General features: G+C 41.5%; 1 protein-coding gene across 1 annotated transcript; it reads right to left on the minus strand.

Annotated features, from left to right (window-relative positions):
- Positions 1-890: 890 nt before the first annotated feature.
- On the minus strand, positions 891-28,130 carry LOC131720878 (CD63 antigen-like). Its single transcript, XM_059013212.1, has 8 exons — positions 27,987-28,130; positions 24,130-24,216; positions 10,784-10,972; positions 10,014-10,088; positions 9,398-9,493; positions 6,710-6,844; positions 3,377-3,460; positions 891-2,660 (listed from the first exon to the last, which is right to left on the minus strand). Exons 2-8 carry the CDS (start codon positions 24,193-24,195, stop codon positions 2,595-2,597), a joined length of 711 nt encoding a protein of 236 aa, XP_058869195.1. The 5' UTR covers positions 24,196-24,216; positions 27,987-28,130; the 3' UTR covers positions 891-2,594.
- Positions 28,131-58,516: the final 30,386 nt, after the last annotated feature.

A 58,516-nucleotide genomic window follows, 5' to 3' on the forward strand; every position in this document is an offset into this window, starting at 1 on the left:
TGGGGCCTCCTCTCGTTTGTAAACTTTCTTATGTTCTTAACCTATTCCATTCCCTCACGACTGTAAAGCATTTCCTACCCTCTGTCCGTGACCTCCTTTTAAGGCTTCAATAGGCTCAAATTCCACAATGCCTGGAACTAATGGCATTATTCTAAGTGCAGTTTCACTAATGCATGATACAACCTCATCTTACAATAATATAATCAAGCATTAACACATCACCCTTTGATCTTTTGCTGGATTCATTCTATGACTCTAACAAAGTGGCTGTGAAGATCAGGGGAGTGCAGGGTAGATCTATTGTTGATTAACAAATCCACACAGAACTGTCGATTTGTCAATGAAACCCCAGTCAGAACAATTTAACAGAAAAGCGAATACTGTTTTATTACGCAACTATCATTTCAACAAATTAGTTAATGATAGTATTACACACTTAGAAAAGGGCTTGTGAATTCAGTGTAGCATTTCAGATTTCATATTGCTTTTGCATTTCACCCTTGTCCAAACAAACTTACAGTCCACTCAGAGGAACTCAAGACAACATTCCCACAATGAGACAAACATTAACTGTTTGAACCAAGCGTAACAAAAAGAGCAAAAACCAAGTCAACAATCAAATCGAATCTCATTATCAAAGAAGTACCAAGTTAGGAAGAAACGTTTTAAGCAGCATAAACAATTGTTGAAAAGGTAAGTACACAGTTTATTATGCCGAACGGCACTCGAATCAATTAACTATTTACCAATTTGAAATATCGCTGTTTATCCCTTACTTACATGCCCACGCCTCCACTATATAAAATCATTGTGGCCTGACAACGTATACATACCACACACAAACACACGCACCTTCAAATGCATTCCACACAAAACATGTCCACTCAATGTAAGTTAAAAAATTTATATTTTATTCATGAAAACAATAAAAGGATGTTTTTGTTTTGTTGCTTTATAGAAAGTTACTTGGCAAAATAACAATAATAAAATCATCAGGAACATTGCCTTGCTGCGTTGGCAGGCATTAAAGTACCACCCTAATGGCACTACCCCACCATGTGGGATCAAGCCCAGGACAAGCAATCGGACTGGCTTGATCTGGGTTCAGCTGGCACGAGGGAGGAAGGTTGACCTTCTTCGGCAGTTTCTACACTTCTGACGAAGTCAACCAACCTTACTTGTCACAATTTTTTTTTTTTTTTTTATGAAAATATAGAAAGACACCACTGTACAGACTCATAGGAGTTCTGTCCTCCAAAAGGTAGATACAGACACTATAGATTTCACTAAAATAATAAGAGAATTAAAAACGAAAACAAATTGCTTTCACAAAATCCAGTTGATATCAGGATGAATATTTGATCTCTGCACCAACTCCATTTCATGCGTTATTCTATTGAAAGGTAATGTTGTACCAGCTTCTCATATGAATCGGCTGCTGCTGTTGGGAGTAGCGCTCTCCAGTCATGCACAGGCCTGATCCCAATAAGGTCCTGGTGCACTGTATAGGAGTGTTCGGGGGCTTCCTTGAATCACGTGGAGAGTATTTCTCATGCACTCTGCTTTCAGAGAAAGAGAACGTATACTCTCAACTTGATTAGAGGTAGCCATCGGACGCCACATTAGAAGTCCTTAATCTAAATAAACACAGATGAAACCCTGATAATTTCCTTAACCTGTTCTATAGAACTTGATGTGGTTTAAACGTTTCCAATGCTTTGCCACTGACATTGAGAGTGAGATCTGCTCTCCGTGATATTAGAAGTGGAGCTGCTGCTAATAGGTTTCAATGGGGATGGGACTTCTAATGCATGTTAGAATTGTATAGCGACAGGCAGGCTGCTTCATTGAAAACAGGATGCCTGCCATTTGCCACTTTGCACTCTCATCTGACTGAGGAAATACCCAAGGATGTTGGCATGGGGAGATTAACTCCGCTTGGCAAAAAGTTTGCTGTTCATTTAAACTGTTTTGGCACAATACAATGATCTGAAAAGTGATTTTATTAAAGTTTCACATTTGTACAAATCTAAATTTTGTGGCCTGGGTTAGGTCTCCTAAGAATATACATTTGTACCCATCAAATGTATAACATTGCTTATAAGTTATTGTATTTACACTTTAACTTTCCACTCTTCAACCCTATTATCACTTTTAAATTACATTTAAGGATTTATTGTATAAACATTTGAAAATTCAAGCCATTTCACTAGACACTGCAGAACTACAGTGTGTGTGCACCTCAGTGTTTAAAACTAGGCACTAACTACTCAACTACAGTGTGTGTGTGCGTCAGCGTGCAAGTGTAGTTGTGTGTTTTTAAACTATTTTAATAGGCAGTGTAGAAATCGGGATTTCGATTTTGAAACAATCAAACAAGAGTGAAAATGACTCTCACCTGGATTTTGTGAAAGCTTTCTTTTTTTTCCTACATTCTTACAACAAATATATATGTGTGTGTAAAGCACAGAAATTAGCGCAATCCCCAAAAATAGAAATGGGGTGCCACTTGCAGTCATTCAGAGTTTTGAAGCTAAAAAATAAAGTGGAGGAATCATTTTGTTGGAGGTTTGTGGCAGTGGGTTTGCGTGCGGTTACATCACTTCATAACCGCTGCGGATAGCTTTCATCAGCACACAGGCAAACACGATGCCCAGGAGCTGAGAAGAGAGAGAGAACAATCATTAGCTCTTTCAAACACACTTTGTTATTTACTGATTTTAATCAATGTTACCTATTTTATAGCCAATCTGAAATGCTATTCAAATTCTTACCAATTAGGAGGACCTTGTGATCTTTCCCTAGCCTATTCCCAAGCACTTTAAATCAACGCAAACCAGCTTGCATGACTCACCCTGCTCAAGAGCTTTTACAGGAGGAACTGCTGCACCCTATACACATTTTTCTGAAGGACTCACTAACAGACATTACAGCAGGAGAAGGTGAAGTAGCATCTCAACATTATAGCAGGGGGAGGTGAAGTAACAGCTTGTTCCAGTAGCATCTCAACATTATAGCAGGGGGAGGTAAAGTAACAGCTTGTTTCAGCAGCATCTCAACATTATAGCAGAGGGAGGTGAAGTAACAGTTTGCTTCAGTAACATCAACAGTATAGCAGAGGGAGGTGAAGTAACAGCTTGTTCCAGTAGCATCTCCACAGTATAGCAGAGGGAGGTAAAGTAACAGCTTGTTTCAGCAACATCTCCACAGTATAGCAGAGGGAGGTAAAGTAACAGGTTATTTCAGCAACATCTCCACAGTATAGCAGAGGGAGGTAAAGTAACAGCTTGTTTCAGCAACATCTCCACAGTATAGCAGAGGGAGGTAAAGTAACAGGTTATTTCAGCAACAACTCCACACACAAAAAATCAGGTACCTGGAAGAAGGCAATTCCCAGCGCCACTCCCACCACAATGAGAAGATTCTTCTGGATCCAGGTATCAATGGTCACCGCACAGCCCTGGGAGGGAAGAACGTGTTAGACACACAATTTCACTGCATTTATTTCTCATTCGGATTTGTTCAAAGTGAATTCTGCTTCCCAGTCAGGAATGTACTTTATTATTGTTATGTTTTATTTATTTATGCATGTTCATTATTTTTTCTATAATCCACTCAATCATTCATATTTCTGACAAGCCTCTCTACCCATCTGTTCAGGCACACCGCTCATACTGAATACAGGGGAGGGGGGGGCAAACTACATATTTTGCCTTATAGCCTGGAATTAATGCATTAAAACAGTTTCCCCCCAACCGCCCCATCTACACATCCTAACCCACAACTTCCAAGTGAAAAAAATATTCTAGAAATTTGAAGAAAATTAAATAAAAATAAAAACTAAAATAGCTTGGTTGGATAAGTGTCCACCCCCCTTGTAATAGCAATCCTAAATTAGCTCAGGTGTAACCAATCACCTTTAAAATCACACACCAAGTTAAGTGGCCTCCACCTGTGTTAAACTGTAGTGATTCACATGATTTCAGGATAAATTCAGCAGTTCCTGTAGGTTCCCTCTGCTGGGTAGTGCATTTCAAAGCAAAGACTCAACCATGAGCACCAAGGAGCTTTCAAAAGAACTCTGGGACAAAGCTGATGAAAGGCACAGATCAGGGGATGGGTATAAAAAAATATCAAAGGCCTCGAATATCCCTTGGAGCACGGTCAAGACAATTAAAAAGTGGAAGGTGTATGGCACCACCAAGACCCTGCCTAGATCAGGCCATCCTTCCAAACTGGATGACCGAGCAAGGAGAAGACTGATCAGAGAGGCTACCAAGAGGCCAATGGCAACTGTGCAAGAGCTATAGGCTTTTATGGCCAAGACTGGTCAAAGTGTGCATGTGACAACAATATCCCAAGCACTCCACAAATCTGGCCTGTATGGTAGGGTGGCAAGAAAGAAGCCATTACTCAAGATAGCCCACCTTGAATCCCGTTTGAAGTATGCAAAATAACACTCAGGAGATTCTGTAGCCATGTGGCAAATAGTTTTGTGGTCTGACGAAACTAAAATGGAACTTTTTGGCCTAAATGCAAAGCGTTATGTTTGGTGCAAACCCAACACAGCGCATCACCCAAAGAACACCATCCCTACTGTGAAGCATGGTGGTGGCAACATCATGTTATGGGGATGTTTCTCATCGGCAGGGACTGAGGCACTTGTCAGGATAGAAGGGAAAATGAATGGAGCAAAGTACAGAGTCCTTGAGGAAACCTGCTGCCCTCTGCAAGAAAGCTGAAAAACTGGGACGGAAGTTCACCTTTCAGCTTGACGACCCTAAGCACACAGCCAAAGCTACACTGGAGTGGCTAAGGAACAAAAAGGTAAATGTCCTTGAGTGGCCCAGTCAGAGCCCTGACTTAAATCCAATCGAAAATTTGTGGCATGACTTGAAGATTGCTGTCCATCAACGCTCCCCAAGGAACTGGACAGAGCTTGAACAGTTTTGTAAAGAATGGTCAAATATTGCCAAATCTAGGTGTGCAAAGTTGGTAGGAGACCTATCCCAACAGACTCACAGCTGTAATTGCTGAAAGGTGCTTCCACCAAGTATTAGCTCAGGGGGGTGGAGACTTACCCAATTATGATCTTTCAGTTTTGTATTTTTAAAATATAATTCTCAATAAAAACTTTCTTCCCCCTTAACAGTGTGGAGTATGGTGTGTAGATAAGGGGAAAAAAATCCTCAAATTAAATCCATGAAACTCTGAGGCACTGACACAACAAAATGTGAAAAAAAGTTCAAGGGGGTGTAGACTTTCTATAGGCACTGTAAATAGTCTAAGTAGTTAATTTATTCGTTTTTATTTCTCTATTAATTGAATAAAAGCAAGAGACAAATCAGAAGGATATTTCTATAAAATAAAAGGTTAGTGAGCAGGTTAGTGTTCCTGCGGGCCGTGAATGGGTTTCAATTCCACACCAGCCCTCAATACAATGCTGTAACTGCTAGTAAGCTGTACCAACAATCTAGAGCAGTGGTATTTCAAAATAACAGAGGAAAGGAACATTCTAAATGTTTGCCATTTATTTTCTTTCAAAGAAACTTCGATACACTAGATGCAGAGGCTCTTGAGCACCAATCACTGCTTTTCTTATGACTGACCGGTTTGCAATGGTGACTTCAGGGAGCTGACCGGAAGTGTAGCATTGGATAAATATTTTTCTCAATAGCTTTAAATAAAATTACCATCAGGAGTGAAATTCAACAAAAAAATTTCACTCTGCAGCCAGGTGTAAACATTACAAAAAAGAGCCCATTTGAGTGCTAATGAATAAATCCTTATAAAATGCATAGATATCAGTAGCTGATAATTTAATACAAAATAAGCCTTAAATAACTGATACAATATAACCAATTCACCCTAAACAAAGAAGCTGAAAATACTGAAATCTTTGTATCCTCTGCATGTATCACTCAGTCAAGGTGATAAAATAAAAACAACAACAAAAACTGCTATAAAAAAATGATACAAAAGGGTCTTGGTCAAGCCATGCACAATTAGGGGCTGACCATTTTCATGACTTGGCCATTTTAATCTCCATCGTCACCGCACACTTGCAGAAGAATTCTTTTTAAAACGGATTTGCTAGCCAGCAGGGCAAATACTTCAATGAACACTCTTATGTTATGAATCAGCATAAACCTGTTTAAAAATGCAACATTAGTTTATTAATTAAGAAGAGAAAGGGAGACCAGGGGGTGTGTTTTGCTGCTACAGCCTTCATCAACATTCAGTTGGAGAAGTGAAATAAGTGACAGTCGTAGAAAGTTCCAGCTAGACTATCATATAATTAATTACTGAAAGTGGCACGTTTTTCTCTTGAAGAACGGTCAATCAACTTCTGAATCAATAACCAACTGGACTTATGAAGAGTTTAATTTAACACGACAAAGCGTAGCTACCGTGGACACAAGCATGACTAATTGTTTTCTTTATGGGAGTAACATTCAAAATTGAGTAACTTACTAGTTTCATCGTGTACTTTAAGAAAATAATGATATATTATTTCTCTGTAGTGCAGTTCCCAGAATTCATATTTTACTTTTAAATGGATTTTCTGAGCCCAATGAAATTATAGCAATACACGTTAGGTAAGACTTACTGGAATTATTGTGTTAGCACCGTGTACTTTAAGTATAGTGCACTGTATTGAATAAGTGGATGTGTGTGTGTGTGTGCGTGTGCGTGTGCGTGTCCATACCGGTTGGTTGATATTACTGCTGGTGACGTTGTTCCCACAGTTGAGGATGGGAGTCTTGCAGCAGGAGTCCGGGACAGTCAAATTGGGTCGGTAGATAAACCAGTCAGTGTAGTTATGGGAACCGCAGCAATGGAACTAAGGAGAGAGCAGGCATGACAGTCAGATAGTGTTCCTAAACTCGCCAACAGCTTTACAGCTAGCTAGCTAGCTTGCTGAGATATTTAAACAGGTCATTTATTAAACCATCACATTCACCTACAGTAGTGAAATGGACCAAATGCAGCAGCATCATCATCACTTTTCAAGTGTGGTTTTCAGGCGTTTGACTAAGGTTGCCACGTTTACATTGTTGTAGACACGTAACCACCTGCAGTAAACTAAACAGCACTGTTCAAAACAATGGCCAGGCCTTTCAGAAAAAAAAATACTGGTATATTAATGAATATTAAAAATCCAATACCTTTCAATTGGGTATTAAACATTATTTCACATTTACTATAGTACATAATACACTTCTATTAAAGGTAGAAATAGAATATTAGATACACAAGGACATGTTATGTGCTTGTGTTGGAGTACAGAGTATTCATAAAACCCAGAATGAAGGTCATTAGGCTTTTTAAACACATTGGATACTCACAAAGCAATTAACACCCGGTTGAGTTTGGACCATTTTTTTGTAAAACAAGATTGTTTGTTATATGTATGTTTTTGCGAGTAAAGTACAGCAAACTACTGCTGAACTCTAAATAACATTGTCTAAACTAGATACAAAATCGGCAACAAATAATGGCAGCGAATTCCAATGAATGTCAATACTTTCATAGGATTGCATGGAAGTCACATCTAATAACTGTTTTGTTGTTATTTTGTAATTATTTTTCTCTTCATATTGAATTCCTCTTGTCTATGGCTCACAACTAGACCTGAAGCACAGCTTCTAAACTCAAAGCTTATTAAAAAAAATACAGAACTTGGGCAACTGCAAAAATCTTTAACTGATACGTTTAACCCTTTGCGGTCCTATGTCGGACCTGGTCCGACACTGCAATTATTCCTATCCGGTCCAATGTTGGACCCTGTCCGACATCATCAAAAAAACGCAAAAAACGGGTTTCTAGTCGTTTTTTCTCCTGAAAAAGCCGAGAAAACCATTCAATGGCCGAGTGGGAGCGACAGGAGCCGAGACAAGCCGAAAAAAAAAAGGGGCGTATCTCATGAATAGGTCATACTTGGCCCTGGCATCAGATAACGGCGGCCATAAGGAAACAAGCTGGCTGCTACTGCATCAGCGCTCAGAGAATATCACGGACATTTGCAGAGCTTTTTTCAGATGTTATAGTAATACAATAATGACTTGGATCGCATTATTGAGGAGTTTGGTGATAAAACGAGTGATCAGGAGATGATTGATCAGTATGTACGACTATTATTATTATTATTATTTCTTTCTTAGCATAGGTGAAAGCTATAACGAACGAAAGGGTGGGGCGGGGCTGGAGATGCCTAGTGAGTGCTTTGTTGATATGCAGGGCCTTTTAAACCCGTTTGACTGTGGAAAAAAAATAATTTTAAACAGCGCGTCTAAAATTAACTGCGCGTGTGAAAATAAAGTGGACCCGACGCGCCTGACACACACTTAATAAATGGACTGCAAAGGGTTAACTGCAACTGCCAGATCTACAGCTAGGTGGTGTTGTGGGCTGTTTCAGACCAAGGCAGTAGGTAATGTTTCAAGTAGTGGTTCTTAATCCTGGTCCTGGGGGACCACTGCCCTGCTGGTTTTTGTTCCAACCAAGCGCTCAGTTACATAATTGAACCCTTAATTGAACTAATAAATTTGCCTAATCTGAGCTTTTTAATTATTTTAAAACAGATGGAGATTTCAATTTAGGTATAAAATTGTATAAAGAACTTAAATTCTACAACTTTTTATAAACTACACTATTTAAAAAGTCAAATGAATCTAATTGTTAGTTAATGAGGTAGCGCGTCACGTGACCCGATGACGTACAAGATGCCCTTTGTCAAAAGCTGTGGCTATTATCCTGAACCGAGTCACACTGGTTTTTAAAGTGGAGATGGAGTTCAAGGATGTACATGACAATAAACTTGACATTCAGCCATATCAACAGAAGTAGGTAATGCTTCAATAAATGAAGAGTTTCAGGTTTTTGGATCAGGTTGATAACAGACATAGCATTCAAAAACCATCACCAAGGTTAGAGCTATCAGTAACATGAAAAAAGACAGATAGATGCCTTTCCATATATTATTCTTAAATTAAAACACACACATTATTTTGTTTGCAATAACTACTTTAAAAGTACATAGAGCGAACAAAATAATTCCAGGAAATGTAATATGGACTTCCCATTAACAGCACACAATTGATGTATTTAAATGAGTTTTCATATCAATGTCATATAGGTCCTTTGAGCGACCTTATGAGGTTGGCCGAAAGTGTTGCTTTGAAGTATCTGCAAGGAGTGTTCGATAAATACTCTTCTCTAACAGCTTCAAATAAAACAAAACTTGAATTCACTTTTACCATAATGTGTGGGCTTTTCCATATAGTAAAATAAGACCTATGAAATGATACATATTAGGTGAAATTTACTGGAGTTATTTGGTTGTTATCTAAACAGTAAATGGATTTGCAGACTTCATGAACACTGGCACACTCACGTCAGTCTGGATTGTATCCACAGCTTTCTTAAAATCTGCACTCTGGTTATACTTCTTCATGGAGTCTTCCAACGCTGTGCTAAAGCCGTCTTTCACCTGGGGAGAGGAGTAGGGAGTCAATACAAACCCAGAGAGAGGGGTGGTATCGGGCAGAGATTCTAGTGTCCAGTTCCTGGTCCTGCATTACCACTAGGCCTAAAGATTCTGTTTCAAGCAGCATTGCAAATATTTTTATGAATAGGAATTTAAGAACTATAATCTTGATTGTTTTTATATTTTTATTCACACATCATAGGTAAATCAAATTTGGAATACTCTTCAACTTTTACTGGGGCACATTTCCCCAGGAGACAGAATTTCTGATGAAGATGGCAGTGTAGAATGCTGATGATTGAAATGAGTGCTGAGGGAATCAGCATTGTTACAGGAGGGAGTGTGATCTGGATACCTGCCATCCTTAAAAGAGCAATGATCTGTATCCTGGTGCAGACTCCTGAGTAATCGTTGAGAAATGTATCCCCCAATTGAATCATGAGTCGTTAACATGTTTAAAAACAGAAGGCTGCGATACACACAACACGGGACATGCAAAGGTACCAAACAGACACACGCTCACCTTATCTTTGAAGATATACCCAGCGATGGCTGCGGCAATCTCCACCAGGAAGATGAGGGTTAACAGCACAGCAAACTGAGGAGAGTATTGTAAGAAGATCTGTGTCATTTTACTGGTACAAAATACAGACACACAGTTATATGCTTCAGAATTATTATATATATATATATATATATATATATATATATATAGATATAGATATAGATATGATTTGTTATTTACTTGCTATAAGATCTAGTGTTGGATAACTAATTCAAAACTGCAGAGTGATTTATTTATTACATCTGATATCATCTTGGAATAGATCTGCCATGTATTCGTATCTTTAACGGTTGGGTGAACCAAACTGTCCCCAGGTCCAATGCCAAACTGATGCAGAGCTTGATCTAAGAAAGTAATTCTCTGACTTTCACATTATAGAATAATAGAACGCAATCATGGCATGCATGTTAATTTCACTCAAGATGTAAACAACCCACTTAGGGGGGCTCGGCCGTCCTCATTGGTGGAATAGCCATAGTACAAGGAATGTACTTATGAGATGTTTTGATAACAAACCCACAACAACGAAGCTTGAGCTAATGTTCCCTCTGGAATCCCCAGCATGTTCACCAGACGTCTTGTTGGTTTGTGCAGAGAGTCAGTTCTATCCATACCATGTGATCATGCAGTGCTCAGTCAGTTCTATCCATACCATGTGATCATGCAGTGCTCAGTCAGTTCTATCCATACCATGTGATCATGCAGTGCTCAGTCAGTTCTATCCATACCGTTGTGATCATGCAGTAGCTCTCCTTCCAGGCACCGCAGCAGCCAAAGAAGGCGATGAAGAAGATGACCACGCCCACTGCGATGATGACGATGGGTGTGCCCGAGGCAGACGCATTGGTGATCAGCAGGGTCTTGTGGAGGGTCATCTGGACCAGGATTCCAATCACGATGAGCGCAATCCCACAGATCTGGGGAGAGAGAGAGATTGGTCAGCTAGAAAGCATGTCAGTCAACAGGGGAAGCAGCTGGTTGGTTAATGATAGGAAGAAACCATTAAAAGGGGTGGGGAAAATGTAACTCAGCAGGTGACCAAGAAAGTGCAACAAGATGTGAAAGTATGGGTTGCAGAGGGATTTTGTTAACCCAGTGTAGTTCTCAATATCAGGTTTTAAAATAATGATTTATGTTTACTACAAGGGGTTTATTAGAAATTATTGCCCTGGATAAGGGCGTCTGCTAAGAAATAAATAATAATAATTAGGAAAATGACAAATGTTTAACTGGAAGTCCTTCAATGTAATTGAACACTATTAGTCAGAATGTTTGTCATTGAATTTAAGTCTTTCAAAACTGCACATGAAACCTGTATAACAAATGGAACAAGATTTATGAAATTGTTAACTTAAATAAGTTTTGCTTTGTACTTCGACAAATTTTCAGCACATATGATTTCATGTTTTCTTGTTCTTTCTATGAAAGTTTATAACTTGGCTGAATTAGAATCTCCATGTTCTGGGTCCACAGACCTACAATCAAATGGTTTCTCCAATCCTGTACGTGAGAAGCACTCTGAAAAGGGGATTTGTTTTTTCCACAGGCTACGCCAGTGTCAATATTGAACAATTAGATAAACAATAGAGGCCGGCTCTGTGACTGCTCACCTCGACAGGTGCGTCAGGTTAGGATCCCAGTGACTCAGCTTTCACATGACTAGGTAACCCATTCCATACCCTAACCACTTTGTGTGAAGTGTCATCAGTATCCTCATAACCTCTCTGTATTTGTACTCTTCCCTCCACAAGCAAGCTTTCGGTTTGCCTTTTAATCTCTTATTTGCTGTGCAGAAGATGACGATGGGTTCCAGAGTTTCCTGGGAACCCCAGTTTTTGATCCACTGCAACACCAAGTTCTCTCTGTCCTATAGCCTGGGTAGTGTCTCACTAAAAGCAATGAAATGTTTGATCACAACTGTAGGTCATTCCATGACAAATTACCCCAAAAAACACCTTACCCCCTCTGAGTTACACCAAACTGTGTATATAAAAAAAAAAAAAGATTTACAGGTAAAGGGGTCAAAAGTTGGTATTTTTTGGACCCCCCTCCCCCCAACCTTTAAATTGACCTTTAAATCAAAAACTGTAAGTGCTAGGAGACCTGTGTGAGGAGTTTCTATTGGAAATTGCTGGAAACACACATTTCTAAATCAAACAAGTTACCCCGCAATTTTGACCCATTAAATCTGAAAGAAATTCCAAGGTCTGTGAATTTTACTGTATTTAAAATTAACCTTCAAGTTTTGTAAAAGTTCTATTACTTTAAGAACGGCACAGACAAAAGGAAAGCATTTTGGTCTATAGAGCACACTGTTCCGTCTCGCTTCACTCTGGTCTATAGAGCACACTGTTCCGTCTCACTTCACTCTGGTCTATAGAGCACACTGTTCCGTCTCGCTTCACTCTGGTCTATAGAGCACACTGTTCCGTCTCACTTCACTCTGGTCTATAGAGCACACTGTTCCGTCTCGCTTCACTCTGGTCTATAGAGCACACTGTTCCGTCTCACTTCACTCTGGTCTATAGAGCACACTGTTCCGTCTCACTTGACTCTGGTCTATAGAGCACACTGTTCCGTCTCACTTCACTCTGGTCTATGGAGCGCACTGTTCCGTCTCGATTCAGGCATAGATGACGGGAGCTCAGGTGACTGCAGAGAGAGTGCTTTGACTTTATGAATAAATAGGCCTCTCCTTCCTGAAGTTCATCTGAGCCACACTATGCTATCATGAGCAAGCTTCGCTCACAGGATTGAAATATATTCTTGCATGCTCCTCAGCTACACAAATGCAGACGTTTGAACTGTAACCTGGTATAAAGGTAATCGTAGTGAGTGAGTTTGCTAGTGCTGTCAGGGATATGGGGAAATTACATGAGCCTCTTCTTGTGGACAGGATTAAGAGACTCTTCTGCATTGAAAAGGCAAGGTCAACCCAACACAAGACCTGCTACAACTATAGAAACATGTGGTGTTCACTTTTTACACATCACATAGAATTTTATAAATGTACATATCTACAAGTTTCTTACAAATTAAAATTCAAAGGTTTTAAAATTCATATCTTGGGTTTTAAACAGTATCATGACTAGGCTTGCTCCTTTTCAACATTTATTTTTCAGGGGCTCACAAAATACGGTAATAAATCACTTGCCTTTTAGAGCACGTTTTGCCACTTTTGGTCTAGAGTCGTTTGAGTAGCTGACTACCTCAGACCTCACTCAATCACTTGGTTACACAATACGTTTTGTTCTTAACATCGTTAGAACTGTCTTGTAAACCAGGAGCACTGAACACGGATCAAAGCGCACATTGCACGCACTTACCGGTAACAGTGGTGATGGGATATGAAGTTTTCCGAGCCTTGCAAGAAACAATGGACTACATTTTCAAGGAAAATCTATTATAATACTTAGATGCATGTTATTGGAAATTGGTCTACAGTTCACGTGGCATTTCACAAGTAAGCTTCCGATGTTGCTACAAATGATACATCTAGAGTTTGTTTGGTGTGTCATGTGACACAGCATTAGTGTCTTAGTAGATCAGCAAAGGCTATGACCTTACATTGTACAGTATAGAACTGACTGATGTAGCTGAGGGCTACATAAAAAAAAAAAAGAAAAAAAAGAGAACAGGATGACCCTCCCACCACCCTCCACAGGCTATTGAGTCATGTGATGAGTCACGGCTAAAAACCATCATGTGATGCAGCAGCACCACCACCTTACCCACAAACACAATCTCCAACAGTTCAAACTGTATCATGTTTGCTATAACACTGAGGATTGTATTCACACTCAATATTTGTAAAGATGTTACCCCAATAATCTGTACTGGTTTACTTGTTCCACATTCACAAGCACTGTCTTACACAAGGAAACACAAATATTCAGAAAAGGTGCAATTAAACATGACCTTGCTGAAAGTGTGAAGAATTAATGTCACTGCCTACCAATTGACCACAGGGACAGTTTGGTGGCAAAAGGTAGAAATTAACCAAACCAACAGACATTTAAAAAATAAATACAAATATTGTTTTTTGCCTAGGAAACCCATCCCATCCCCTCACCGCTCTCTGTGTGAAGGGACCCCTACCCTCTGTCTTAAGTCGCTTAATCTTAAACTGGGTCCTCTGGTCCTGGATTCTGTGCTATGCATGAAGTATTGGTTCACTTTGTCAGCTCCTATTAGATTTTAAAGACTTCAATCCCCCCCCCCCCCCATTCTTCTTTGTTACAGGCTAAACGGATTCAGTTCTTTCAGCCGATCTGCAGCTCAGTCCTTCAAGTCCTGGGACTAGTGAGGTTGCTCGTCGATGGACCAGGGTACTAATGGAGCGATGGTTTTCTTGTAGTGTGAGATATTACTTGCAGCTTCTGCAGACAGGTTATAAAACAGCTTGCAAGTTTTCCCAGGATTTTGACATATAATGACAATAATTCATCCCACATTGTATCCTAAACAAATGACCTCTATTTAAAGCATCATTGCTTCCATCCGTAAACTGGTACCCAATACAACAGACTTCAAGCGTGATTTAACATATACAAGGTTTCTTCTTAAGATGTCTATGCTGTATGTGTAACAACTCTGGAATTGAGGAATGTTTTTAAAACATGAAACCTTGGTATTGCTGGTATTTGAAATATTTCAGGTTTAGCCTTTGTGTTGTTACAAGGCCACGCTTTATTTGATGTCTGTGTGTGAATTCTTGAAATGCAGGACCATGCTCTACACATTATAAATCCATTTGCCGTGTCATTAAAGTGCTCCAGAACCCCTTGCAGTGTTTACATGACTTTTCCTTTGCAGTCTCCCGTGTTGTACATTCACAGCATTTTTTTTATTCACACATTACAGATGAATCAACAAGGGAGTTACTTCTAACTTTCTCGGGAACGTACGCCAAGAGAAAGACTTTTTCTTTTAAACATTTCAGTGTACCCAGTTCAATAATACTGGGGAATGAAATGATTGGTGCATTGTGGGAACAGAACCAGCATTGTTGCAGGAAGGAGTGTGGTCGGAGAGATCCTCAGAAAACATTTCTCTCTTCTTGAAGAACGTTCCCCGAGTAAAGGTTTATTTATGATGGAGGCTCAACAAAATTTCAGAAGAGTCAGCAATATGTTTAAAAATACAAGGTGTGGACAGCACGGGAAACTGTGGGCAATGTGTTTCTTGTACACTTTGTGTTAAGAAGAACATAAGAAAGTTTCCAAACGAGAGGAGGCCATTCGGCCCATCTTGCTCATTTGGTTGTTAGTAGCTTATTGATCCCAGAATCTCATCAAGCAGCTTCTTGAAGGGTCCCAGGGTGTCAGCTTCAACAACATTGGGGAGTTGGTTCCAGACCCTCACAATTCTCTGTGTAAAAAAAGTGTTCTGTAACACTAATCTTTTACAAGGACATTGTGAAAAGCACATGGAAAGTTACTGATGGGGAGTCATTATTCTACACATCTCTCTTTTGAGAACAATGTTTGATCACTGCAACACTAACTTTAAAATGCAGGCTTGTTTTTGGCAGAGCGTGTATACAGTCAAAGGCCAATTAAACTCATCCCATCAATTTGTATTATCAACAACAAATTAGTATCATTTATACACCCATTAGCCAGTTTAATATAGCCAAGTGTAAAGTCGCCTCACTGCAGCAGCCCACTCTCATCAGAACTGAAGACAAAATGGGCAGCAGCCTCCGTTCCTGCTGTCACCTCTTCTCACCTGCCTTTATACAGCAGATGTTACCAAGCTAGTGAACTCTGAGACTTATACTTTAAGAGCCAAGCCTCATTTACAATGTGGTTTTAGAAAGCAAGACGATACAAATCGCAAACACAATAAAAACGTTTTGTGTGTTTCAAACTTAAGGCCTTGTTGTACACCCCCGGGGCAGCTGAAGTGCAATCTCCCTATCTGATCGACACGTGTGTGTAAAGGACAATGAAACGCATAGCAAAAGTGTAGGCCTAATAAGTATGGCTATTTTTTCCCCCACAGTAAAAATGGCTTATTTCACAGCTAAAAATAAGGATTTCAAGATATTTCACAGCTAAGCAATATTTACTAAAAGCAGAAAAAAGTGTTGTTTTATTCAAAATTGACCACTCTAGTTATTATACAACAATTGCTCCAAAATATTTAAATGCTGACCTGAAAACCAGTCAATACTACATTGTAGAATATTTCATTTTTATGTCAACATTTTAAAGAACATCTATTTTTCACTGGATTATCAAACAAAATAAAAACATAAATAAAAAGTAAAAACACGTGAACTGTCCCCTTGTACAGGACAGAGCGATCATTAGCAGAAACATTTCTGATGTGATGCAGCTGGTGTCTCTCATTGAAGACTTTTGCTGTATTTATTTGCTGTATTTATTTTAAAAGGAATAAAAACTATGTATATTTATGCTATTCTGTCAGAAATGGGAATTTCCACAGGTAACATATTACACAGCAATGGGTACATTTTACAGAAATAGTGAAATCCATGGAAAAAAACAGCCTTTATAATAATGGATAGTGAAAGCATTGTAAGCCCAGAGAGGCATGGTAAAGCGTGGCAAAACTGCAACATTACTGTGGTAAACCCATCACCTGCTTCCCCTATTGACTGACATGCTTTCAGTCAGTTACATGACAAGGACGACACTGCTGGGATGACCAAGAAACTAAGTAAAGCAGCAACAGACTTCCTGGAAGGCAAACAAACTGAGAACTTTGCATAGTACCAGATTTGAAAATGGAAACACATGTTTCTTTAAAGATGCACATTCCATACCGATAACTAATGGAAATTCAATATGGGTGGGATTTATGGAACGATTCTGTGAGCTGCCACTACCTTCATGAATAGTAATCTTACAGGCCAATCCCAGTGCTTCATATATAAAATAATCAACAGGTTATACTCAGTGTTGAAACACTAGGCGTTTGTGTATTTAGCTCTCCCTGGATAAACTAAGGCTCAGCTGGTTGTTTACTATGTATGGACAAATATAGTTACTTTGAATAAAAAAGTTCACTGTGAGAGAACACATGCTGTCCAAAGAACAAACAGTCACCCCCATTACTGCATTAAACAAATCACTCTGCACGATTAGTGACAGTGTAGAAAGAATGGTACACCACATATGGAAATGGGATATCGCCTCGCACAGCACTTTGTTTGCCATATTCACAAAGCTGTAAACTTGTTTGAACCTTTCCAGTGTGTGATTTGAGGCACATTTGGTTGTTTACAGTAGAGTTGTTTGGTTTATTCAATATATTCGCTTCTGTGAAAGAGGACTGTTGGTTAGTTTTCTTGCTTTTCCCAATTTCAGTGTTGCATCATAGAACAAAAGTGGCTCCAAATGATGAGGGTCAATAAGAGGGGACACCTTTCCCAGTGCAGTTGGGCAATATCCCTCCTTCCTGACTTGTATCTCACTTTAAACCCACCCCAACTACTGAGTGGAAGCACATTCCTACATTGATTGACACGCTTGCGAGATTTTAAACCGTGATTACAATTAGAAACGCAGGATTTACAGAATACGCTCGTGGGATTTAAAACAAAGTTGCAAATTGTGGCGATATGTAAAAAAATGCCTAAACACACAACAACCCCAGAATATGCCCATGACCATAAGGATTTAATTGTGGAAGACAGCAAAGGAAAGAACATAAGAAAGTTTACAAACGAGAGGAGGCCATTCAGCCCATCTTGCTCGTTTGGTTGTTAGTAGCTGAATCTCATCAAGCAGTTTCTTGAAGGATCCCAGGTTGTCAGCTTCAAGGACATTATTGGGGAGTTGGTTCCAGACCCTCACAATTCTCTGTGTAAAAAAGCGCCTCCTATTTTCTGTTCTGAATGCCCCTTTATCCAATCTCCATTTGTGACCCCTGGTCCTTGTTTCTTGTTTCAGGTCAAAAAAGTCCCCCGGGTCGACATTGTCTATACCTTTTAGGATTTTGAATGTTTGAATCAGATCGCCGCGTAGTCTTCTTTGTTCAAGACTGAATAGATTCAATTCTTTTAGCCTGTCTGCATACGACATGCCTTTTAATTCTGGTTGCTCTTCTTTGCACTCTTTCTAGAGCAGCAATATCCTTTTTGTAACGAGGTGACCAGAACTGAACACAATATAAAGTGGCACAAGTACTGTCGAGTTACCATACATATTGTGACAGAAGAAAAAACCCAAAGAATTCCGGAAAGTAACTGAACAACAATCTCATACAGTATACAAGCAATATCCCCCCCCCCCCCCCAAAAAAAAAACACAATTTCAGGGTATCTACATAAAACTAAAATAGCTAAAAAATAAAACACTGAAAAACAGAAGCCTTAAGTATATTCATAAAATGAACTTGTTGCCAAAATTCCTATTTTTTTCCCATATGTAATCGAATCTGTAGGCCTGCATTTGTATGTGATCATTAAACAATATCTCTTTCAATATGAATCACATCTCAGAATTCTAATCAACATGCTGAAGTTGTTAAAGATGGGTGCAAAGCAGGAGAATTGCTTGGGACGTGCAAGAGACAAGAGAAAATTATAAAAATAGACTAAAATAGACTCCTTGTCGTTTGTCAGTGTACAATACCCAGGCTGGATAATGTTCAACTGAGATATTCTTCCAGGGCCTTTGTTGTGATTCTTTGATTTGCTGCCAATTATTCAATTCAAAAATACATTAAAACTAGTAGATAAACATCTGACCACTTAACAAAATAACCATTTCAAGGGCATACAAATAAAACTGTTAAAACATAATGGTGCCACTGATTTAATCTTCTGTGGCTGTGAAAGGTATCGCCCTTTCCAGGACGCTCAGCATTGCTAACATAACCACACACAATGGGATACACAGCAGCCAGACTCCAAGCAACGTTTTACTGTGTTCCAGAACCCCTACAGTGTTCACATGAAACTCATTACTTTACCTCTGCTGTATCCTGGGTTGTCCATATCACAGCATTTGTTTCAACATACTCCTGATAGTTTGGATTTTTTCTTTTCCTAGTAACGCGATGCATTTCTTGTAAACTGCAGGGGTTTGTAGCACTGGGTAACACTATTAACATCCCCACAGATGTACCACTGCTCGACTCACTGTTCTTTTTAAGTCCACCATCTTGGCAACAATTTGGATCTTCAGCAGCTTGTGGCATTCACAACTGATCTGCTTATGTCGTTAAACTTAAAGGAATCACAGATTTGGGTTGAAAAGTTTTGCATCTAAATGCAATGCTAGAAACCCTGGCTAGGCAACATAGCAGACTAGCAAAACAACTGATGTGAAGATACTGGCAAAGAACTTCCACTTACATACAGCATTCTACAACGCTCTCTTAATGTTTGGCTCAACCTTTATGTGCGAACAGTTGTTTTCCCACTTGAACCGTATGAAAAAAAAAAAAAAACCTGCGCTCAAGATCAACAGAAGAAAGTGTGAATGCTTGTATGAAGCTAAACTTAACCAGCTATGAACCAGACTTCAAAGAAATGAGCAGCAGTCTCATTAAAGCAGCATACTGCAGTACAATAATCAATCTACACTTTCTTTGACACCGGTTTTAAATTGCTCTTTAAAGCACACACATTCTTGCAAAGCATTAACATAAGCATGTTTGCAAAACTGCACATAATTCATGCAGAGCTCACTCTGGCGCAAGCGAATCTAACAAGTGCTGCTCGTGAAATTGAATACTAATCAGTGAAGCACAATCTTTCTGCATTATTTAATCAGAAAATACATTAATTGGGAAGTTTCTGCAGCTTAAATTCTAACAGCTGCATGTCTTTCTGATAAGCTGAACTCAGAGCAGCCGATTCAAATTTGGATTCAGTTTATATTTAATTTCCCTTTTAAAAAAACGACCATTTCAGAAATATTCAAGTGTTTTGAAATTGGTAAAAGCATAATCAAAATAATAATTGAGTCGAATACACATTTAAGTGTATAATAAAGTAATTGAAGATCTTTTTGCAAGTTGAGTTTATTCATCATGTGACTTCAGTCACGCGTCTGCTGAAACTCAACATGGCAGCTGCACCAACAAAGAAAAAAAATGCAATGCAAAATCTGATTATCTGTATGTTTTGCTGTCATTCCATTGCTCATGTATGAGTCAATACCATTAAAAATATCATATTGCAAGTTGTGAACACGTAGAGAACAAGAAAGCTAATAAGACGTCAGCAATGGCACAGCACTGCATTCTTCTGTGCTGGAAACGAAGGTACTGTACTGCGCCCAGGCGGGGCTTTCCCCAAGTAATTAAGCAAGCCAAATTAATTGCATGTTTAATTATTATTTCATTTATTTCCTTCCATGCTTAATGATTTAATAAAGATATAATTAGCCATATTAAACCATGGTCGTTTCTTAAATTACATTATATTATCTGACGATGAAGAAACAAGCTTAAAGCTATTTTTCTAGCTATACATTCCTTGAAGGAAATTGATCACTTTACTGTGTAAAGGACGTGGTCACTACACTACACTACACACTGCTGGTTTCATGAAAGACATTCTGTCCGGAGAAACCCCTCTTGTTAAATGTAGCAAATAACAAGCCAGAATTAGCAAAGAAACAATTGGGAGGATTAATTAGGAGGCTGTGTGGTCCAGTGGTTAAAGAAAAGGGCTTGTAACCAGGAGGTCCCCAGTTCAAAAAGAAAAAACAGAATTGGCCATTTTTGAAAAACTGAATTTGCTAGTCCCAAAAATGGAAAATCAGCAGCCCTATAGGAGTTTCCAATTGAAGGCAGTGGAGATGCCCGTGTTTTATACAGTAGAATAAAGCAATTCCATGCAGCCACCAGTTAAGCATGCTGTCTATATCTATGATAACAACTGACAGGGCTGCAGTTATGATAAGATCTCAGACTGGCTTCATAAAGGTAAATACACGCTTCATAATTCTAGATTTATTTTATATAAATAAATCAGAGGATGATTAAGAATCAGAGCCACATTAAACGTCTTGGTTAATGCAAAGCAAACTGTAAAATTGTTCCGATACCTGTTTTGAAATTTTGTTTCTAAATTGTATAATGCAACAAAAATAATATATTAAAAGGGTTAATGCGTGGCTAAAGGTTTCTCACCGATAATTTACCCTCTCACGGTTTCTCCGAATCTGAAAAGCTTAGAGGGAACGCTGGTCACATGTATAAAAACCTGCCACTTTGACTGAACGAGGTTAGTGTGTTCAGAGGTGGAACGAGAGACGCGAGTCATGAAAACGACTGCTACCTGTGCTGGTTTTATACCAGCACAATACTGGTTTGTTCTGCATTGTTTGTTTATCTGCTTTGGCCAAAGTGCCGTTTACTTTGGTGAGTGTTTTGTTTGTATTCTTTATTCAAACTCACAGCAGCCCTGTCAACCCCAGTACTGTGTCTTGCATTTCCTGGTCTGACGTCACTGCAAAGCCAATCCTGTTACACATTTCAAAACACCAGGAACTGTACATTAAAATAAACAAATCTGTACATGTGACTAATCATTTATTTTCATGTGCAATTATATTCATGTAAAATGTTAACTTTATAAAAATTAACCAGGAATGACCCCTTCTCAATACAGCTGAGTGGAAATTCTCTCTTTTTTTAAAGTTGTAATAGACTTCTATATATCAATATTGAAACCGTATTAATTATTTATAATATATGTAATTACACTTCTGTGACAATCAAATTACCTTGTTATCGTGGATTTAAAATAAACATGCATGCAAATGAAATAAAATCACATTTCATCTACACTGCTGCTCACCCTTGCTGAACCCTAATCACAATAGCAGTTAGTACAGCTCTTACACATTTACTGTAGAAAAAAGCACTGCAAACTTAATGCTGCATATTGAGGCAGTGAGGTATGGTACAGCACATTAAACATGGTAAATGTACACGATTACTACTGGAAAACTGCAAGATCCCCGTGCAAATTTACCATGGTAACTTGGTAAGACAGCCACATAAACACTTGTGGGTACTTGCTTACAGTATGGTAGGAACGACATTTACTAAGCAAAAAACATCCGTCAGGGAGTGATTTCAACCACACACAAATATACATGATAACTTAATATGTTGTTTAAAATATTATCTATATATATATTTTTTGCTAAAGACACGTCTAAATATTCAAATACAGCCATTTGTTAAAGAAGGAAAAAATAAACCACTGTAACAGTGTGATCGATCTCCTGAAGATAAAGATTAATTAAATATGAATTCAGATATGACAAATGTCACATTTAAAAAAAAAAAAAAAAACACCTTTGTTTTTGTATCTGAAAAATAACTGACGTCCTGTAATCTTCACTGAATTTCCAACAAACCCTCCCTTTAAATTCAGAAATCCACAGTATAGGCTATATCTACCAATTTCCAGTGACACTTAGAACTACTACAAATATCAAAGCAAGTCATTAGAATGTAATTCAAAGCAACTAAATCTTAAGCAGAAACTGCAGCAACATGCCTGTCGTGAAGAGAAGCAAGACTGGCATGAGTTGGGCTACAGTTAACAGAGTGGGAGGACATTTACACAACAGCAACTCCAGACTGCACTGGGATCAATCAGCTGCTAGGAACTAGAAGCATTGGAGGGCTGAATGGCTTTAGTAACTTCTCACGTTCTTATGTACACCACTATTTCACTGTACGAAGTGTGAGACCACACTTTGAATACTGTGCTCAGTTCTGGTCGCCTTCGCTCTGTGGTAAGTCCAGAAGTAGAGAGATGGGGAAATGGGTTAGTAAACAGTTTCAACAATCTTTGACTTCCACCAACAGATAGTGAACAAGGAAGTTATTAAGCAATGCAACCGCCAGATATACAGCACTCGAGAAAAGCAGCTTGCAAGTCAAAGCTTAAACACAGCTCTCCTGCAAAATAAAGCGATGAAATGCCCCATTAAATATTTATGCAAATATTTGTTAGAATATTAAATTGATGTATGCAAGATTGGCCATTTAATCCAATTTTTCTAAGTTTTGAAGACTTTCAAAGTACTGCAAACATTTGTTTTTATTAATATTCAACTTAAACATCTTTAATTTGTTCAAATTCAGGTTTTTGGTGGCCCAAGTTAATAAAATGCATGGTATTATATAAAATAAAATGCACCCTAGATAAATATCCTCGGTGATATAAACTCTGCACTAAATAGAAGTTTGACAAACAGACAGATTGGCTCCATAGACCTCAATATACCCCAGTTATACTCTTAATAACTTGAGCTAAGTTTTATCATAATTGGATAAGCAGTTCATTTCAATAAACCACAGATGCAATCAGAAGCTTCTGCTACATGCACAGCAAAATCGTCACATTTGGACAAATAGGAAAAACTGTCATGGTGTGCAGCTGCCTCCGCTTTATAGCCGTTGCCATGGGATTTCATCCCGTGCGTGATAACTGGATTTGACAGGCTGCTCAAGATCTAGGGCGAAAGATTTCCAAGAGTTTCACCAATAACCGCTATTCTAAAACACTCATGAACTTTTCTTTACAAATCACATACACTTTAAGCATTGCTTAGCACTCCTTTAAAAAGCTGCTTTGTCATTAATTTGTGCACCGTTTATTCTAGCGGTGTGCAGCTGGATGGATCCAATATTCTTAATAGAAGGTGTAACGTAGTTGCATTTTCTTATCACTTGTGCAAATGAACTTCCAGGGGAAAGTTAGGCAAGCCGTTCTGAGAAGATAGTGTCTGTGTGCACTTGGTGGTGGTTGAGCCTTGTTTAAATAATACAACTACTGCTTACAGAAACAAACGTTACAGACAGAGATAGATAGATAGAGAGATTAAAACAGTTTGCATGTGAGAGAACTAAAAATACAACATCTCGAAGGGTCAAACTGTTCAATGCACTGTTGAAAAGCTACCATTTTCCTGTGGTATTCATTTATTAAAAGAAATTCAGTAATAAGGCCACCCCCCTGACTGGCCTGAAGAGATGTTTGAAATGTTTCAGGTTTTGTAATAAAAACAGTACATTTAAGCACAAAATAAAGACATTTAACCAGCATTAAACAAATGTCACTCACCCAAAATAGGAAGTTAAAGATAAAGAGCAGAAATTTGACACACTTCATTCCTCCTTCGACTGCCATTTTCGGTAGATTATCAGATATCTGGAATACAAGAAACTTTGTGAAGATCATGTAGACAGTGCCTGCCCCTGCTTTTCATTAAACATACAAAATTAAATATTTTAAAGTCCTGAAGTGTATTCTATAGAGCTTTATGTTTTAGGACTTTTGATTTCCTTGTTTACAGACCATCTCAAGCTCTCCCCACCCCTTGAAACCTGCCTGCCATTAAGTTTATATGATACCGGCGTGATCCAGTGTTTACTTGCAGCAGTAGGAGGTTATAAACATGGGCAGCAGTGTGGAGTAGTGGTTAGGGCTCTGGACTCTTGACCGGAGGGTTGTGGGTTCAATCCCCAGTGGGAGACACTGCTGTTGTACTCTTGAGCAAGGTACTTTACCTAGATTGCTCCAGTAAAAACCCAACTGTATAAATGGGTAATTGTATGTAAAATAATGTGATATCTGTATAATGTAAAATAATGTATAATGTGATATCTTGTAACAATTGTAAGTCGCCCTGGATAAGGGCGTCTGCTAAGAAATAAATAATAATAATAATAATAATAATAATAATAATAATAATAATAAATGGCTGTATTAGCAAAAAAAAAACAATGTTTTTTTTTTTCTCCCCAGATTGTATCTGTCTGTGTGTGTGTGTATATTAACTGAAACATTCCTGTTGCTGGTCTACCTTTTTATTTGAGTACAATAGACATTCCACACAGACTGGATCCTGTTTTTTTACCATCATCTTTATAAATATTATTTAAAAACTAAATCTAACAATAAAAATACACTTTATGGCAGTTGAGGGTTTTCCTGTGACATCACATTTTCTCCCGTCGCCATATTTGTGGTCAGAAAAGGGGTGCATATCGACACGATTATTATTATTATTATTATTATTATTAATTATAATAGTAACACGCCTTCATCAACAAGTCCTTCATCGTGAACAGAATCCTAAAGGCACTGCATTGTGAATGAATTTACTAAGCGCGGCGGTACAATGCAGATGTATGTTGTGCTGTTGGGTGCACAAACAGAAGAGGACAAGACGGCTCATTACCCTTCTACAAGATTCCTGCTGATCCAGACAGAAGGGCAAAGTGGCTTTCAGCAATTAACAGGCAAACAGATCAAAGCACCCTGAAGAAAGACTGGACTCCAAGTCTGTGGTGAGCACTTCATAAAAGGTTAGCATCAGAAATACATTGGTAGTTCTGGTCTTTCGTTTTAAATATTATTAAGTTTAACATGCTGTTTCATAGCCACTTTATCAGAATAGTCCTACTTGGCCTACACTAAAGGTTGATTATATTCCTTAAATAAAACATTATTTCACCATTAACAGCAGTTTATGACATTTAAAAGGAGAATGAAAACTGCATGCATCTTCAAGTAATTTAAGGCAACTTAAACTAAACAGGAGTCTCTATGAACACATCTTAACTGTAGTACTACAGTACTGTATATAATTTATATTAGTTTTGTTTTTAAACTATTGAAAATGTTTAATTTCTCAATTAGTAACATTTAGTAAAGTGTTCTTAAAAAGGGGGAAAAATAAGCATAGTGTGCTGGCTAGATTGAGACATCTTCACAACTTCAGACTTGGCAAAAGGGCTAAATGGTCAAATTAAGCAAATTGGTAATTAAGAGCTCAGTGGGAGTGAAAACCAGAAAAGCTTTGACCCTCCAGGAATGGAAATGAGAAACACTGATCTAATAACAACAATAACAATAACGTAGACAGAGGTAATCCTTTTAATTGTATTGAAATGCTTCATACACATACATTTCTACAGCAAAAGAAGTAATGTATTTTAAGTGTGGGGTGCTAATAAATAATAAATAATAAATCTGTGGATTTAAATTTGAATCAGAACAGTCATTAATTATTAGCTATACTGTTCTATGTTTTTAATAGTGTAGTTTCAGATTTCGCGATTGTAATTGCTAAAGACATTACTTGTTTTGTTACAGTAAGTGTTCTGAACTGGGTGGAAGAGACCTAAGATCAGTCTGTTTATCATTGTAAATTGCTGACTTTTCACAGCCGAATAGCTGCATTGTGCAAATATGAATCTGTATTTAAATACTGAAAGAAAAACGACTAAACGGAACAGTACTTACTGTCTGTGTTCATCTTTTTATTGGTAAAATGGTGCTTTGAGCTAGCGACAGTCAGGTTCCTAATCAAGAACATTCCCTACCTTGGCCTTGAGAACACAGAACTTCCTGTCTAAATGCAACACAATCGGGTTGTTTACCCATCCTGAGATGAAGTGCTTATAACTATCGGTACTTTTATATGCCCTCTTATCTGGGAAGCGGTGTGGTGAGAGGGGTTCTCAACTAAATACATCCAGAACGAAAAGAACGTTGTTTAACTTCGTGGCCGAAGAAAGAAGGGGAAACAGGTAGTTATAGAAATAATGTAGATTGTGCAGGAAAATAGGCTAACAGGTACTGGTAGCATCTTCCGAATTTTATTACACCTGATCCAGAGTACGGTCCGGGTTCTACAGTGGAAAAAGACTGCCGTGGAAATCATGTTAGATGCAGGGAACCTCACTACGTTCAGCTATACTTGCACACTGTTAACACACACGCTTTACTATTTTATCACGCATGTCAAGCACGTTTAAACTAAGCTTACCATTATCAACATACTTCCTGTCAGGTGAGGTGTGTTTCATGCAACCTTTACGTAGGTTACATATATCCTAGTTCTGCCTTAAACAATACTCACATCTAGGTGTAAACGACAGCTCTGAAAGTGCGGGTTTTATGATATACGTAAATATATACCAAGTATGAGTATGCCTTACATATTTATAAAACACGTCTGATATTTATATATGTTAACAGAATAGGCCACTTTAAAAAAAATTAACATGGCTAAAAAACGAATATCTGATTTATAATCAAATAACTGGTGTTACTACAGTATTTATTGTATATATTGTTTTTTTAAAAGATGGCTGCAACAGGCTAAGGCAGACGAACTAGCAGATGATTGTTACGATGTACAAAATGTACAAAACAAACTCCAACACCCAGACACCCTTCTACATTTAGGGACAATACAATATAAACATTTCTGTTTATTCAGCTCTGGCGTTTCTCTGGGGTTTTGGAACAAACGCCAAAAAGGCTGGTTCTAGTCACCAAGTACTATTTATTATTTAAACTTGAAAAACATCTGTACCGAATCAATAATTTTTATTTTCTAGAGGCGGCTTTTAAGTGCGTATGTGTATGTACGGTATTCACAGGATTTACTCTCAAATGATTACACACACACACACACACACACACACACACACACATATATATATATATATATATATATATATATATATATATATATATATATATATATAATGTGTGTGTGCTATATCGGGTGTTTCTTTAAGAATTGTTTTCCTAACTACCACACTTCAAGCCAAAACTAAACATGGCATTATGTTTTCTTACCAAACAATCCTCACAGCTCACGGAAGTAATTTGCTGTTTGTACTGTCTGTATTAAGCTGGATACGACGCTTTAATCACAAACACAAACAGTCCATTTTACTCCGTAATTCAATTTACTGTATTTCACAGACACGGCCCCTCTCTCGAGACAGACTGAGGTCATTCTACAAAATGATGATATTCGTCTCCATCGCTCACTCCATTTTCTCTCTTAAAACCTCAAACTAGTTTAGAGCGCATAAAACACTTGCTTCGTGTTTATGGGCCGTATTAATCGACGCAGTTATTAGTCGTAGTAGGAGTGATACAAAAGTAAAACCAACCTTATTCGTTACCGATGACTTTCTTTGGAAACCCAAGCACAAAAGCTCTTGTTCTTCACTGCTTTCTCTCTCCGCTGTTACTTGTGTAAACGAGGGGAAGTTCTTTACCTGACGTCATATCCTCCTGAGACCCAGCAATTCATGTTTGTCCTCTCCAGCCTTTATTGGTTTTTGGTCAGTATCTCTGAAGCCATACATACCACTGAGTTAAGTCCTGTTGTCCCATTGAGTGGACATCCTGGGCTTTTCAATGATATCACATGTGTGCGGATGGGACCTTGTCAAAATTCACTCCCTGCTTCTTCAAAATGCCTGCCATCACAACAAGCACATTTTATGGAAAGAAGAAAGGTAAGTGTTTAAATGTGTAATTATCATATTTGAGAGTTTAAAAGGCAGAATGTTTCTAGTAAGTAAATACCTCAAGAATAGTTTGGTGAGTTTTCAGAACAGTGTACTCATTTTTTCACATTAATAAGAGCTCAGTTATAGGTGTCCTCTGTAGTGGACTTCAGGATGCACTATTTTTGTTTTTCACCTGTTTTACACAATACTGTAGGAAACAGGCAGAGAGATTGAACAGAATCATTGAGGAAGACTCAGACATGGACTTGTCAGATGATGAGGAACCAGAGGCAGTCACTGAGGCAGAGGAGGAGGTTGACAGCTCAGAGGATGAGGCATCGGCTGAGGAAGAGCAAGACACAGTGCAAGATGAAATGCCCCGTCGTCCACTATGGGCCAAAAGTGACATGTAGGGTTTGGAGGGCTTTTGATTCAGCATTACTTAACCTACATGGATAAGGTTTAGGCAGCCTATAAGAAATTATATCTATAAAAAGTTCAAATCCATTGTTTGTCCAAAACACATAAAGGTTTCACAGATGAGCTTGTGATCAGGCTGATAAGTGTATGAAAGCTAGAGTTCAAACTCCTCTTGGGTGAGGAACTGATTGCCCAGGCACAGTCAGGCGAAACAGATGCCATCGAGTCCAGTGACATGGAGTCCAGTGATGATGAAAATGCTCCTCCAAGCAAAAGGAGGAGGACCCAGACCCAGCCAGATGAGGGAGTGAGGAAGTACGGTGCAGTCCATTTGCCAAGGATGATCGACGCAACCCATGCATCCAGATGCAGACGAGCAGGATGTAAAAGCAAGACCTATATGAAATGCATCAAGTGCAATATGTCAAAGGAAAGCTCTCAAGAAAAGAAAAAAAACAGTCAAATGAAAAACTCATTGGTTCAGTTGGGAAAAAAAGTCAAGAAGTTCATATTCTTGAACAATGCAGAACCCTGCAAGTTTGAGTTCATTTAATTGTGGGTTTTAAATGGGTTTAAAATGAATATTTTCCTTTTCTGGCTTAGTAGTAAAAAAAAAATCATATTGCTACGAAACGAGTCCTAATGTCCACTACAGTGCACATACAAAGAAATGAAAATATGGTTTGCAATTTTTTTCTTTGCAACATGTTTTTTTCACCCCAAACACTTATGTGATGTAAAAAAAATGAAAGTTTTAAAACCATTTTTTTGCTGGGTCTCAGGAGGATATTACCAGTCCCGAAACACAGTCACTGCCCCACGCACAGCGCGTGCTGAACCGCCCCGCCCCACGTATGATCCCTCCATGTGTATGATGCATTTCAATCAGGGATTATAGAGTGTATTTTCTTATCTAAATCCAGACACATTTTCTTCGTAAACAATTGCAGCAGTTTAATTCCAGTAAAACCTGGAAGCTAAAAAGAGCATTATTCTTTATAGTACTTTTAATGTTCATTTTATCTGTAAAATTTGCCTTAGCACTTAACAAACAAGACCTTCTGTGTTTTAATAGTGTTGTGGTTATTATGATAAGGAAATACCATCATTTAATATTTGAATATTTAAATTAGTCACGGGAAATACTATGGAAGAAACCATTTTACTTCCTCATAGCTCTCAGATGAACCCTTCCTCCCCCAGGTATTGAGCAGCACCACTGTGACTCTGATCCAAGCTGCGATCCTAAATCAGTGCATATGAACACCATGTGTCAAGGGGTGCAATAATCGATCTCCAGACAATGGTTTCTCTCCAAAAACAGTCCATGTTTAATAATTTAATACACAAAACAAAAGTAAATAAATGCTGAACGCAGTAGGGATTCAAGGAAATGCATGCACATGGATTAGGGAGTGGTTAACATGTAGAAAACAGAAAGTACTAATTAGAGGAGAAACCTCAAAATGGAGCGAGGTAACCAGTGGTGTACCACAGGGATCAGTATTAGGTCCTCTGCTATTTCTAATCTACATTAATGATTTAGATTCTGGTATAGTAAGCAAACTTGTTAAATTTGCAGACGACACAAAAATAGGAGGAGTGGCAAACACTGTTGCAGCAGCAAAGGTCATTCAAAATGATCTAGACAGCATTCAGAACTGGGCAGACACATGGCAAATGACATTTAATAGAGAAAAGTGTAAAGTATTGCATGTGGGCAATAAAAATGTGCATTATAAATATCATATGGGAGATAGTGAAATTGAAGAAGGGAACTATGAAAAAGACCTAGGAGTTTATGTTGACTCAGAAATGTCTTCATCTAGACAATGTAGGGAAGCTATAAAAAAGGCCAACAAGATGCTCGGATATATTGTGAGAAGTGTTGAATTTAAATCAAGGGAAGTAATGTTAAAACTCTACAATGCATTAGTAAGACCTCACCTTGAATATTGTGTTCAGTTCTGGTCACCTCGTTACAAAAAGGATATTGCTGCTCTAGAAAGAGTGCAAAGAAGAGCAACCAGAATTATCCCGGATTTAAAAGGCATGTCGTATGCAGACAGGCTAAAAGAATTGAATCTATTCGGTCTTGAACATAGAAGACTACGCGGTGATCTGATTCAAACATTCAAAATCCTAAAAGATATAGACAATGTCGACCCAGGGGACTTTTTCGACCTGAAAAAAGAAACAAGGACCAGGGGTCACAAATGGAGATTAGATAAAGGAGCATTCAGAACAGAAAATAGGAGGCACTTTTTTACACAGAGAATTGTGAGGGCCTGGAACCAACTCCCCAGTAATGTTGTTGAGGCTGACACCCTGGGATCCTTCAAGAAGCTGCTTGATGAGATTCTGGGATCAATAAGCTACTAACAACCAAATGAGCAAGATGGGCTGAATGGCCTCCTCTCGTTTGTAAACTTTCTTATGTTCTTATGTTCTTAAAAATAAAGCAGGTCGCCCCTATACCAGCAATGGTATCGGGGAAGCAAAACACAGCGGGTTGCAGTCCCAAATAATAACAAACAATAACACTCCAGTACCACAATCCTCGTGCACGAAACTGTGCTCTTGTGATGAGTGTTCTTTTTCCCGGGTGGTGCTTGGCTGTGCTGTTTGGTGCTGTGCAGTGAAGAACGGTGAGCCTGGGTTAGTACTGGCTCCGTGGCTGCAGCTCCATTCTCCATCCTACTCCTCGCAACAACAGAAACAAAAACAAACAAATGCAGACTCCGGCTTTGTCATCAACATTCAGTGCAAGAGGCCGTACCTGCGTAGCTGCGTCCCCTTTGTACTACCCAACTCCTCCCTGCAATCAGCTCGGCGCCCCGGTGTAACCAATCGCTGCTTGGCCCGCAGCTGATCCCCGTCTATCCCTGTTGATCAGGAGGGATATTTACAACATTGATTCTTTCTCTCTTTATCACAGTGCAGTACAGAGCTGCTCTCTCTGGAAGGACAGGAATGCAGTACAAAGCTGCTCTCTCTGGAAGGACAGGAGTGCAGTACAGAGCTGCTCTCTCTGGAAGGACAGGAGTGCAGTACAGAGCTGCTCTCTCTGGAAGGACAGGAGTGCAGTACAGAGCTGCTCTCTCTGGAAGGACAGGAGTGCAGTACAAAGCTGCTCTCTCTGGAAGGACAGGAGTGCAGTACAGAGCTGCTCTCTCTGGAAGGACAGGAGTGCAGTACAGAGCTGCTCTCTCTGGAAGGACAGGAGTGCAGTACAGAGCTGCTTTCTCTGGAAGGACAGGAGTGCAGTACAGAGCTGCTCTCTCTGGAAGGACAGGAGTGCAGTACAGAGCTGCTCTCTCTGGAAGGACAGGAGTGCAGTACAGAGCTGCTCTCTCTGGAAGGACAGGAGTGCAGTACAGAGCTGCTCTCTCTGGAAGGACAGGAGTGCAGTACAGAGCTGCTCTCTCTGATGGGACAGGAGTGCAGTACAGAGCTGCTCTCTCTGGAAGGATATGGAATTCATACCCAGTACTGGGGAACCACACTTTAGGAAAGTTTCATGAAAACCAAGCTTCATTGTTTTTTCATATAACTAGACTTTGAAAAAGCATTCTTCACTGTATTTCTTTCAGTAAGATTCTGGTTATACAAAAAGGCCTTGGAGACCTTAGCAAAAACCCAGAAGGTTTAAAAGAAAAGAGAACAGAATCTATTTAGCAGAGAACAAGCACAGTATTGTTTATAAAATCTTAAAAGGAGTTGACAAACCATAGCCAATACTTAGAAATCGTTCCAGCGGTGAATAACACTTTGTATTTATCGAATCTCATTTTGGAGTCTTGCTTTCATTCAAATTTGCAATAACAAAAATCGAATTGGATTTTGGTACAATGACGTCAAATATCTCCCTTTACGAAAAGACACAAGCACTTTCACCACAAACCATCAAACAGGATATCCTGTACTTAACTAACAGGCTACTGCTGTTTGCATTAACCTTGTAGTGAACACCTCCTGTGCTGTTTGCATTAACTCTGTAGTGAACACCTCCTGTGCTGTTTGCATTAACACTGTAGTGAACACCTCCTGTGCTGTTTGCATTAACTCTGTAGTGAACACCTCCTGTGCTGTTTGCATTAACTCTGTAGTGAACACATCCTGTGCTGTTTGCATTAACTCTGTAGTGAACACCTCCTGTGCTGTTTGCATTAACTCTGTAGTGAACACCTCCTGTGCTGTTTGCATTAACTCTGTAGTGAACACCTCCTGTGCTGAAATGGTTCTTTCAGCTTTGGTTCTTGAGATAAAACTACAGAAACAGCAGCTTTTCATCAATATACTCTCTTATAGCACAATAAAGTGTAATAAAGCACAGTGAAAGAATGGTAAAGCACGAGGAAGCATTATAAAGCACAGAGAAGTGTGGTAAAGCATAGGAAAGCATTGTAAAGCACAGTCATGGTAAAGCATAGGGAAGCATTGGTAAAGCATAGAAAATAAAACACAGTAATCAAAACTCTTTCTAGAGCAGCAATATCCTTTTTGTAACGAGGTGACCAGAACTGAACACAATATTCTAGGTGAGGTCTTACTAATGCATTGTAAAGTTATAACATTACTTCCCTTGATTTAAATTCAACACTTCTCACAATATATCCGAGCATCTTGTTGGCCTTTTTTATAGCTTCCCCACATTGTCTAGATGAAGACATTTCTGAGTCAACATAAACTCCTCTATCTTTTTCATAGTTCCCTTCTTCAAATTCAGTATCTCCCATATGATATTTATAACGCACATTTTTATTGTCTGCGTGCAATACTTTACACTTTTCTCTATTAAATGTCATTTGCCATGTGTCTGCCCAGTTCTGAATGCTGTCTAGATCATATTGAATGAACTTTGCTGCAGCAACAGTGTTTGCCATTCCTCCTATTTTTGTGTCGTCTGCAAATTTAACAAGTTTGCTTACTATACCAGAATCTAAATCATTAATGTAGATTAGGAATAGCAGAGGACTTAATACTGATCCCTGTGGTACTCCACTGGTTACCTCGCTCCATTTTGAGGTTTCTCCTCTAATCTGTACTTTCTGTTTTCTACATGTTAACCACTCCCTAATCCATGTGACAGAAATACAATGATTCTTGGAAGTAAATCTCCCGCCTGACCTGTGAGGGCGCTAAGCAGCGAGAACAGAGTTCCTTGGACGAGCTGGCCTGACAGTTCTTTCCCAGGGTTCAAGGGAAGTCGGACAGCTAGAAAGGGGGCGGAACGCCAGTGCATTAACTCATCGACCCAGAAGGGAAACGATGTGGCAGTCGCAGATTGGAGGGGCGGCTGCACCCGTTTACCAAGGGGTCATGTGTGATGGCATAAAAGGGGACAGAGAGAAGCAATCTGTTCCTTCACTTTGGTTTGTGTTATTGAACCTGAAAGGACCCGTGAGAGACCAAGTGATAAGACGTATGTGGCAATGTGCCCTGCCCCTGTGTGCATTTCTGTGTTATGTAAGGCGTGTGGTGTGTTAATGTTGGTGTATAGATATTGCTGCACAGGATATAAATGGGTGTGTGTATGTAGCAGGGCGATTGCCCTGCACGTGTGTATTTAGTGTTGGTATCATTTGTATGGGGAAATGGGTTTATTGTGTATCGTTTTGGAGTTGATTTGTGTGATTACATTATTGTTTACAGACGGGCACTCGATTGAGACTTGCTGCCTGCTAGGCTTGGTTGAGGGGAAGGGCAGCAAGTGATTGCCTGTGCTGGACCTCAATCAGCAGGTGGGCAGGTCTTGACCAAGTGTCCGTCAGTTTAAAAACATCCGCGGGAGATGGCTCGGGGTGACTGCAACGCCATGCCAGAGGGGAGTGGCGTATACTCGGGAGGAGAGGGTCCGCGCTGCAAGAACGACAGCTACGCAACCCTGAGACTGCAAGCGGTGCTTGTGAAGGCAATGCCCAGCCAAGGCCGTATGAAGCAACAGGAGCCGTTGTATGAATACCGGCTCATCAGTAGGTTAGTTTAGGGGATAGTGATCCCATGTGATGTATAGCGAGGGTTACGTAGTGTAGCTGGTTCCTGGAGCGGGACGCCTCGTTTTAAGGCTAACGCTCGCCCTCTGGGGCACCTTTTATTTGTAGTTTTTGTACTGTGTTTTATTTTGCCTTTTGTACAGCTTGCTGTATGTGTCCTCTGTGCGTTACCATGGCTGGTAACGTCACATGACTATCTTTATTTCATTTCTGTTTTGTATTAATAAATCCTGCGCGGTGTTTCAACTCCACCTCCAATGTCTCTCTGTGTTGCTTGAACAGCGGTGACCCACGCACGTGACACAAGCAAGACCCTGTCACAGTGCACCACGAGTTATTTAAAATGTATAATTGCATTTAGGCACAGGGATTGCACTGCACGTCACATGCATTTAAAGTAGTTAATAATATGTGAGCACGGGGTTGCACAGATTTAGTTCACGTGCTGGGATTCAAGTGAATAATTTATTGGTAATTGAATCCCAGCACAATTGTATATGTAGATGCACGTTTCACTCACTCGAGGTTGTGTGTTCGGTGAATGGAGAACGGGTGTGGAGAGGAGAGAAAGTAAAGTAAAATAAAGTAAAATAATAATTGTTAGAAGTATTTGTACTCACCGTGTTTGTTTGTCTGTTAGTCCACCGTTTGTTTAAGTGTTAATCCGTTTTGTTTGTCTATTTATTTTGGCCTCAAGTGCCGTGTCCTGTTTTCTGTTTAAACCTTTTATTTTGCAATAAACGTACTGAGCGCAGCCATTGCGGCTCAGTTTCACTCATCACTACTGCCTGTCTGTGTACTCCTTTCTGGTCTGACGTCACCACTACAGCCTGCTTGCCACAGCGTATCACGAGTGATTTGTTTGTTTGTCTATAATTGTCTTGTTTGTTATTATTAGACAGATAACACGTTCCGGAGCTGTTGCCAAGAGCCAGCCCTGAACCCGGAACAGCACTGCACTACTGTTACTTATAAATCTGTATCACCCACCACAAACACTACTGCACGCACCCAGGACTGGTGACCGTGTTAGTATATTGTGAGACGGTGTGACAAAGATCGAATGAGTCTTAGTGTTAGATCTCCCTCTCGACCTGTGAGAGCACGGTATACGAGGAACAGAGTACCCTTAATGAAATGGCACGACAATTTATTCCGTAGGGTAGGTGGAAGTCGGTCAGTTCGGAAGGGGGCGGAGCCATGGCACCCGAGCTCAGTGACCCAGACGGTAAGCGGCGTGGCATCCGAGGACTGGAGGAGCGGATGCGCTCGTTAACCTCGGGGTCATGGGCGAGGGTATAAATAGGGGGCATGGCTTGAGTGATCTGTTCCTTTGCATATGGTTAAATTATATGACCAAGAAGGAGCCCGTTTGTGAAATCGACCGTGAGTGTTTTGTGTCTGTGTCCTAACACTGTGTGTCTTGTGTGTTGTTGTCTCACTAAAGATTACTGAGCACGATCCGGAGCTGCAGCCGCAGGCCAGCGACAAACCCGGACTTCACCACTCACCTTTTCACTACTGGAACTGTCTTTTGTTTTGCACCTTTTAGCACTTGAATCACGCACTGTCTTTGTGTTTGTGTTTAGTGTGGGTGTCGGAACGGGACTTTGGGGTTGCGGGTCAAACCCGTAGGATTATAACGAGAAGTGATACACGCCGCTGTATCACTTCCAGCACTATTATTATTTACAGGTTTTGCCTTGAGACTCTGGACATTTATTAATTTAAATAAACACCCTTGCACCTGTACCAACGTTTGTCTGTGTGATTATTCTGCACTGCACTCACCTGCACGTCATTACCACTTTGCCACACGTGGTTGTCAGAAGTAAGGATGGACTACGCAACACTGTCGGCGCTGCTGGAGCAGCTGGACAGCAGACGCGAGGTGGAGGAAAGACGGAGAGAGGAGAGGTACACTGCGCTGATCGAGAGGGTCGGGCTGGCAATACCTCCCACAGCATCAGCGGAACGCGGCTTCATAGCGCCCAAAGCCAGGACGCATAAAATGACGGCGGATGATGATCCAGAGGCATACCTGGTGGCATTTGAGCGGCTGGCTACCACCGCGTCATGGCCCCGACAGTTCTGGGCAAGCCAGCTGGGACCCTGCCTGATTGGGGAAGCGCAGGCAGCCTACCAGGCGATGGGGGATGACGACGCCGCTCAATATGACCTGGTAAAGCTGGCTATTCTCCGCCGTCTTAACATTACGGAGGAAACGCACCGAGTGAGGTTCAGGGAGTACAGGAGGTCCCCGAACGTACGCCCCAGGGTGGTCGCGCAGAAGCTCTGTGACCACATGATACACTGGCTCACCCCGGCGCTAAAAACAACTGCCAAGATGGGGGAGGCCATCGTCATTGAGCAGTTTTGTCATGTGGTCGGCGCCGAGACCCAAGGATGGATACGGCGCCACAACCCTGACACCCTGGAACAGGCAGTCAAGCTCGCTGAGGACTTCGAGGACTCCCTGGTATCCGCCCAGACCGGGCTACTCACCCCGCTATCTCAACGGAGCGGCCGAGCCCCACCTCCTCTCTCTGCTCCACCAACCCCACCACCAGGACCGGTTCAACGACCTCCGAGAGCACCAACCCCAATGGGCGACCTTGCCTCCTCTTCATGGAGACCAAGGTTGGCCCCCAGCGGGGGTAGAGGTGCTGCCCCTGCCCCGTTGCCATACCAGCAGCGGGACAGACCATTTAACACTGTGCCCTCCTTTCCCCCTACCTGTTTTAGGTGCCGCCAGCCGGGACATCAGGCTAGGTCATGCCCATCTGCGATGGAGTGTGACGTGGCCGTCTGTAATCTGGCATCTGAAGCGGGTGAGCGAGGGAAAAATGGTCGGGAGGGGACTTGTATTGTTAAGGTGATTTTTGGAAATGTGAAAACCCATGCATTAGTGGACACAGGGTGTGGTCAGACCTTAATTAGAGCATCTCTCTTAGGCGGTATGGTGTGGCAGCCACAAGGTCAGGTGGCGATCTCCTGTATCCATGGAGACACGGCAACATACCCCACAGTAAAAGCATATTTATCGGTCGGTCCGATGAAACGTTCCCTGGTAGTTGGGGTAGCGGAAAGGTTACCACATCCCATTATTCTGGGTCGGGACTGGCCCAACTATAAAGATTTATTGAAATTAAGGGCAGTCCCGGCCATACACGCAAATGTGGCAGAAAAAGTAGAAGGGGAAATGATTGGTAATGTTTTTCCCTTTCAAGCGGAAATGTTCTCTTCCCTGTTCCGGCCGAAAAAAACAAACAAAGAGAGAAGGCTGCGGAAATGGGAGGGAGCGTTAATGAGACAAGGCTGGGGGCTGGTGGGAGCCTGTTATAACGGTGAAAAACGTCAGTCGAAGGGGGTCGGAACGCAGTGTGACCGAGAGGGCGAGGTTACTGGGCCATCAAGGGCAGATGTTACTCCCGCCCCGCTCAATATACCGGACATGTGGCACTCGAATGTGAACCTAGTGTGGGAGCAGGACAATGACCCATCACTGGTGCACATTCGGGGACAGGTCGGGTCCATTGAAGGTAAGGATGTTGAAGGCGCTGGGGCACTAGTATTTCCACACTTCATTATCAAGGGGCAATTACTATATAGGGTAAACCTGGCCGCGGGCACAGGACATCCTGTAACACAATTATTGGTCCCCCCGTCTTGTCGGCTGGAGGTCATGAGGCTGGCGCATGATATCCCTTTTGCGGGGCACCTCGGAGTTGACAAGACAAGGGAACGGATATTGGCTCGATTCTTTTGGCCAGGTCTTTATAAGGAAGTGTCGAAACATGTAGCCACATGCCCAGACTGCCAGAGAGTAGCGCCGGGTCGAGTGCGCCCCGCCCCTTTGGTCCCACTGCCGATTATTTCCACCCCCTTTGAACGCATCGCAGTGGACATAGTCAGCCCTTTGCTACCTTCTGACTCCGGGTATACGCATATATTAGTGGTGGTAGATTACGCAACGCGATACCCAGAGGCAGTTCCATTGAGGTCCACTAGTGCTGCTGCGATAGCCAAAGAACTAGTGCAGATTATGGCAAGAGTAGGGATCCCCAACGAGATATTGACTGATCATGGAACTAATTTCTTGTCAAGTACGCTACAGCAGGTATATAAATTACTAAAAATACGTCCCATCAGAACGTCGGTTTACCATCCACAGACGGACGGTTTGGTGGAACGTTTTAATCAGACTCTAAAGGCGATGCTGAGACGATTTGTGAATCAGGAGCAAAAACATTGGGCATCGCTTCTTCCCTACCTCCTTTTTGCAGTGAGAGAGGTGCCGCAGAGTTCGACAGGGTTCTCCCCCTTCGAGCTCTTGTACGGCCGACAGCCTCGCGGCATTCTCGATCTGTTGAGAGAGGGGTGGGAGGAGCACAAAGGCTCGTCCAAAAATGTAGTGCAGCATGTGCTCCTACTGAGAGATCGCCTAGATTTGGTCGGTCGTTTGGCCCAAGACAATCTCAGATCGGCTCAGCATCGACAACAGCAGCATTACAATCAAAATGCATTAATCCGAACTTTTCGACCTGGAGACAAGGTAATGCTGCTACTTCCCTCAGCGGAATCCAAACTATGTGCTAAATGGCAAGGGCCATATGAGGTGATTCGGGCTATAGGAAAGGTGAATTACGAAATTAAACAGCCCGATCGCCGTAACAAAAAAGAAATTTATCATATAAATTTATTAAAGCCCTGGCAGGCAAGAGAGGTGTTATTTATAGCCCCAGGCAATATAGAGGATGATTTAGGGCCCGAGCTAGAACCCTCTAGCACAAAGAACATTTCGATGGGGGAACAGTTACTTCCTGATCAGCAACGAGAACTACGTAGGTTAATTGAGGAATTTAGCGATGTTTTTTCTAACACGCCCGGTAGAACTAACCTCGCTGAATATGACATTATCTCTCCCCCAGGTGTCACAGTGCGAGAGAGACCTTACCGGATCCCGGAAAGTCGACGGAGTGGCGTTCGCAAAGAGGTATGGGACATGCTCGAACTTGGGGTGATTGAGCCTTCCAGGAGCGAGTGGTGCAGTCCAATTGTGATAGTGGCCAAAAAGGACGGCACCAACCGCTTCTGCGTTGATTTCCGCAAGGTAAACGCTATTGCCAAGTTTGATGCGTATCCCATGCCTCGGGTCGACGAACTCCTAGATAGACTGGGGACGGCGAGGTTCATCTCCACTCTGGATCTGACGAAGGGATATTGGCAGATCCCGTTAACTCGTAGTTCTAGAGAGAAAACCGCATTTTCAACACCAGAGGGGCTGTTTCATTTTACAACCATGCCGTTTGGGTTACATGGTGCGCCTGCTGCCTTCCAGAGACTGATGGACCAGGTTTTACACCCACATCGTGAATATGCGGCAGCATATATTGATGATGTGGTCATTTACAGCTCCACCTGGCGAGAGCATTTGGCTAGGATCACAGCCGTCCTTCAGTCTCTAAGGGCAGCCCGGCTGACAGCTAACTTGCGAAAATGTGCGTTTGCCAAAAGAGAAACACAATATTTGGGATTTGTAATGCGGCAATCCCCAAAACCAAGGCTCAAGTGCGGTCGCTACTGGGGTTAGCCGGTTATTACCGCCGCTTTATTACCGCCGAGTATGCCACAGTGGTTAATCCCTTAGTTGACCTCACCAAAAAGAGCGCACCAAATTTAATTAAATGGTCAGAAGAATGTCAGGGGGCGTTTAATACTGTTAAGCAGAGACTTTGCCAGGCCCCTGCTCTCATCACGCCAGACTTCACTAAGAGATTCATCCTCCACACCGATGCTTCGGATGTCGGTTTGGGTGCAGTCCTGTCTCAAATGGTAGGCGGAGTAGAACATCCTGTTCTGTATATAAGTAAAAAAATGCTCCCTCGGGAGCGCAACTACTCCGTCGTCGAAAAAGAGTGTTTGGCCATTAAATGGGCTACTCACTCTTTAAGATACTACCTGCTGGGACACTCATTTGATCTTGTCACTGACCACGCCCCACTCAAGTGGTTAAGCACAATGAAGGACAGCAATGCCCGGATGACTCGGTGGTATCTGGCATTGCAGCCCTTCATGTACCATATGGTACATCGTGCAGGGAAAGACCACCAAAATGCGGATTATTTTTCCCGGGAGGGGGGAGTAATGGGAAAGGTAGGTTTAGCCGAGTGTTCCTTCGGCTCCACTCTGAGCGGTGGGATATGTGACAAAGATCGAATGAGTCTTAGTGTTAGATCTCCCTCTCGACCTGTGAGAGCACGGTATACGAGGAACAGAGTACCCTTAATGAAATGGCACGACAATTTATTCCGTAGGGTAGATGGAAGTCGGTCAGTTCGGAAGGGGGCGGAGCCATGGCACCCGAGCTCAGTGACCCAGACGGTAAGCGGCGTGGCATCCGAGGACTGGAGGAGCGGATGCGCTCGTTAACCTCGGGGTCATGGGCGAGGGTATAAATAGGGGGCATGGCTTGAGTGATCTGTTCCTTTGCATATGGTTAAATTATATGACCAAGAAGGAGCCCGTTTGTGAAATCGACCGTGAGTGTTTTGTGTCTGTGTCCTAACACTGTGTGTCTTGTGTGTTGTTTCACTAAAGATTACTGAGCACGATCCGGAGCTGCAGCCGCAGGCCAGCGACAAACCCGGACTTCACCACTCACCTTTTCACTACTGGAACTTTTGTCTTTTGTTTTGCACCTTTTAGCACTTGAATCACGCACTGTCTTTGTGTTTGTGTTTAGTGTGGGTGTCGGAACGGGACTTTGGGGTTGCGGGTCAAACCCGTAGGATTATAACGAGAAGTGATATACGCCGCTGTATCACTTCCAGCACCATTATTATTTACAGGTTTTGCCTTGAGGCTCTGGACATTTATTAATTTAAATAAACACCCTTGCACCTGTACCAACGTTTGTCTGTGTGATTATTCTGCACTGCACTCACCTGCACGTCATTACCACTTTGCCACAGACGGATATTTGTGTTTTTTATTTGGGACTGCAAACCCATTGATATTTACTCTGTGCACTACACATTGTTGTCACCAGACCTGGATATAAAATATAACCTTTTTCCAAACTGGATTACAAACCTCTCTGTCTGCTGAATTATGCACTGCATCACTCCTGCACCTGTACCCAATCAACCAAGAACCATGCATATGCCAGATAGTCAGCACAGATCTACCGTTACAGTCACCTTTTTTAAAAAACTTTTGTGCAAACTCCATTGCCGAACATGTATTTAAGAAAAATAAAACCGTGCTGTGGAAGGGTACAAAATAAAGTGTGCAGTTTTTAAACCGCGGCTCGTTGCTCCTTCTAGCAGTGGAAGCCCCGAGAAACAGGCACTGCTCAGTATCCTCTCTTATATACAGTGGGACAGCTCAGTCCCCCTAAACTAACTATCTGCTTGCTTGCACCACCGGGTCTGTCTCATGCTGGAGTTGCCGCTTTGTCTACCCGACTCGCTGCTCCAGACTTTCCAGTTTTCGATTCCAAGTATCAGGATTCCGCTGTGAAGTCACGATCCACTATACTTCCTGTATGAGCCAGAGAGGATACAAAGCATTGCCTTTTCATTTAGCCATTCACCCCGTATGGTCCCACCTCCCAGCCAATGACAGAGCATCAGCCAATTAATTCACAGCTGACTCCTGTCAATAAGACAGTCCGAACCCCCTACAAACACGCATGCGCCTGATGGCCAGTCCAGATCCCTCCTCTCTCACACATCCTCCCCCTCAGAATGGCACCACCGGTCCATTAGAAAATTCTACTTCCCATGCCTTCCCGAGAGAAAAAATCTGCGTTTTGGTGTAGTTTGGTGGACAACCCTAAAAGCATAAGCCTTCATTCGGTGGAGCCATGCAAGGGGGCATGATCTGTGACAAGGGTGAAGTGCCGCCCCGGAGTGACTCGACTGCCCATTTTACCGCGAGACACTCCTTCTCGATGGTACTATAGTTTTTCTCATGGGGAAGGAGCTTCCTGCAGATATACAGGACCGGGTGCTCGCTTCCCCACACCTCCTGAGACAACACTGCCCCGAGACCTGCCTCTGACCATCCGTCTGCAGGGTAAACCTCCGACTAAAGTCCGGACTGCACAGCACTGGCTTGCTACACAGTCTCCTCTTCAAAGCGAGATCTGCCAGTACCCCTTTGTTAAATCCAGTGTCGTCATAAAATGAGCCGTGCCTAGACGCTCCAGCAACTCCTCTTCCCGGGGCATGGGATAAGCATTGAACTTCGATTTCTCATTGACTCTTTTAAAAATGTTATGAGTTTATAAAAGACCTAGGAGTTTATGTTGACGCAGAAATGTCTTCATCTAGACAATGTAGGGAAGCTATAAAAAAGGCCAACAAGATGCGTGGATATATTGTGAGAAATGTTGAATTTAAATCAAGGGAAGTCATGTTACAATGCATTAGTAAGACCTCACCTAGAATATTGTGTTCAGTTCTGGTCACCTTGTTACAAAAAGGATATTGCTGCTGTAGAAAGAGTGCAAAGAAGAGCAACCAGAATTATCCCGGGTTTAAAAGGCATGTCGTATGCAGACAGGCTAAAAGAATTTAATCTATTCAGTCTTGAACAAAGAAGACTACGCGGTGATCTGATTCAAACATTCAAAATCCTAAAAGGTACAGACAATGTCGACCCAGGGGACTTCTTTGACCTGAAAAAAGAAACAAGGACCAGGGGTCACAAATGGACATTAGATAAAGAGTCATTCAGAACAGAAAATAGGAGGCACTTTTTTACACAGAGAATTGTGAGGGTCTGGAAATAACTCCCCAGTAATGTTGTTGAAGCTGACACCCTGAGATCCTTCAAGAAGCTGCTTGATGAGATTCTGGGATCAATAAGCTACTAACCAAACGAGCAAGATGGGCCGAATGGCCCCCTCTCGTTTGTAAACTTTCTTATGTTCTTTTGTTCTTAAAATCGTGTCGACCCGTCTGGCTTATCCACCAAAACGATTGGACTATTCCAGTCACTCTGGGACTCTAATATTACCCCCAGCTTGAGCATTTCCTCTCCACTTTCACTACCTGCCTTTTGCGTTCAGGTATGCGGTATGGCCTCTGACAAACTCACGTCCCCGGCTCAATTTCAATATGATGATGGGCTACTCGAGTCTGCCCTGGGACTGGAGAGAACATGTCAGCAAAGCAGCCACCAGATTGTGAACTTGACGTTTCTGTCTTGGTGTCAGGTTACTTCCAACCTGAACTGACCCCATCCTCGCCAAGACAGAATGAGCAGGTCCCAAATCAGTGACGTCATCTGTCGGTGTTGCTAACAACATCTCCCGTTGCACCCAGGACTTAAGGAGGGTCACGTGATAAATTTGATTTTCTCTCCTCCGATTCGGCTGGCAGATCTCGTAATCCACTGTCCCAACCCAGCGTGTAACCTCAAAGGGTCCTTGCCACTTTGCCAGGAGTTTAGACTCAGAGCAGGGTAATAATAGAAGCACTTAATCCCCCGGCTGAAATGTGCACAAGCGGGCCCCTCTCTTGTAATTGGTCTCCTGTGCCTGCTGCAGATTGTCACGAGCCCATTGACCCACAGATTCAAGACGCCTGCGCAGATCCAACACATACCATATTAGTCGAATTATCCTGCTGTTCCTCCCACATGTCTCTGACGAGATCGTGCACACGCCGGGGTCTCCGCCCATACAGCAGCTCGAACGGGAGGAGAACCCTGTGGAAGCCTGCAGTGCCTCTCTAATCGCAAAGAGCAAGGGAGGAATCAGCTATCCCAGTTGCGCACTTCACTTTCAATGAATCTACACATCATGCTTTTTAGAGTTTTATTAAAACGTTCTACCAATCCATCAGATTGAGGGTGTGTGGCAAAGTGGTTTGCAGTGCGCAGGTGTAGAGGTGATGCAGTGTTCAAGACAAGGACAAACAACAAAGTACTGGTGAAATGAAGGTTTATTTATAATCCAAAGTCTGATGACAACAGTAAACAATAAAGAGAACAGGCAATACACAACTATGTGTATGGCTCTGTTTAAATCCTCGGGTTCAGTCCCGAAATAATAAACACGGTATTTTAAACACACACAATAAACACAAACACGGTCACCAAGTGAGTGCTGTAGTGCCATCATTAAAAGTAGAAATGCAAAACTGTGACTTTTTTTGGGAACGTGCTGTGAAAAAAATTCCCCAACGTAGGAAATCTGCCGAATTTAATAGCACTCAGAATGTCCCGTTATACGGTATATACTGTATTAACTTCAAACAGATCTTTCTGCTGACACCTCCAGGCATGTCAAAGTTTGTAGATGGCGCTGTGCATCTGACTGGTGCCTTTTAAGCTTACTATGTAGTTTGCTCTTATTACGATGGATTGGTGGCTGGTTCGTGCAAAAAAAAAGAAAAACAGCCGCAGCATGCTGTTGTTTTTTTTTTAACCAGTATGTATGTGTGTTGTTGGGGGGGGGGGGCGTCAAGTACCACAAACAAGAGGAAGGGGGGCGTGACCCAAAAAGTTTGAGAACAGCTGGTTTAGAGGACAGGCTGAGAGCAGTAGGTTGTGCTCTCAGTTTAAGCACTGAGATGCACAGCTTGGGTGCGCTTCTGATTTGGGTTTGTTTAAATGTTTTGTTTGTTTTTGTTCCTGTTTTGCTGATGAAAGTGCGCATCCACGCTTAAACTGAAGCTTTTCGACTCTGGGTCTACTTCCTGCCATTTACCAGCCTTGGCCACAACGCTTCCCTTTCACAGCCTACGACAAGGAAGAATTAGATGACTTGTTTGAAGTTTTCACACAACCCAGGGCCAGAGGACACACAGTTGGAAATAGAGTGGAGACAGTTCTTGACACAGAGTGTTGAGGGGATGGAATGGGTCACACAGAGAGTGGAGGGGGTGGAATGGGTCACACAGTAAGTAGTGAGGGGATGGAATGGGTGACACAGAGTGGAGGTGATGGAATGGGTGACACAGAGTGGAGGGGATGGAATGGGTCACACAGTGGTGAGGGGATGGAATGGGTCACACAGAGAGTGGAGGGGATGGAATGGGTCACAAAGAGAGTGGAGGGGATGGAATGGGTCACACAGTGGTGAGGGGATGGAATGGGTCACACACAGAGTGGTGAGGGGATGGAATGGGTCACAAAGAGAGTGGAGGGGATGGAATGGGTCACACAGTGGTGAGGGGATGGAATGGGTCACAAAGAGAGTGGAGGGGGTGGAATGGGTCACACAGAGAGTGGAGGGGGTGGAATGGGTCACACACACAGTGGTGAGGGGATGGAATGGGTCACACAGAGAGTGGAGGGGATGGAATGGGTCACACAGAGAGTGGAGGGGATGGAATGGGTCACAAAGAGAGTGGAGGGGATGGAATGGGTCACACAGTGGTGAGGGGATGGAATGGGTCACACAGAGAGTGGAGGGGGTGGAATGGGTCACACAGAGAGTGGAGGGAGTGGAATGGGTCACACACACAGTGGTGAGGGGATGGAATGGGTCACACAGAGAGTGGAGGGGATGGAATGGGTCACACAGAGAGTGGAGGGGGTGGAATGGGTCACAGAGAGAGTGGAGGGAGTGGAATGGGTCACACAGAGAGTGGAGGGGTGGAATGGGTCACAAAGAGAGTGGAGGGGGTGGAATGGGTCACAAAGAGAGTGGAGGGGGTGGAATGGGTCACAAAGAGAGTGGAGGGGGTGGAATGGGTCACAAAGAGAGTGGAGGGAGTGGAATGGGTAACACAGAGAGTGGAGAGGATGGAATGGGTTACCTAGCTAACTTGTTGATGTTTAACAATTTCAGAGACAACACCTTAAGGCAACAGGCAGGAGTCAAAGGGCAAGCAGTTCCGTGTGCTTTGATATTTTCTTGTTCAAATATTTACTGTTATCCACACACAATATGTTTATTGAGAGCCAATTGGAAGAGTTTACTTTCACCATTAAGATTATGATATAGAGATGCAGTTCTAAAGATCTTGTGGTACAATGCATTTGTAACTAACAAAATAGTTCCATGCACATTTATTTATTATATTGGTCTCAATGTGCAGTTCTGAAAGAAACACATGTTTTAGTAAACATATACTTTGATTTTAAAGCATCTGGTATTACACAAGGTAAAGCAAGCCATGCTTTTAGACGGCCTTGCACTTCCTGGGTTACCTGGAGGGCAACATTGTCCACGCCCCTTCAACGGGCTCTTTCCTGTCAATGCACAAGATGAGACAGCAACTGGAGATTGAGGAGCTGGCACACCCTCAATTCTTAGAAGTCTGCATCCCTATCAGACTGAAAGCTACCAGGGAGATGGAAGAGAGTCAAAACAGCTGGGTTCAGATAGGCAGAAGCAGGGAAAAAAAGAAACTTAGTCAAACACAACCACCAGAAATCAAAATCTACATCCCAAAAGTAGACAAATCTAAATCTAAAACAAAACGGCCAAAATGGTTTAATAGATCAATTTAAAAAAAATATTCAGCGAAAAAAGGCACTTTACAGAGCATTTAAAAGGGACCAAAAACAAAGTACACAGAAAGAGTACTTGGAACTGCAAACACAAGTCAAAAAGGAAGTTAGAAAGGCCAAGACAGAGATAGAAATCAACATTGCTAAGGGGGCTAAAACCAATTCCAAAATGTTTTTCCAATATTATAACAGCAAGAGAACATTCAAAGAGGAGGTTAAATGTCTAAGAGATACAAATGGCAAAATCATAGATGAAGAAAAAAAAATAGCAAATATATTAAATGATTACTTTTGACAGGTTTTTACAAAGGAGGACACAGACAACATGCCCCACATGTCGACCTGTTCTTATCCAATTTTAAATAACTTTAGCGTAACAGAGGCAGAAGTGTTAAAGGGACTAGGAGCTCTTAAAATAAACAAATCCCCTGGGCCGGATGAGATCCTCCCAATAGTACTAAAAGAAATGAAAGAAGTTATTTACAAACCGCTAACCAAGATCATGCAACAGTCTCTTGACACAGGGGTTGTACCGACAGACTGGAGAATTGCAAACCTAATACCGATCCACAAAAAGGGAGACAAAACCGAACCAGGTAACTACAGACCAATAAGCCTGACTTCTATTATATGTAAACTTATGGAAACTATAATAAGATCCAAAATGGAAAATTACCTATATAGTAACAATATCCTGGGGGACAGTCAGCATGGTTTTAGGAAAGGGAGATCGTGTCTAACTAACCTACTTGACTTTTTTGAGGATGCAACATTGAAAATGGATAATTGCAAAGCATATGACATGGTTTATTTAGATTTCCAGAAAGCTTTTGACAAAGTCCCGCATAAAAGATTAATTCTCAAACTGAACACAGTAGGGATTCAAGGAAATGCATGCACATGGATTAGGGAGTGGTTAACATGTAGAAAACAGAAAGTACTGATTAGAGGAGAAACCTCAAAATGGAGTGAGGTAACCAGTGGTGTACCACAGGGATCAGTTTTAGGTCCTCTGCTATTCCTAATCTACATTAATGATTTAGATTCTGGTATAGTAAGTAAACTCGTTACATTTGCAGACGACTCAAAAATAGGGAGGAGTGGCAAACACTGTTGCAGCAGCAAAGGTCATTCAGAATTTTCTAGACAGCATTCAGAACTGGGCAGACACATGGCAAATGACATTTAATAGAGAAAAGTGTAAAGTATTGCATACAGGCAATAAAAATGTGCATTATAAATATCATATGGGAGATAGTGAAATTGAAGAAGGAATCTATGAAAAAGACCTAGGAGTTTATGTTGACTCAGAAATGTCTTCATCTAGACAATGTGGGGAAGCTATAAAAAAGGCCAACAAGATGCTCGGATATATTGTGAGAAGTGTTGAATTTAAATCAAGGGAAGTAATGTTAAAACTTTACAATGCATTAGTAAGACCTCACCTAGAATATTGTGTTCAGTTCTGGTCACCTCGTTACAAAAAGGATATTTCTGCTCTAGAAAGAGTGCAAAGAAGAGCGACCAGAATTATCCCGGGTTTAAAAGGCATGTCGTATGCAGACAGGCTAAAATAAATGAATCATTCAGTCTTGAACAAAGAAGACTACGCGGTGATCTGATTCAAGCATTCAAAATTCTAAAAGGTATAGACAATGTCGACCCAGGGGACTTTTTCGACCTGAAAAAAGAAACAAGGACCAGGGGTCACAAATGGAGATTAGATAAAGGGGCATTCAGAACAGAAAATAGGAGGCACTTTTTTACACAGAGAATTGTGAGGGTCTGGAACCAACTCCCCAGTAATGTTGTTGAAGCTGACACCCTGGGATCCTTCAAGAAGCTGCTTGATGAGATTCTGGGATTAATAAGCTACTAACAACCAAACGAGCAAGATGGGCTGAATGGTCTCCTCTCGTTTGTAAACTTTCTTATGTTCTTATGTTCTTATGTTCTTAATGTGCACAATGCAGCAGCGTGATTTATTTTGTGTTAGCGGAAGCCTATGCTAAAGTAAAAAGAAAGTGCACTTTCATTTGATTTTATACTGTACTGTATACTGTATGGGCCTACTGTACAGATTTATATTGTAACACTCGATGAAATTACTGTCAGAAATAAGGCAGTCTTGACAACAGAGCGCAGTTCAATAGCCGGCAATAGCACAGCTCACAGCACACGATTCTCCACTCTGAATCCACACACCTGATGCACCCTCTTTATCCCCCCCCGAGACCCAGACACAGAAACGCAAAGTTACAAGTTATGTGAGGCTCGGCCAATCAGCGCCTACTGACCTTTAACTAACAACAATGTAATACGGTCTCCGCTTCTTCGTCCGGGGTTGCAGACGCCTCTGGCCACTTCGTGAAGTAGCCCATAGCTCCCACAATGCAATATGTTCACTTTTCCTGGTTTTAGTCAGAATCCTAGCGCTGGTATTCTGAATGAGCTCTAAGCAAGATACTATACCAGAGAAAAGTGCATTACAGTAATCAATTCTAGATTAAACAAAAGCATGCATTAGTCTATAGGCATCAGATACAGAAATAATTGGTCTAAGTTTGGCTATATTTCTCAAATGGTAAAAAATATACTTTTTTAACTTCCCTAATATACAGGTAAGTCTCAAATGATAGATCAGGATCAAAGATGACCCCCCCCCCCCCATTTTTCCTTTCTGTTTAATATAATCCATCCCACATTTTGTAGTTGGTTCTGAGCATAACCCACTAGCATAACCTCTGTTTTATCTGAATTTAGCATTACATTAATTTATGCTGTATGTTATCCCTGTACATATCATGAACTGACATGACTGTTATGTGACACCTGACATTAATAGGGAAATATTAGTGAGAAAAATAGTTCCTATAAAAAACAGTGAGGTCATACTTTATTCCTGAATTTAGCCAGCTGGTTAAATTGTACACAGAGCTAACAAAATAATCCCTGTAAATATGATGACCTATGAAAGATGCAAACATTATGTATTTGATTTGTAATGGTATTTTTTCATAGCATTTGTAAACAATGATGTTCAGATTTTAACACTTAAAACGAGTTCCCCTGATTCTACAAGCTGCTCTAATCAAATGAGAGCTGATAGCGCCCTCTTGTGGGAGTTTCTTTTTTTTAACTGTAGCCGTATCTTATAGCGTGCTTTCTACTGTAATATGTCATGTTAGATGTCAGGATTCCCAGTCACTATTGCCAGGAGGAGAGGACACAGTTGGAGTCGGTGCAGAGGGTATGAGACACTTCTTTAGCAGAGAGTGGTGATGAGTTTTTGATATTCTTTGTAAAGTGGTGACTAGTCGGCCAGTTTGACTATTTTTACCTCAACTATTGTACTTGAATTAGGAGTCATTCCTCTCCTATTCATGTTGTTGATGCTGAATCATTGGGATCCTTTAAGACCTGACTTGACAAAGGTTTGGTATCAATTAGCTGCTAACCGGACGAGCGCTGATGGGCCGAATGGCCTCCTCATCTTCATAACTTGAATTCATGAGCATTTTTGATATGCTATATCTTTTTAGAATAAAAGGTAGTTTGTTCAAATGAATACAGTCGCAGACAAAAGTACTGAGGAGCAAAAATGCACATTCTAAGAGTGGTTTCACTGGTGCATTCTAGATCATACAACATCCTTCCATTCGCACACTTTTGACTCTATAACAATCTGTAGTCTTTGTAATTGCTTCCACACACTTGGAGGTGGGGGGGGGGGGAGAGAGTGAAATGGAATAACCCCTTCAACAGGTTATACACAGTGGGTATGTGAGTGCTTGTGGGGGTGTGTGGGTGTGAGAGCTTGTGGGTGTGTGAGTGATTGTGGGTGTGTGAGTGCTTGTGGGTGTGTGCGTGCTTGTGGGGGTGTGTGGATGTGAGATCTTGTGGTTGTGTGAGTGCTTGTGGGTGTGTGAGAGCTTGTGGGTGTGTGTGTGTGCTTGGGGGTGTGTGCGTGCTTGTGGGGGTGTGTGAGTGTTTGTGGGTGTGTGAGAGCTTGTGGGTGTGTGAGTGATTGTGGGTGTGTGAGTGCTTGTGGGTGTGTGCGTGCTTGTGGGGGTGTGTGAGTGTGTGAGTTCTTGTGGGTGTGTGAGTTCTTGTGGGTGTGTGAGTGTGTGAGTTCTTGTGGGTGTGTGAGTTCTTGTGGGTGTGTGAGTGCTTGTGGGTGTGTGAGTGATTGTGGGTGTGTGTGTGCGTGCTTGTGGGGGTGTGTGGGTGTGTGAGTGCTTGTGGGTGTGTGAGAGCTTGTGGGTGTGTGAGAGCTTGTGGGTGTGTGCGTGCTTGTGGGTGTGTGCGTTCTTGTGGGTGTTTGAGTGCTTGTGGGTCTGCATGAGTGCTTGTGGGTCTGTGTGAGTGCTTGTGGGTCTGTGTGAGTGCTTGTGTGTGTGTGAGTGCTTGTGTCTGTGTGAGTGCTTGTTGGTCTGTGTGAGTGCTTGTGGGTGTGTCTGTGGTCAGGGGGGTGTTTAAAGTGTGTAGGTTAAGAGGAGGGGGTAGGTAAGGGTTGTTTTTAGGGATTAACAATTCAAAATAATCAGTATAATGAATTAGTATAGAATAAGAAATGGTAATTGATGAGTGGTATTTAAGACCATCCTTTGGTAAGTAAATGTGGAGTTAGCATCATGGTGAAGTCTATTACAATGACTGATTCACAGTCTGCAGAATAACATACAGCACATGTAACAATGTAAGTGTGACATACAGACAGAGAGACACCTCCACATAGCCACACAATCTGAAACTCCCACTCACTTCTTCTAATTCATGTTAATATCAAGTTATATTACAGTTGGATAAAGTGGTTTTCTACATAAATGGAGAAATGTAAAGCTTTTATATATTTCAAAATAAAGGTGTTTGAATTTTGAAAGAATATTAACTACAGGGTGTAGCAAATGAACATGGAGATAAAAGTTCTCAGAAAGACACTTGAAATGTCTTCTCTGGTTATATACTATTATATGATATGCTTTGTTCTTATCTTTAAGATCCTTGAATTTAATAAAAATGTTCTGCTTTGAGTCTGACGTCAGTCCCGAATCAGTCATTCAGCATCAGTGCTGGCAGTGGGTCCCTCTGTGATGTTCTTTTAGTCAGGTGAGTGAATGGCAGATTTGTAATTGACAGCAGCACTCGTCTTTCTCCTTTGCTGTCTGCCTGCCAGTTGTTTAATGTGTGAAGCTGCATGGCAGGAATCCCAGCTGTATCAGAGTGTGTGAGGTCACTGTGAGCATCATCAGGCACACTGCTGGGGCGGCACTGAAGCACCTTCACTGTTTATTTCGAGGCTCTCTCTCATATTAAAGTACGTGGTGCTAACAAAGAAAGAAAGCTCACCTGTTCCTGTGTGAAAAAGCTATAATAGTCCCCACCACTATTATGTTTTAACACAGAATATTTAGCCTCATATAACTGCATTCAGTTTTCATGTGTGTGTCCTATTTTTTTTTTTTGTTAAAAAGAGGCAAGACTACCCGAAAATGACACACTTGTAAATTTACAAAGACAACCTAGAAATAATAAAATACAAGTATGTTCTAGATTACAGAGTTAGCTTCCTCGGGTTCTAGATTACGGAGTTAGCTTCATTGGGTTCTAGATTACGGAGTTAGCTTTCTCAGGTTCTAGATTACAGAGTTAGCTTCCTTGGGTTCTAGATCACAGAGTTATCTTCCTTGGGTTCTAGATTACAGAGTTATCTTCCTTGGGTTCTAGATTGCGGAGTTAGTTTACTCGGGTTCTAGATTACAGAGTTAGCTTTCTTGGGTTCTAGATCACAGAGTTAGCTTCCTCGGGTTCTAGATTACAGGGTTAACTTCCTAATGTTCTAGATTACGGAGTTAGCTTCCTCGGGTTCTAGATTACGGAGTTAGCTTTCTCGGGTTCTAGATTACAGAGTTCGCTTCCTCGGGTTCTAGATTGCGGAGTTAGCTTCCTTGGGTTCTAGATTGCGGAGTTAGCTTCTTCGGGTTCTAGATAAGATATTCCAGGACTAGTTCCCTGTTACCTTAGATAAGATATACCAGGATAGTTCCCTGAACCTTCAGAACTCATAACTTTGAGTTTTACTCTAGCAGTTCTTATTTTAACTCTCTCCAAATCATAATATCCTTTGAGTGTACTCTCCAGTATAAAACCAACCTGTCTCTGCTCTTTCTGCACTGTGTAGCTGCTGTTAGTCTATTTCGTTCTCCCTCTGTGTGAAGCTCAGGGCTGTTGTTTTACAGTAATTTTAAGTTGACACTGTCAAAGAGCAGCTAAATATAGCTCTGGGGCTTGTTAAGTGTTTGGATAGCACCCCCTCCTCACAGGATAGAGAGGACTGCTGACATCAGAAGGCTGTGACTCACAGTGACTCATTTGTGTAGCTTCACATTTCAGTGGGTCTTGTCAGATTACAATCAGAGAATTACTGGTGTGTCTTAAGCCTTACTCCCCCAGGTATGGAAGAGGGGAGGGGGAGGTGGGGGGCTTTTTTTTGTTAAAAGATGCTTAAAATAATTGTAACTGACAAAATAAGTACAGACGATTATTGCACATCAGCTCACTATAAATGTGTAGTTTTGAAAGAAATACACATTTTAACAAACAATTATATTAAAACATCTGGTACTACACTGAAATCGTTGTTTGCAGGCCATGCTTTCAGATCACCTGGAGAGAGAAATTGTCTCCCTTCAGGGCTGCCTTTCCCTTCAGTATCCAACCAGCTGCTTCCTCTAACGACTGGTGTGCTTTGCAGCGAAGGCACTGCAGAGGAAGTGTTACAGATTTCCTGCAGGGAAGCAAATGAACTGACATCTTTCAAGCCACCCTAGTTTGTATTTAAGATGGTTCATCTAGTTTTTGAAATTTGTAATGTAAGTTTGTACAATAACTAGTTTAGGTGTGGACTTTATTTTGAATGAACCGCTTGTGTAGTATGTAGAACAACCTGATTTAAAGTATTTAGAAATATTAATAGAAACAGTGTGCTCTCCGCATGTCTCCTTCCAGGACAGCCTGAAGCAGCTGGCAGATGTCAGTGATTGTTTGTCTGTTGAGGCGAAATTGCTGCAACATTTTGTGTCAGACATGCTCAGAAAAGACATGACTTCTAAATATTTGGGGACGTCTCCTCTTTGTCTGGCCACGTAGAAATTATATTATTATTTATTTATTTATTTATTTATTGATTTATTTATTTGCAGACGCCCTTATCCAGGGCAGATACAATTGTTACAAAATCACAGTACAAAGTATCTCATTAATCCAGTGCACACTCCATATTTCATTTATTTCTCTTTTTCTCTCTCTCTATCTCTTTTCTTTCCGTGCTTCCCTGGTAGTTTCACCGGTATTTATAGTTGACCATGTAATTTGCGCACAGTTTAGACAACTGAAATGCAAACGCTAACACTGTTGCTGGTTTGCTAAGTCGCCACATTTGTATGTAAATGGGGACACTCCCCTAAAGTCCAGCCCATGCCCAGCGCTAACGCTGACTTGCCGAGTGGGCATTAAAACACTGTTACTAAATCACATATGCACCTGATTTTGGTGCGCTGTCTGCAAAAGCGTTTTGCGATTGCTTTAGGCATTTGCGAACGTTGCTAAATAGGGCCCAACGTGTTGTCATTTTCAAGTTTTATAACATCAGAACATAAGAATGAGAGGAGGCCTTTTCAGCCCATCTGTGCTCATCAGGTTCCTAGTAGCGGATTGATTTTTAAACTTTGTCAAGTTGAGTCTTACCACTAGAACGACCAAGGCGGTCATTTTGACCGTTTTTGGAATTTCTATTTAAATTGACCGATACATATAAAACATATTACAACAATGAAATGTTGTGGTATTATTTGTGTTTATCAGTCGGGACTTGCCGCCATGTATTGAAGTTTGATTATATCAGTCTGCGTTCCTCAAGTGAGCGGTCTTCTGACATTTCTATTGTTTCAATGAGCCTCTGATAGCCCATCAATCAGCCTTGGCAGCTCACAGCTGTCTGTCTGCACTCTGGTTACTATACAAGTCACATTCATTATTACCCTGTAACAGGGGTCTTGCTGCCCGTGATGTAATGAATGACTGAGTGAATTCTCGGGATGACGAGAGCGGGATGTTCGCTGCGTGATTGACAGGAGATGGAGACAGAAGTTTGGGATTGACACACCCCCGCAGGAATGCAGGTTTATTTACACACACAGATTCCCCCCACATGACGCTACCAACAATGGCAGCTCACAGGGGACATACGGCCAGCGTACAAAAAGCAAAAATAAACACTGTACAAAAAACTATCAAAATAAAGTTGCCATGAAAAATGAGTATGCTGCTCTGCTAACAAAATGGAGGCCCTGCTTCCACACCTGTCTGCTATACTGGGTGGGATCTACTATCCCGAAACTCACTCCCTGTCCCTCGGGCAGTTCACCCAACTCCAGCCTCGGATATATGCTCGATCTCCGTTAGAGCGGGTCGCTTTGTTTCCTGAACCCTGTCGTTTCAGCAGCACAGAAGGACCGATGTTTCGGCAGGAGCAGCGCTCTGACCCCTATGGCTTACAGCAGCCCCGATCTGTATAATCAGGACCCTTTTATCCTGGCACTCTGCTGCACCACCCCCACTGTTGATTCGGAGCTCGCAGCTGGCAAACACACACATGCTTTGTTCCTGCAACTAAACACACCAGGCAGGCTGCCACACACAGATCCCCATTAGAAAACAGTCCCACTTATTATTTATTTCTACCTTCACAACACTCATATTTACAATAAACAATCACAGAAGCCCCCTGCTTATGTGCATGGGCCCAGCCCTGCTACATACCCCAATACACATTGAAAATGGATCACGAAAGACACAGGACAGCAAAACAACGATTCTGATGCAGCAGAGACGGACAGTGACGAATCTGGCTCTGAAGCAGAATGGGTTTGCGAAGATGAATCTTCCAGCAGCAGTCACAGTGAGGAGGATGCCAGCGAAGTGCCAGGACCAAGTGCGCGAAGAGGGTGCAGGAGATCACGTGGGAAAAGAAGCAATCCTGTGACAGCCCCTGCAAGGATGCCAGCCACTTCATCTGCATCAGCACCTACACCTGATCCAGCCGCTACTTCACCTGAGACAGCCGCTTCTCCAGCGGTAGTGCAGCACCACCTGGCACTCAAGAGGCTGGTAATGATGGCACTGTTTGGAACACTATAAATCCTGGTGTTGAAGCTGCAGGTGAAAGGGGTGAGCATAATATTCTGAGGGAAGTTCCAGGGCCCACGGCATATGCAAAACATAACACTGATGAGAGCGCATTGAGTGTTTTTCACCTATTGAACATGGATACGCTTCACCACATACAACCCTGCACTGAAGCAGAAGCCCACCGACAACTACAAGATGATTCCTGGTCAATGCCCTTGGAGGAATTAGAAGCTTTCTTTGCACTAATATATGCCCGTGGAGCGTTTGGTGCCAGAAGCCTGGGTTACTGTTCAAAGCTGTGCCAAATGCGCAAAGAAGTGCACTGCATATGTTGAAAAGCGCAGGATCTGTGTGATTTGTGCAGCACTTAGACTTTGTAAACGATTGTAAATGCAGCCCATTCTGTTCAAATGTTTATTTATTCATGTCATTTCAATTATAGTATGCCTGTGTATAAACGCATAGCTTTGGTTGCGTATATGTGCTTTGTTATGTAGGCAATATAAACCCATTTATTTAAAGAAAAAAGATTCTTATTTACACTGTTTCAGTTGTACAGTTTTGTATGTACATGATCTCCACAAATGTGTTTTCAAATATTTGTTTTTTTCATTTTTTTACCGTTTTGTGAGGATGCACGTTATGTAATATGCCTGTATATAAACACATTTCTGTTCCAGTGTCAGTTTATTTATAATGCTTTACATGACATTCCTGAATAAAACTACAACTTATATTCAATTGTTTGTCCTTTCATTATAATATTTATGTTGTTTTTAATACGCCGGTCAAATTGACTGGTCATGGTTGTTCTAGGTATGTGTATAGACGCAGTCGTTCTAGTGTTAAAGGATCTGTGACACGGATGGTTTTGTGGTGTGACGTCAGAGACCCTGAAGATACACTCAGACACTCAGACAGCACTGGGGTAAGAATGCGCTACTTGTGTGTTTTATTTAATAAATAAAAGGTTTAAACTAAAACAAAACACTTATACAAAACAAAACGGCTTGTTGGCCAAAAAAAAAAAAAACAGACAAAACACAAAATAAACCGAGCACTAAATAAAACAAGTATCATGCTGGTGAAACCCTAGCGTGCCTAGCAATTGTTCTATTCTTTTTAGTTTCAGTTCTTACTGTCTCGCTTTCTCATTCCACCTCTGAACACCTTCCCCGATCAGCCAGAGCTGCTGGTTTATATACATGTGACCGTATCCAAATGAATAATAAATTAGTCAATCAATCCATCTGGAGGGAGACGGTCACGTTCTGCATGAGGTTAGCATGGCTGGGGAAGTTTAACCCCCTCCAAGTTGCAAAAACAACAATAACAAAACATTGTGTTTTATACAAATTAAACAACACGTTTTAAATAATAATAACACAAATACACACAGGGGCGGGGTGTACCCCATCACAGGATCCCAGAGATTCAACGTGACCAGGTAACCCATTCTGTACCTTCACCACTCTGTGTGAAGAAGTGTCTCCTTCCCTCTGTCTTAAGTCTCCACTTAATAATTGTATCTGTTTGTGACAGGATGGCTTGGTGGGTGACATCAGACCAAGAAATACACAGGCAAAGTACTGCAGGTGAGTCGCCAATGCTCTCGTTTATTGAACAACAATAACAAACACACAAAACAAAATGGCACGATGGCCAAAATAAATATACAAACAAAACATGTATGGTGCCGGTCTATACTCAGCACGAGTAACAATTGTTTAGTTCTTACTTCTTTCTCTCGGTCTCTCCTTCTCTGAACAACCAACCCCTTGTCAACAAAGCTGCTGGTATATATAGTGGTCGAGGGATTAACTGGTTATCAGTGACCTTGTTTATCCCTTGACCACATTTCACACAGGTTTTCAATGAGGGTGGTCGATAGCCAATTCGTCAATAAAGTATTAGCTGCCAACCACACATTCTCACAGGATGTATTTTGGCAGAGACCAGAATCTAACACTGTCACTGCCAACTACATTTAACAATAATAATAATAATAATAATAATAATAATAACTGCCAGGCAGTTTTACAGCTCCCAAGCCCAGTACCAGTAACAAACACTTAAGCAATTACTGGAAGAAGCGGGTTGAGTTCT

The sequence above is a fragment of the Acipenser ruthenus genome, chromosome 45, assembly GCF_902713425.1.
Source record: "Acipenser ruthenus chromosome 45, fAciRut3.2 maternal haplotype, whole genome shotgun sequence".
In the NCBI taxonomy this organism is placed as follows: domain Eukaryota; kingdom Metazoa; phylum Chordata; class Actinopteri; order Acipenseriformes; family Acipenseridae; genus Acipenser; species Acipenser ruthenus.

Coding starts and splice junctions, on each gene's coding strand:
- LOC131720878 (XM_059013212.1), bottom strand. CDS start 24,195: ATGGCAGTCGAAGGAGGAATGAAGTGTGTCAAATTTCTGCTCTTTATC. Junction 10,089..10,783: donor GCTACTGCATGATCACAACG/GTATGGATAGAA, acceptor TACTCTCCTCAG/TTTGCTGTGCTGTTAACCCT. Junction 6,845..9,397: donor TGGATACAATCCAGACTGAC/GTGAGTGTGCCA, acceptor CTCTCTCCTTAG/TTCCATTGCTGCGGTTCCCA.